General features: G+C 49.2%; 2 protein-coding genes across 7 annotated transcripts; one reads left to right on the top strand and one right to left on the bottom strand.

The window, feature by feature from the left end:
* The first annotated feature begins 16,397 nt into the window (after window positions 1-16,397).
* On the top strand, window positions 16,398-49,786 carry LOC121167061 (guanine nucleotide exchange factor subunit RIC1-like). 6 transcript variants are annotated; one of them, XR_005885531.1, is made up of 8 exons: window positions 16,398-16,440; window positions 19,274-19,546; window positions 20,349-20,584; window positions 32,864-32,963; window positions 36,841-36,969; window positions 46,067-46,244; window positions 46,386-46,574; window positions 48,016-49,786. XR_005885531.1 is itself a non-coding variant. In XM_040996433.1 (8 exons), the coding sequence occupies exons 6-8, from the start codon at window positions 46,117-46,119 to the stop codon at window positions 47,605-47,607; spliced, it is 606 nt and encodes a 201-aa protein (XP_040852367.1). In that variant the 5' UTR covers window positions 16,398-16,440; window positions 19,274-19,546; window positions 20,349-20,584; window positions 32,864-32,963; window positions 36,841-36,969; window positions 46,067-46,116; the 3' UTR covers window positions 47,608-48,478. The 6 variants fall into 6 exon arrangements, 5 of the variants coding, with proteins under 5 accessions (XP_040852367.1, XP_040852370.1, XP_040852371.1 ...); XM_040996433.1 differs by having other exon boundaries at window positions 47,319-48,478; XM_040996436.1 differs by lacking the exon at window positions 20,349-20,584 and having other exon boundaries at window positions 47,319-48,478.
* A 3,177-nt stretch (window positions 49,787-52,963) lies between these two features.
* On the bottom strand, window positions 52,964-54,716 carry LOC121167063 (endoplasmic reticulum metallopeptidase 1-like). The gene is made up of 2 exons (XM_040996438.1): window positions 53,899-54,716; window positions 52,964-53,799 (listed from the first exon to the last, which is right to left on the bottom strand). Exons 1-2 carry the CDS (start codon window positions 54,049-54,051, stop codon window positions 53,635-53,637), a joined length of 318 nt encoding a protein of 105 aa, XP_040852372.1. The 5' UTR covers window positions 54,052-54,716; the 3' UTR covers window positions 52,964-53,634.
* Between the last annotated feature and the right edge of the window lie 5,211 nt (window positions 54,717-59,927).

The following is a 59,927-nucleotide window of genomic DNA, read 5'->3' as shown; positions in this document are numbered from 1 at the left end:
AAGAGGAAAAGATCTCTCAATCTGCCTCTTTTTCAATTTTCATATGACTTTTTCCCATGGCCCAATAACTGAAGCCTCAGAGCCAACTGCCATCCCCTAAACTGTTGCCATCCTAGTTACTGGGCTCTGGCTGGACCACTGACCCTGTTCTTGACTTCGTCGCTGCTCCACCACCCTCCTTGAGCCTAACTAGGGTATGCCCCACGGTGGTGTCTAAGGCAATCTCAGAACCACTGTGGAGCTGCAGAATTTGTACTTACTCCCACCTGTATTTTATTGTTTAGTCTCACACATTTCTAGAGCTCTTCAGATCAGAAAACCTGGTTTCTTAAAAGGTAATCTCAGCAGCAGATAACATGCATGTCTATTAAATCACCAGTTGTCTTCATTTTAAGTTCTTGATTGATATAAAGGCTTGTTCTTTTAAATACTCTCAAAAACTGTGTATGTTAGCAGTGTCTGGACAATAGCAGAAAGTCTTTTTTCATCTAGTAAGACCTCCACAGCATTTATTTGAATATTGTTTGATCAAGCTGTTCCCATTGAAAATAAATATGTATTTGAAATTACCAAAGGGTCTACACAGTATGAAATTACTACTTGCTTTTTTAATTTCTTAGGGTAAAAAATAAAGTTAATCACTTCTTGAGTCTTGCCCATTCCATTACTAGATTTACTACTATTTAATTACTTTGAATTGTTAATAAGGAAAACATTTTAATGAAATAACATGTTTAATTTTTCAATGAGTTGATTACTTTTGAAAGTAATTTTTAAAAATTATTCTCTCGGGCTCAGCACAAAGGCTCAATTGGCTAATCCTCTGTTTTTAAGTGCTGGGAGTTAATGGTCTCCCACACGCGTGCCAGTTAATGTCCTGGCATGCCAGTTAATGTCCACTTCCCATCCAGTTCCTTGCTTATGGCCTGGGAAAGCAGCAGAGGACGACCCAAAGCCTTGGGACCCATTACCCGCGTGGGAGACCTAGAGGAGGCTCCTGGCTCCTGGGTTCAGATCGGTTCATCTCCAGCTGTTATAGCCACTTGTGGAGTGAACCAGTCAGTGGATGTAGGACCTTTCTGTCTCTCCTCTCTGTAAAATCTGACCTGCCCTTCCAATAAAAATAAATAAGTCTTTTAAAAAATTGATTATCTTGGAGCAGATGTTTGGCATCGTGATTCAGGTGCCGATTGGGGTGCCTATTTGCCATGTTAAAATGCCAGGGCACAAGTCTTACCTCTGCTCCCAATCCCAGCTTCCTGCTCATGCAATCCCTGGGAGGCAGCAGGCAATGACTCGAGAATGGGATGTGTGCCACATGGCAGACCCAGGTGGAGCTCCTGGCCCCCGCCCCAGGCCTGCCCCAGCCTGGGCACACGGAGCAGACCCAGGTGGAGCTTCTGGCCCCCGCCCCAGGCCTGCACCAGCCTGGGCACACGGAGCAGACCCAGGTGGAGCTTCTGGCCCCCGCCCCAGGCCTGCACCAGCCTGGGCACACGGAGCAGACCCAGGTGGAGCTCCAGGCTCCCACCCCAGGCCTGCACCAGCCTGGGCTATTGCACTTATCTGAGGAAGAAACCAGCTGAAGAAAGATCTCTGTCTGTTTCTCTTTCTACTTGCATTTCATGTAAAATATTTTTCTGATGAGTCTCTGTTCAGGCCGGCTGGCCGGTGGCACAGACACGGCGAGGGTCAAGGAATCAGACACCGACAGGAGACCAGTAGTGGTGGAAGAGGTCTCTCCCAGCCTCCCTTTATTCAGCCATATATACCTTTTTCCCAAGCCTCTAGCAGAACAATTGGATGCTAATGAGTCTGACAGACAAGGTGCCACTAGCCTCCAAGCCCATTTCCTGCAGGAGCCAAGCTTAACAAATGCTAATCAACTCCTCAGCCCACAACAAGTCTCTTGACCTTATTCTTTGCAATCAGAGAAGGTGCAAGTGAAGCAAAAGGGAGGAAAGACACTAGGTGAATATCAAATGACAACCAGAAGTTTCTAAAACTTCAGCAAAGGTTTTATGCTCTATCAAGCTCTTCTCAGCTACAGAGAAAATGGACGGTTATGCCTGACAGGGTGTTATAATAATGCCGTAGAAACAATTCTTGTCTCCGTAATGGAAAGTTACATGTCAAGATAGAATAACTCTGGGTCTTTTCTATTTCACATGGACTGATAATTTATATGGCCATTTTGAAGGGATGTCAGTATCTAGTTTCTCATTCCAACTACATTTGTTCTTTTCCAATCATCCATTTCCTTTATGACTCTTTCCTAGTTACACAGAAAAACGTGAAACCGCACTGCTTTTATCTGAATCCTTAGGCAGAATACAAACTGCTGGGACTTTCTCAAATGATATGCCAGTTTACCGGCAATATCGACTTTGAGGAACTAACCCTCCCCACCCCCACTGCCAGTGGGGTACTGGAACTGGGAGCAGGGTGAGAGCTTCAAGCTTTATTACGATTCGTTATATGCCCCCATAATAGTGTTCAGTACTTTTCTTAAAAAAATAAATTATTAATCCTGGGGTTGGTGTTGTGCCACAGCAAGTGAAGGTGTCACTTCCAATGCCAACAGCCCACATGGCTGCTGGTTCAAGTCCCATGTGTTCCACTTGTGGCTCCCTGCTGTTGTGCCTGAGAAAGCAGTGGAAGATGGCCCAGACGTTCAGGCCCCTGCCACTCACATGGAAGACCTGGCCTGGTCCAGTCATGAGCATTGTGGCCATTTGGGGAGTGAACCAGAATTCTGTCTTTCAAACAAACAAATTTAAAAAGAAAATCCATTCAGGGCTAGTGCAGTAGCTCAACAGGCTCCAACTGTCAGTGCCAGCAACAAATAACAGCACCAATTCATGTCCTGGCTGCTTCACTTTCGATCTAGCTTCCTACTTGCGGCCTGGGAAAGGAGTATAGGACAGCCCAAAGCCTTGGGACCCTGTACCCACGTGGGAGACCCAGAAGATCCTGGCTCCGGCCTTTGTGGACACAGAGGGAGAGTTTCCATCTGCTGGTTCACTCCCCAAATGGATGCAGTGGCCGGAGCGGAGCCGATCCAAAGCCAAAAGTCAGGAATAGAAAATACTAAAGGTCAATTAATCAGATCTTTAAGAAAAAAAAAATGTTTTTGATTAAAAAGAGGGCATTGAGAATCCTTGCCAGTGTGGAGCCCAGAGCTGGTTCCAATTCCACCTAGAAGGCCCCAGGAGCAGTTAACAGGAAAATTAACAGGCAAGAAACTCCCTAGTTCTCAGGTTTAGACAACAGATCAAAGAGAGGGCTTCCTCCCCCCAAGCTGGGGAACAGGAATGGACAGACTAAGGAAAGGAACCTGCTAGGCAGAACAAATTGTGTTCTAGGAGACTGGCTCTTGCTGGCGAACCCCCCTCCCTGATGCCTACAGTTCCGCTTGTCTTTAAAAGCTCGCATGCTGTTCATAAATTTCGGCTATGGACCTTCAGTCAGTAGCCCACGTGTATACTTATCGGCTCCCTGCACCAAGTCCATCGCTGCAGGACAGCGAACAGTTAGCACTGTTTTATCAGAGAGCACTGGTCCCAGTCACTCGCTGTGTCCCAGGAAAGAAAACTCTACAGAAGGTATTTCTGAACAACGGCAAAGCGCGCTATGTCAGCAAACTTTCCCATGACTTCTGTCAGAGGTTGGTTTCAGGACAAAGCTGATCTTTCCTGGTGACTACACAGTGAAGCCCTTCTGCATTTTTAAAAAGATTTATTTATTTTTATTGCAAAGTCAGACATACAGAGAGAAGAGAGACAGAGAGGAAGATTTTGCATCCAATGATTCACTCCCCAATTGGCCGCAACTGCCGGTGCTGCGCCAATCTGAAGCCAGGAGCCTCCGTCAGATCTCCCATGTGGGTGCAGGGTCCCAAGGCTTTGTGTCGTCCTCAACTGCTTTCCCAGGCCACACGCAGGGAGCTGGTTGGGAAGTAGGGCTGCTGGGATTAGAAGCAGCACCCATATGGGATCCCAGGACATGCAAGGTGAGGACTTTAGGCACTAGGCCACCGTGCTGGGTCTCCCTTTGCAGCTTATATTAGTAACATCCTACTATGAATTTTGTGCTCTGTCTGTTTAAAGAGCAACTGAAAATCTACAAGAGCAGAAAATAAAGACAAAGCAAAAGCGTTCTTCGAGACTTCTTTTTTTTTTTTTAAGATTTATTTTTATTATTTTTTCATTGGAAAGGCAGATATACAGAGAGGAGAGACAGAGAGGAAGATCTTCCGTCCGATGATTCACTCCCCAAGTGAGCACAACGGGCAGATACTATGCCGATCCGAAGCCAGGAGCCTCTTCTGGGTCTCCCACGTGGGTGCAGGTTCCCAAAGCTTTGGGCCGTCCTCGACTGCTTTCCCGGGCCACAGGCAGGGAGCTGGAAGGGAAGCGGGGCTGCTGGGATTTGAACTGGCGCCCATATGGGATCCCGGGCGTGCAAGGTGAGGACCTTTAACCACTTGCGCCACCGCGCCGGGCCCGAGACTTATTCTTAAATTTGGTGTCAGAACTGCTCCGCTTAGAATCCAGCTGCCTGCCCTGCCCGGTTCTCAGACCCCCTGCCACCCATGTAGGAGGCCCGGATGAAGCTCCTGGCTCCTGGTTTCAGCAGGGCCCAGTGTTGGCTGCTGCAGCCCTCTTGAGAGTGAAACAGCAGTTGGAAGGTTTACTGTTTGTTTCTCCCTCTGCCACTCTGTCTTTCAAGTAAGTAAAGAAATCTTTAAACAGGACATATACTTGAAAGGCAGAGTGATGCGGTGGGCGGGGGGTGTGGCAGAGATCTGTGGGTCCACTCTTGAGATGTCTGCCACAGCTCACACTGGGCCATGCCACCAGCAGCATCTCCACCTGTATCTCCCACGAGGGTAGGTGAGCTGCTGCCCGCCCCTGCCCGGATGCACGTTAGCAGGAAGTTGATCCTAGGCATTCTCCAGGTATGCATGTGTCCCAAGCAGAGGGCGAACCCACAGCGCTACGACATTCACCCACTTCACCTCACAGGGTGAGAACACTGGGAATGAACGAGTGGTCTCTACTTAGCAGATAAAGGAAGGTCAATAGCTTCCAAATGTGGCCTGGAATCCCGAACACCTGGAGGATTCTTCCATAAACCACGTGTCCAAGCCAACTGCACCAAGTGCGGGGGCCTGAGAGTTTGTAGACCTTCCAAAGGCACGCCCCTGTGTGCCAAGGAGCTGCCCAGCAGGCACACTTTTTAAAAAATATATTTATTTTTACTGCAAAGTCAGATATACAGAGAGGAGGAGAGATCTTCTGTCCGATGGTTCACTCCCCAAGAGATGGCAACGGCCGGTGCTGAGCCGATCCGAAGCCAGGAGCCAGGAATTCCCTCCAGATCCCCTACGTGGGTACAGGGTCCCAAGGTTTTGGGCCGTCTTCAACTACCTTCCCAGGCCACAAGCAGGGAGCTGGATGGGAAACAGGGTTGCTGGGATTAGAACCAACGCCCAAATGGGATCCTGGCGTGTTCAAGGTGAGAAATTTAGGCGCTAGGCACAGCACCGGCCCAGGCACACTTCTTAAACATCACAATTGCACCACTTTGAGAACCACTACAAAATAATTGTTGGCAGGGAATCTTGCTATGTACAGGTTCAAAATTAGCACCACTGGCCTGGCACAGTAGCCCAGTGGTTAAATCCTCACCCTGCATGCACCAGGATCCCACACGGTTGTCTTGGCTGCTCCACTTCCCATCTAGCTCCCCCCTTGTGGCCTGGGAAGTAGTGGGGGATGACCCAATGTCCTGGGACCCTACTCTCACATGGGAGACCCAGAAGAGGCTCCTAACTCCTGGCTTCAGGTCAGTTCGGCTCTTGCCATTGTGGCCACCTACAGAGTGGGCCAGTGGATGGAAGTGTGGTAGGGTAGGCAGCTAATTCAAGGTCATGAGCTTGGAAGCCACTCCCCCCACTACTAAGGAGGCATTCCCTCCTGCCCACCTGTTAAGCTTACCTATCATTGCCTGGAACCGGAGTGTGACCACGCCCCCTCACCAAAGGCCATGACAGGGAGGGCCTCACTCTCGGGGTCGTGTGCTCCTGCCGCTCCGCCACTCTCCTGGCACAGACTCAGGACAGGTAGGCCCCGAACATGTCCCCTGTGTGTCTGTACTCCTCACCCTCTGTTCACTGCTTGGGCAGATGCTGATGCTAAGATGCTTTGTGTTTCTCACGGGAGTACTTCTGGAGAGTTCCAGGAGGGGTGAGGCCTAGCGGTGGTGGAATGTGGGCAGAGAAGCCAGGGAAAGGTGAATGTCTGCAGCTGTGTGGGGTGTCCAGGTTAGTCGCTGCATGTGTCTTAGGATAACTTACATCCTGGGCACGCTGGGACATAGGTTAACAGATGGACTCGGGGTAATGACCGTTTGTTCCTCTTGGGGTTGACTGAATTGCCATACGGACTTGTGGGCCTCTTATCACCAAGCTTGGTTAATAATGACTCCTGAATGAACCTTAGACTTGTCTGGCGTGATCTCGCTCGCACCCCGCAACAGATCTTTGTCTCCCCTTCTCTCTGCAAATCTGCCTCTCCAACAGAAAGAACCCTTAAAAAACAGCACCATTCTTGGTTTCAGTCTCTCCCTGGGTCCCAGCCCTGCCACTGCTGCAGGTAAGCTGCTCAGGGCGGGGTGCTGCCCCGCGGGGGCACTTAGCACTTAAGTGGCCAGTGTTTCTACTAATTTAAAGAGCTAAATACCAACAGTCCTGGGGCCAATAAACCAAATTATCCGCTATCTCTAGTAGCAATATACAGTATCCCTCAAACGGTGTTCTGGTCCAGGCTTACAGTGGCCAAGATTTGGCAACATTGCCACAGGGCACCAATCTACCATACTATAAATAAAACTTTACCTGAGGCACAACTTTAGGCGTTCCACTGCCAAACCATCCAAAACTGTTGTGTGGCTTTGAGCAATCACCTGAGGTGATTTTTTTTTTCTGGTAAGCACCCTGGGGGAGGCACGGGGCTGCCTCGCTGCATTCCAACGGGGGCTGCAAGAAACCTGACTCCCTGCAGACACTTCTGCCTCGGTGTCGGTGGAGGTGAAGCGCCCTGGGGAGGTGAGCGCCAGCTCGGCGTCCGGCCTCGGGCTCACTCGCCCTCTCCTCCCCGTCGGGCCCCGCGCTGCTGCCCGGCCCGGCCTGCCTCGGGCCGCGTGGGCCGCGTGGGCGCCCGAGCACCGCCCGCACACAACACGCGGCGCTCCGCCGGCCCCAGGGCTTTCCGACGGGAGGCCGCCCGTGACCTTGGGCGAGCGCCACCTGGCCTGGACTTGGGAACCGCGCAGCCGGCCGAGGGCGGCTCCGCAGGCCGAAGCCCCGGGAGCCATGAGGCAGTTCCTTTTCTGGAAACGAACGCCTCAGGGGCGGGGAGGGGAAGAGCTGCCAGGCCCGGAGGGGAACCAAGACAAAGCGTGAGAACTGAGATGGCAAAAGCGGGGCTCGAGTGAGAAAATCGGAAGGAGGGAGGCTGAGCGAGGAGGACAACCGGGCTAAAAAGAGCAGCGCGGCCTGCGGTGGCCGCGTCCGCCCGGCTCCACCCTGGGGCGGCCGCCGGGGCGGCGACAGCCTGGAGGCCGCGGCGCCGTGACGTCAGCGCGCCGCCGCCCGGGCGTGCGCGGTCGCACAGGCCCCGCCCCTCGTCCCGTACAGCCCGGGCGGCCGGCGGAGAGACCCCGTCAGTCGGCCTGTCGGCGCGGCGGAGAGCGCGTCGCCCGCGTGCCTCGATCGCTCGTCCGCTCGGCTCGCTGCCGCCGGAGGCCGCGCTGCGCCGTCGCCGGCGGAGGCCGGGAGCCACCCCGCGCACCCCGCGCGCCGTCGGCGGGCCTCGTCCCGGGGAGGCGCCCCTCGAGCAGCCCGCTCCGGTCCGCCCGCGGCCGGGCCTCGTTCCCCGCCCTTGCCCCCCTCGCCTCCGGCCCGAGCTGCGGGGCGTCCCGGCCACGCTCGGCGCTGCGGCAGGAACAAAGGCGGCCCCCGCGGCGGCGGCGACCCGCTCCCTGCCCCTGGCGGCGGCGGCTTCTAGAACACCCGGAAGGCTCGGCTCTCGCCCAGAGGCCTCGGCCCGGCCGCACGGCGCCGGAGTCGGTGGTGCGCGCGCGGGAGCGAGCCCGGCCCGGCTTGTGCACTCGGGGTCCCGGGGACCCCCGGCTGGCGGCGGCCCGGCCAGGTGAGCCGTGCGGGGGTCGGGGCGGGCAGTGCGGGCGGCGGGCCCCCTCGGGAAGCACAAAGGCCGAGGCGTCGTCCCGCGTCGGCGTCGTGGCCCGCGGCCCGGGTGCGGGCGGGGAACAATGCCCGGCGTGCGGGGCACACAAAGGGGCCGTGTGGGCGCGGGGGTCGCGCGGGGCCGGCGGGCGGCGGCGGGCGTGACTCAGGGCTTTTCGGGCGGCGAGGCCTGGTCGGGGAGGGAGCGGGGCGCCTGCCCTTTGTTCCGGCCGTCGGGGGCTGGCCGGGGGCGTGCGGGCTTCCTCGCGCTGGGGGAGCCCCGGGGGAACAGGCTGCGCTTGTACCTTCGGAGTCGGGTCTCGAAATGCTCCCTCGCGGGTCGGGGCTCCCGGTGGCCCTCCTCGGGACTGGCCCAAGGTCAGGGTTGAGAATGCACCAGAGTGAGGCATCCTGCTCAGTCTGGCCCACCTCCAGTCCGAACTCTAATTCTCTCCAGTTGTCCCCTACCAGGCCTGTTCCCAGTCGCAGGTCTTGCATGGGCCAATGGATGCTGTGACCAGTTTGAGAGAGTCTGCTTGCAGTCTTGACATTTTCCAGCAGGTGCAGCAGTCTAGCCTACGTTACTGAGCGTGTGATTCCCAGAATTACATGTCAGCAGAAAGCAGAATCAGAATGAATGTCAAACCTGGGGAGTCTGAAGGAAAAGTGGGCACCCCAAGCAGCAACTGAAGCTGTGTGCCAATTGCCTGCCCCTCAGGTCAACGTTTTATATGGACATATTAATGTTAAATTCCAAACTATTGCTTTTTTTAAAAAAATGTAATTCCGTAGGGTTAGGTTCACCCCCTGCCCTGGTTCTCTTGCATGCTGGTTGGTGTCATGGTTTAGCATAATGTGACCCATTCCCTTATCCAACACGCACTGTCAGACAGGTCCCCAGCCATAGATTTCATGTGTGCTGGTATGTGGTGGCCAGCAGTGTTCCATGCTAACAAGCCCAGCCCAAGTTTCCCATGTGGGCTGGTGCATCAGTCAGACCCTTAAAGATCTTTAGGTCTCTCCCCTCTGATCCACTGAGTCTCATTCCCCTTGCTTACCTGCAGTGCAGTGGTCTTGTCATTGGGAGTCCCTCAGGATCCATTCCTCATCCATACAATACTCCCAGGATGGTCCTTCCTACCCCATATCTCCTTGCTCCTTTCTCTAATCAATCCACAAGCCTTGTGCCTAGCCCAGTCTTGGGAAGCCCAGTGGGTGGTGTGGTGGTGCTGTATTTTGCTGTCCACCAGGGTCCCAAGCTCCTGTCATATGTGCTGACCTGGTGTCTTACCCCTCTACACGCCCAAGATCCAGGCCAATTGCGGGTTCCAGGCCTGGTCCACCAGTTCACCAGAGCAGTGTGCTGACCTGGGGTTCTCCCCTGTGCTCTCCTCACCTCACCCAGGACCAGACACATAAGGAAATCCCCAGGTTCTCTCCACCTGCCTAGTGATGAGCTCCTGGTTCCCCAATGCCCACCCGTGTTACGCCCTTAGCCTTCCCCCAACCCAAGGCTGCAGCTTCAGCCCCTTCACCCCCTCACCTGGTGCCCTGGGAGCATGGCAACAGGATGATGCCATCCCCTGGTGTGCCTAAAACGTTTTTAAAACTATTAACTTCCATGTGGTGAATATATTTCAAACACGTGGTTTTAAGAAGATGGTATGCTCACCCTTTTCCTTCTCATATTTTTCCTCCTTTCTTACATTTCTTTTAACTTTTTTTCCCATTACTTCAAGTGGGCAGCTTATATCATGGAAAGAAACCTCGAAGGCCTAAAGAAAGAAAACACTTGTGATGGACAAAAGTGAGTATCTTAGTGTTAACATTTTTTTTTAAAGATGTATTTATTTATTGGAAAGTCAGATATACAGAGAGGAGGCGAGACAGTGAGAAAGATCTTCCATCTGATGATTCACTCTACAAGTGACTGCAACGGCCGATGCTATGCCGATCCAAAGCCAGGAGCCAGGAAGTTCTTCTGGGTATCCCACACGGGTGCAGAGTCCCAAAGCTTTGGGCCATCCTCGACTGCTTTCCCAGGCCACAAGCAGGGAGCTGGATGGGAAGTGGAGCTGTCGGGACTAGAACCCGCACCCATATGGGATCCCGGGCGTCCAAGGCGAGGACTTTAGCCGCTAGGCCATGCCGCCGGGCCCTTAGTGTTAACATTTTAAAACTACTTTATTTTCTTACTTTCTTAACTAGGTAATTCTGTCATAAGGATTTGTAACAGATTTTGCAGTGCATCTGGCCTCTTTCATTGTGAATTATCTACTCGTTATTTTTCCATTTGAAATACTTAGCTAAACTGAACTATTTCTTGGAAGAAACTTTTGTCACATACTTGTAGAGAATTTTGTTTTTCACTCTTTGTTAAAGATAATGTCCTAAGTCAGCAGCTTGTGTAGGTTCACTAAATTGGAAGCCACACTTTGCCCACCGATGTAATGCTATCTGCTCACTTGTGAAATAACTCCTTTCCAGGGATGCCTGTCTGCACGTGGGACCTGAAGTGGCAGTATGTCACATACCAGTCTCCTTCATGCCCCCTTAGAGCCCAGGCTGAAGAGAAACTCATAGTCTTGCAAGAGATGCAGCACAGACGTGTAGAAAAAACGTAGGATTGTGAAGCCAGAGTTGCCGGAGTCAGAAGGATGGAATGTGAACGGACGAAGCTCTGACACAGTTACGCTTGCAAGTAATAGCATCTTTTGATGACTGTTTGAAGAACAATCTTATTATCTCAAGTCCTAGTTTTGCCGTATGAAGACTGCAGCCCACAGCAGAAGAAGCAGGAAGCAACTCTGGAACACTTGAGTGCTGCACTGTGGGGAGGGGAACAAGAGCAACTCTTGTAAGATGGAGCCATGAGCAGCCAGCCTCTATGGGTGCTGGGGGCCAAGCCCTTCTGGCCATGAAGTGGCAGGTAAGATAGTTTGGGTATGGGGAGGTTGGCAAGCTGGCTCTGGAGAGGATGGTAATAAGGCTGTGGGCACAGGAGGCATAGCCAGAGCCAGGCGGACTGTGGAATGCCTGCGGGCTGGAGGCGCCAGCGCAGTCGACGTGACCCTGGAGCAGCCAGCTGCCAGAGGGTGGCTGTGGGCACTGGCTGAGCCTGCCTGGCACTAATGGTCAACAGCAAGCTGGGGACTTAGGAGGCGCTACCAAAGCCAGCCTAACCCTGGCTTGGCTGTGGTGTGTGGTGGCAGGCCAAGCAAGCTAGATGAGCTGGGGACCTGGGCTTGGGAGCCTGGTCCTGGGGACAAGGGATATTGCACTGTGGGCAGGAGGGTCACCGACTGAACTGGCCTGTCCCGAGTGGGAAAGCTGCTGTGGAATGGATGTGCAAGGTGTGCAGTGGACATAGGACAAGTGGACCTGGTGTTGGAGGAGCAGGCCAGTGAGTGGTGTGCTGGGGATGCTGGGTCACTGGGCTAGTCCTGCAGATCCTGAAGCAGCTGGCAGGGTGGGAGGGTGGCAGGGTGGGCAGGATAGGAGTGCAGTGGGGAGGGGTCCTGGGAGAGTCAGGCTGGCCATGGAATGGATGATGATAGTCCTGTGGGTGCAGGGATACCAGCGGAGCCAGCTTGGCAATGAAGCAGGCAGTGGGTGGCTAGGGACACAAGGTGATCTGACCTATCAGACTTGGCTCTGGAGCAGCCAGCAAATGGCATGGGGACTGGGCTGTCTCGTTGAGCACCCCCTGGCCCTGGAGCATACCCCATGCTTGCTAGGCATGCCTATGGTGCTAGGGGAACTTCCTGCAGGCCACTAGAGCAGTGGGTGGGAGAGTGGCATAGGCAGGCTAGAGTCATGTGGGGCAACAGCTGAGCCTGCCTGGCCCTGTAGCAGCCTAGAGGCAAGCTGGGGAAGAGAGGGGTGTTCTGTGGGCCAGCCTGGCCCTGGGTGGATGGAGGGTGGCAGGTGCACCGGCCATTGTGGAGTGGTCCTTGAGCAGCAGGGGATGGTGGTGAGACAGGTGGACATTAGGAGCTTGGCCAGCATTGGCAGAGCCCACATGGTCTTGGAGCAACTCATGGCACAACTGGGTGGGTAGGCTAAAGGCATAGGGGTTTCCAGTCCAGTTGCCCTGTGCCTGGCTGCCTAGAATATTAGAAGTATGGCAGTGCCTGGAGGAGTGACCCTTGTCCTGAAGTGCCAAGAGGAATGACAGAGCATGCCAGGCCGGGACCCAGAGTCTCTGACAAAATGGGCCAGGTCCTAGAGCAGCAGGTGGCCATGCTGCCTACTGAGGGAGCATGGTCACTGGGCAATCCCATCCTGCCCTGGAGCAGTCAATGGGGCTGGCAGGCTAGGGTTCGGGCCTAGTACACCAGCAGAACCTGGCCCTGAAGCAGCAAATGGGACAGTATGCAAACCTGCTTTGTGTGGACAGCCTTCAGCAGAGCTGGCCTTGAGGTGTTGCAGTGAACAGGTGGGCTGGGGATGCGATGGCTGCTGCCCAAGCCGGCGTGGCTCTGCAGCAACAAGTGGGGTGGCAGGGTGGACGTGGTGGCAGGGCGGGCATGCTGGCTGTGGCTGGGTGCTAGCCAGCTGGTATGTCCCTGGAGTGGGTGACAAGTATCTGTAGGCAAGGGGTGGGGTGGGAAGGGTTGCTGATGGAGAAGCTTGCCTTCCCCAAGAGCAGCAGGGGCCAGCGGCTTGTTGTGCATGAGGCATTGGCCAAGTTCCGCTGACAGTAGAGGGGTTGACAGGTGGGCTGGGAATGTGGGAGGCCACACATGAGCCATTTTTTCACTGAAACAGGTAAGCAGGGCAGTGAGGTGGACATGTGTTGCTGACCTTCAGTGACACTGCCTACGAGGCACACTCTTGAGGGTCTGGGAAAAGCCGGAACCACAACCGCACCCCTTATTGCCAAAAGCGGCTGCTTTGATACTTTTTCTCCACTGCTTTTTTCCCTGTAGATCTTCTCTGCTGCTTTTCTAGCGGTCTCTCTGCTGCTTTTTTCCCTGTTCTTCTCCTCGTAGGCCTTATTGCTTTTGTACCCCTCTCTGCTGCTTTTTCTCCCTCCAATGCCTTAGTTTTTTTGCTTAGCTTTTCTACCCCTCTCTGTTGCCCCATTCTTCTCATTCCATCCGTGGTTCTTTTACTGGTCCATCTTATAGCTTTTAGCGGCTGCTTTTATACCGCTCTGCACCAATCACTTCTCCCTGTGGATCCACTTGGTGCTACCTGATAGGCCAGTTGCAATGACATAATTGCAGCGAGGGCATCTGGCTGTCCTTGTGACTTCCGGTTTGCCTGCTGGTGAGACCAACCCCGCCTCCTGGCCTTGGGGAAGCTGCCATCCTGAGAGGGCCTTTCCTATTCCTGGGACGTGCTTTGGCACCCTGCTCCCCTCAGATGTGGGCATGCTCTGGGCCCGGGGATTCAGATCCTATGGGCTGGTGCTATAGATTGCTGTCAGATGGGCCCAGCCCTAGATCAGTGGGCAGCCCTGCTGAGGGAGCAGGTGGATGGCTGAGTGTACATGTGCCTGGAACAGTTGGTGGGGTAGTGATGTTGGTGGGGTTGGCTAGAAGTCCAGGTGGCAGGCTGGGAACTGGAGGGGTGTCAGCCAGCTGGCCTGGCTCCGGAGTGGATGGTGGACAGGCTTGGGGTACTGGGGGGAGGGTAGAACCTCCTGAGCCTGCGTTGTCCTGGAACACCCTGCAGGGCAGCCAGGCAGGCAGGATCTAGGAACATTAGACACGCCACCTGTGTCTGCCTGGCCTTGGAGCAGCCTGTGGGTTAGAAGTGCAGGGATCTGGTCCTATAGTAGTTGGTATGGAGCAGTGTGGTGCCCTAGAGGCCCAGTTGTCATGGCCAGCAGTCTGTGGGAGTGTGTTACAGCACAGAAGGTCCAGTGTCAGCCTGGCCCTGGAGTGCCAAGCTGAGTGACAGGGAGTGCCCACCGGGGCCACAGGGTCCCTGGCAGAATGGGCTGGCTCTGAATAGCAGGCATCTGAGTGGTCTGCTGAGGGAGTAGGATTGCTGGCTGATCCCCACTTGCTCTGGAGCACTGCATGAGCTGAGCCTACGTGGTCCTGGAACAGCAATCAGAGTGTTGGTGTGTCCTGACTGGATGTATGTGGGGTCGGCTGAACCCTCCTGGGAGGGGCCTGGCCCATGAGCATGGGAGGCACTGGCTGAGGCCATGTGGACCTTGAGCTGCTGATGAGGCAGCTGGGTGGGTGAGCTAGAGGTATAGGGGTCACCTGCTGAGGGAGCTGTGCCTGTTGCAGTGACCACACCATGAGTGCTGGTGGCACTGAGGACCCAGGGCCCCATTATCCTGGCCCTGAGATGCTGGGGAATTGGAGGTTCGTGCTGGCTGGTTCCTCAGTGCTGGCAGCAGAATGGGCCCCGCCCTAGAGTGGCATATACAGCATGTGGTTTGCTGAGGAAACTGGGTAGATAGCCAAACTCAGCTGTCCCTTGAGCAGCAGCAGGGTGGTGGACCTGGCAGGCTAGAGGCATGTCTGGCACTTGCCAATCAAGGTTGACCCTGGAGTAAGTGGCAAGCAGGACCTCAGTGTATACTGTCTGGGGCCCCAGAGACCCAGGAGAATGGCACTGTCCCCAGAGAGGCTGGTCTGCAATGAGCCATGTGAGGGAGAGGTCCCTTGCTGAGCCAACTGGCCCTGGATCAGTGTAAAGGCCGATGGAATGGGTGCACCTGGGATCCCTGGTGCCAGGCAGCTGAGCTTTACTGGTTCTAGATCAGCTGGCATGTGGCCTTGTGTGTAGGAGGTGCTGCAGGAGCCTGTGTGGCTGTGAAGCAGGTCGGGGAGCAGGGTGCCATGCTGTGGTGTGGAGTGTCTGGTGAGCCTCCCTGGCCATGGAGCAGCCTGCGAGCATCTAGGCAGATGGCCTGGAGAGTCAGACCGAGCTCATAGGCAGAGCTGGCCTGTGCCTCTTGAACTGGCCACAGTGGGAGTGCTGGAGATGTGGTTGGCCCATGGCAAGTGAGCCTGGGTCTGGAGTACAGTGTGGTCGGGCATGCCAGCTGGGGCTGTAGTGCCACCAGAAGAACTGGCCTGGCCCTAGTTAGGCATACAGCAAGCAGTCAGCTGAGGGATTGGGGTGACAGGCCAAGACCAATTGCCCTGGAGCAGCAGCAGCAGGGTAGCATCCACGCCAAGCTAGAGGTGTTTCTGGCAACAGCTCACCAAGCCTGGGCCTAGAGCACCAAGCCAGATGGCAGGCAGGCGCGCTTTGTGTCTAGGGCCTGTTGGCCAAACTGGCCTGGCACGGCAGTGAAAGACAGAAAGGCTGGGGATGTGATGGCTGCTGCCAAAGGAGGTGTGGCCCTGTGGCAGCAAGGGGGCATGTGGTGGGCTTGCACAATGTGCAGGGGCACTGGCAAGCCGGAATGGCCCTGGAGGAGGCAGCAGGTGGCTGTGGGAGCGGGATGGGTGTGGGTTGCTTGAGAAGCCCACCTTGCCCTACTGCAGTGGATATGGGAGGCAGTGGCCTCAGGCTTGTGGAATGCCAGCTGAGCTCTAGCGGCTCTGGAGAGGCTGGTAGACAACCTGGGAGTGTGGAAGGCCCTGCCAGAGCCCCTTTGGCCCTTTATTGCCAGGCGGGATGGCAGCATGGGCATGTTGTGAGGCAGGGGATTCAGGTCCTGTGGGCTGGTGCTGCAGGTTTGCCTAAGAAAGCACCAGGATTACAGCGCCTTGTGGGCCAGCAGGTTGCTGAGGGAGCAGGGTTGAGAGTGCTGGAGGCCCCATAACTACTGTTTTGGCCTGGAAGTGCAGGCAAGACGCTATGTGCGCATGCTCTGGGGGGTGGGGGATTCAGTTTGTGTGGGCTGGAGCCGCAGGTGGCCATCAGAACAGACCCGGCCCTGCAGAGCCCACTGGTGAGCAGTCTGTTGAGGGTGAACTATCAGGGTGCGAAAATGATAATATGCTGTCTGTCAATGAAGAAACAGTAGATGGCACTATTCATTCCAAGTATATCTGCTAATATTGACTTCTTTTGGTTTCTCTAACATACAAATAAGGGAATTAATGAATTCTCAGGACTTTTAAAAAAAGTACTTTGTTTTATTGCAAAGGCAGATTTCCAGAAAGGAGATACAGAAAGATCTTCCTTCATCTGGTTCACTCCCCAAGTGGCCGCAAAGGCCAGAGCAGAGCCAGTCCAGAGCCAGGAACTTCTTCCGGATCTCCCAGGTGGGTGCACCAAGCAGCAACTGACCCTGTGCCTCTTGGCTGCTCTCCCAATCCCATTCCTGGGCTCCCTGACCCGCATGGAGGTAAGGTGGAGGCAGTGTCCCCTGTGTGTGCAGATCAGAGCTCCGCTGAGTATCTGAGTCCCGTTCCCTGGGTGAGGGCACCCTGCAGACCACTTCAGCATCTTGGGAACCCGCCGTAACTGCAGCCCCAGCCTAGGATCCAACTCCTGGATTCCCAGACAGTGAGCTCCTGGACTGCCCAGCCTCAGTGCAGGCCAGCAGGGAGGTGGCTGGGCTCCTGAAAGATGTATTTCTGGTGCGAACTGCACCCCCACCCCTCCAACATTACTGGAGGTGGCCGCCCAGCCCTGGCCACAGGCCCAGCAGCCCTGCAACACCGGCTCTCTGGAGTCAACCACTGAGCTGTGGCCACAGGCCCAGCAGCTGCGCAGGCTCTCTGGAGGAGGCTACCCAGCCATAGTCATAGGCCTAGCAGCCCCTGGTCCCCATCCCCACAGCCTTGCTGGATGTGGCCGCATACAGGCTGAGCATCCAGCAGCCTTGCTGGAGGTTGCTGCCCACCTGTGGTCACAGGCCCAGCACCCCGCAGCCCCCCTGGAGGCAGCAGCCCATTGTGGCCAGAGGCCCATTGTCCCTAATCCCTGACCTGGAATAGGGGAGGCTAATTTACAGGCCTCCCTGTTGGACTAGGGCAAAATCACATAGCTTGATGAGACCTATTTTCAGGGCTCTGCCTCTCCCCAAAAACAGAGCTGGTCCAACGAGAGCATGGGCAGAAACATGAGGCATCAACTTCCCATGCCTGCCTTGGCTGTGGTGACCCACTGTGTCAGCCACATTCTGCCCGGGACTTTACCAATGGTGGTTGTTGTGACTCTCGGGAGGCCAGTGTGCAGCCACCAGAAGAGAGGTGGGCTGGGTGGCGCAGGCGTGCTGCTGTGAAGAGGGTGGGGAGGCATGGGTCTGAGTGTGGGCCAGGCCTCGCAGTGTGGGATGCATCTGAAACCAGAGAAGTCTTCTGTGAGGACAGCAAAGACCCCAAATTGTGGCATGATGAAATCTTCCCCACGTGGAGACGAAGCTTTCTCACGCGGCGCAGAAGTAAAGAAGCAGCGTGGGTCACCGTGCAAGAGTGGTGGCTGCAGAGTTCCCAGGTGAACCCCAGATGTGTGGCAGTGGGTGGAGACCCCTGAGGAAGCCACCAGGAGGGCCAGTCCATGGTAGGGCTGGGAAGGGGAAGCAAGAAGGGGCATTCTTCCACGGGTGGCTGTGGTGGGGAGGGTATGTGTGCATGGAATGCAGGGTTGGCTGGAAACCCGGTCAGGGACTGGGAGCAGTGGTGGGGGAGCGTGGGATTCATCCTTGGTCCTGGGGAAGCACAGTTCAGCTTGGGGAGAAGCACGCAGGTCTGCATGTGAGAGAGGAGCAGGTTGTTGGGCACTGGAGCGAGCATGTCCAGGACTTCCTTGGGATGTGAAGGAAGCATGGACTTCATCTGGTCAGCATGGAAGTGTGGGGTCTGCCTAGAGCAGGGAAGGAAGCTAGGGTCTGAGGAGGCATCGCCTGGGACCCCAGGTAGGGAGGATGCTGTCCTGAGCAGCTGAGGTGAAGTGAGACTGTACTTTGGAGTTGGTGGAGACCCGTAAGCAGGGGCGGTGCAGGTGGTAGGTTCTGTGTCCCAGGTGGTGAGCTCAGGTCATGCAGGAGGTGGGCGAAGGCAGCACATACATGCTTGCACCATCATGGGATTATCATGTCATTTTTTAAAAGGATTCTTTTTCTATGATACTTATTTTTAAGTGAAGGGTCTCACCACTCTCCCCCATTCCCTTCCATCCCCCCCTCCTGTGATTTGTTCCTAATTTATTACAATGGCATACTCCTTGATCCTTCTATTATAAGCTTAACTTCCTGATCTATGTGTGTATATGTATGTAGGTGTCTATATGTATGTATGTGTGTATATAAAAATTTATAAAACATAAAATTTCCAGCTGCACCCGGGATTCATCTGGCATGCGATGTTTGGGGAGATTAGTGTAAAGTTCTCCCAACCCCCAAGAGAGGGCTGGCCCCCACCCACTCAGCTCACTGACCAATGACAAGATTTCCGCTATATAAATGTGTATAGTGCTTCAAGGTTTGAGTCCTCCTTCCAGTATAGAGTCATTTTTCTTTCCTTCTAAATTTCCCATTTTCTTGGCCCCTCCTACTCACATAGCCTGTTCACTTAGACTGATGCCTACCTAATGCTGTGATATTGCCCCCTCACAGAGACATACCCCACAGCCTTAACTGGATGATATGGATGGAGGTCCATTTGTACCTGTGAGCAGCCAGCTGTGGTGACAGGTGCAGGGCATGGAAGGCGGCATGTCCGGGTGCAGGTGTAGGTGCAGGGTGGTGAAGGGAGCATGTCCTCAGAGTAAATGTGGGGGGTGACTCAATGTGTAGGTCCCTTGAGTTCCTGACGCTTGGAAAATGTACACACCTCCCTTGTCAAAGTGGTGACCATCTCACTGCCTACACTTCCATGGAGGGAAAACACTGTTCCTAGGTGTGTGGTAACTTGGGGTTCATGTAAAATGCACATCCTGAAGGCGGTGGGTTTGGAGCTGGGATGAATCTGCCCACCTGTTCACAGCTCTGCCCCAGGATTCCTCGGATCTGGCTGAAGTCACTCTCCCTGATGACGCAGATGTGCTTGAAGCCGAGCTAAAGAACACCTTACCCCCTAGCCTGGCATGCCTAGCTTTCAGGACTTGGCAATGGAAATGACTGACCTCTGGTCTCGCGTTTCTACTTTTCAGTGCATGAGGTGAAGGTCCAGATGCAGGAAAGCCTGACCTTGCTGAGGAAGCCCTGCCTCTCCCACTCCACCTGAAGCTAAGAATGCTGCACAGCCTTGTGAAGGTTTGAGCCTGGTTGCTCTCAGTTCCTCCCAGCGTGGATGCGTTCCTGCCTTTCCCAGCCTGCAGGAGTCAGAGGGCGCTGTGCAAGCACACTGAGCCAAGGCCCAGTGGTGATGGTGGCAGCAGTGGTTGGCCATGGATGAGGCTGGTGGCCCTGAGGAAGACTGCTGGGTAAGTGAGGTGGTCCTGAGGTATCCCTGTCCTCATCTGCTCCCTGTTAGGGCCTGGGCCTTCCTTAGAGTCCGTGTGGGGTGGGAGGTCCCTGAACTCAGTTGTGGGAGTTGTGGCTGTAAGGTCTTGAAGGTATCTGGAGCAAGTGTGGGCCAGGTGGCTGCCAGCTATAGGTGCTCTGTGGAAACCGAGGTCCCTGAAGGCCTATCACTTCCTTGGGGATTCTGACTCAGGTTTTGAGAAAATCTGATTGACTTGGGCTGCGGGGTGGTCACTTTCATTAGCTGTGATGGGGGCAGGGCAGGGCAGTGGGGAGCACTGTAGCCCCTTGCAGAAGATCCAACATTCTGCTCCATCTGTAGTTAGCTGGGATTGTGACAGAGAAGGCAGTGCAGGGTTTGTGGTGCAGGAGGAGGTAGCCAGCAGGGTGGGTCCCCGTTTTTCTTCTGACTGACAGGGTGCTTGCTGTGTGCCCTGCTATCCTGGTGCATATGCACACCTGGTGTGTGTGCGTGTGTGCTTTCATGGGTCAGATGTGTGGGGTTTGGAATTTTATTCGTTTTTAAAAACCAACTAAACAGATTAACTAAATCAATGAAGTGAACAAGCCAAAATGGTTGGTTAATTAATTCAATCAGCTTATTGATTGAATGAATTGATGAACTTGTTAGAGCAGATGAGTGAGAATCTGAGAGGCCTGCAGGAGGCAGGCCCTGGAAGCTGACTAGGAAGCCTGTCTGCCAAAGGCCTGGTGAGCAGTGACAGTGATCAGAAGCTGAGAAGATGTGCCTGTCTTTTGTAGCCCTGCACCTGAGGGAAGAGCTGTCAAAAGTCAAAAAGAAGGACTTTGAGCACTTGCTGATGGAGGTGATGCAGATCTGGGACTTTCTGCTCCGGATCCCCAATTAGGAAGTCCTGGAGAGTTGCTCCAAGTTGAAGATTGTCAACAAATTGAGTCTCCCTGCATCCCTAGTGGGCCTCAGCTCAGGGGTGTGTAATTCATTCATTGCTGGTTCAGCCTAGATGAGCAGCTACTAAGTAAGTACAAGTGACTAGAAAGGATAGTTAAGCATTGGTGGGTGCTGGGCAGAATTGGGTTGCTTTCTGAAGCACCTGCCATGGCCTGTCTCTCTCTCTCTCTCTCTCTCTCTCCTTTCTTCTGGCTCTCCTACCCATCAGAGCACGTTTAGGTCTTTACTAATTGGAGAAAATGAGGTCCTTTCCTTGTATAAATGAAGGACTTTGCTGTGTGGACAGCTGGCATGGAGTTGCTGGCTGGGCCATGTGTAGTGTAGATTTTGAACTCCGAGTGGAGCTGATGTGAGAAATAGCCTTCCAGGATCCTGCTGCCATCGGAGATTACCCTACGGGAGATTTGGACCTGGCCTGTCTGGGATGGAAGTAAGATGAAGGTAGTCTTTTGTGGTTAAGGATACTTCACCAGGCACTGTTTGACAGGGCCCCCCCGAGTGTCGGTCTGAGCAAGGAGATGTCAGGGGTCAAGAGTGTGAGTTTCTGGGTTGAGCAGATGAATGAGCCTGCCAGCATGAAGCCAGAGGTAGAATGTTGGTAGTGCTATGCGACAACAGCCTTATGTTCTAGGGGTCAATTTTTTTTCATTTTTTTTTTTAACTTTTTTTATTATTTTCATTTTATGATACAGTTCCATAGGCTCTTGGCATTTCCCTTATCCCCTCTCCAATTCCCTCCCCCCACCTAGTTCCTCTATATCATTACTAACATATAGTTCTTCATACACAGTCATATGTCCATCATTGCAGGCATGGACAATGGCAGAGTCCAGAATCCTATTGTCAAGATATAGTATACAGGTTCATTGTCAGTCCATCTTTGACTGGAGGCAGAAATGCATCCTACACTGCATCCTCACATCTGGATGTTAGTCTCCATTTCATAGCTACTGTACATCCCCTTAAATAAAAAGTCATGATACAAAGTCAACAATAGAAAAAATAGAAATTTACAATGCCAGGAAGTTAAATGACATGTCACTGGATATGACTGTCTCCATTATGCAACTACTGTACAGCCCCTTAATTGAAGAGCCACAAAACAAAATCAACATCAGGGAGAAATAGGATATTAACAACACCATGAAGTTAAATAATATGCTATTAAATGACTAACTTGTAGCTGAAGAAATGAAAATCAAGAACCCGGCCCGGCGTGGTGGCGCAAGTGGTTAAGGTCCTCGCCTTGCACGCCCGGGATCCCATATGGGCGCCGGTTCTAATCCCAGTGGCCCCGCTTCCCTTCCAGCTCCCTGCCTGTGGCCCGGGAAAGCAGTCGAGGATGGCCCAAAGCCTTGGGACTATGCACCCGCATGGGAGAGGTAGAAGAGTCTCCTGGCTTTGGATCGGCATAGCATCGGCCGTTGCGCTCACTTGGGGAGTGAATCATTGGACGGAAGACCTTCCTCTTTGTCTGTCCTCTCTGTATATCTGCCTTTCCAAGAATAATAAAAATAAATCTTTAAAAAACGAAAAAGAAAATCAAAAACCTTCTTGAAGAAATTGATGCCACTGCATGTTCTACGGAGTCATTGAATGATTTAATCAGATGAAAAGTGTTTTGAAGAGGTGAAACCAACAGAAAACAACAAAACCTATGCAACATAGTTTCTGCTGATCTTTGTTGGTGAAGTGTGTCTCCTCCAGACAATAAATAGATGGGTTTTGTTTTTTAATCCAGTCTACTCATCTATGATGTTTGATTGAGCTTAAACCGTTTACATTCGGAGATTAATATGTATGGGTGGTACTTTGGTCCTGTCATTTTAGGAATGGGCTGTTCATTGGTTTAGTCTTCTGTTGTCATTTTACTGGTATATTCTTTCCGTTTGCCTTTGGTTTTGTTTGGTGCTAGGCCTCTTCTCTGTCAAGAGAACATCTTGAAGTATCGTTTGTAGGTCAGGTTTGAAAGAGGCAAATTCTTTTAACTTCTCGTTACTGCAGATGAATTTTAGAAAGACACTATTAAGAGACCAAATATAAGAGTTATGGGAGTCCCAGAAGGTGCAGAAAGAGAAGCTGAAATAATAAAGGAAACAATAAAGGAAAATTTCCCTAATCTAGAGAAAGAATTGGGAAACAACATCTAGGAGGGTCAGAGAACTCCCAACAGGCTTGACCAGAAGAGATCTTAACTAAGATAACCTCAGGCTTCCTGGCCTGTGGCTGCAGAAATGGTCTTTTAAGACAAGGGTCTATGGGGGCAGAGAAGGCCTCATGCAACAGGACCTTTGGGTAAAGTAATGGCCCTCACCCATCTGGGTCCTGTGAGTATAGATGTGGTCTCGCCGAAGAGGGATCTGAGCTTGCAGGGATGGCATTGTATGACACGGGCCTGTGGGTATGGGATGATATCCCACCACATGAGCCTGTGGAGTTTGGTGTCAGGTTCCTTTGGAAGTGGGTTGGCCTTGCCATGCCAGGGCCTATGGGTGCGGGGCAGTCCGGGTGTGATTTTGGCCTGTGTGTGTGGATTAGCTCACCATCTGGTGCCTGTGGGTTCAGACATGGCTTTGCATTGACAGGGTTCTGTGGATGAAGAGATGGCCTTGTGCAACAGAAACCTTTGGGTTCAGGGTGGCCTCAAATGCTAAAGGCCTGGGGCGGGGGGGGGGAGGGAGGCAGCACTGTACAAAAGGTGTCCATGGGTGTGGGATGGCCTCTCATGCCACAGAGGCCTTTGGGTGCAAGGAAGGCCTCATGTGTTGGGCTCATAGGTGCAAGTACGGCCTCTGTGTGCATGGCCTGTATGTTCAGGACAGCCTTGTGTGATGGGAGCCTGTGGGCTGTAGGGTAAGGGACTTTTGGGTACAGGGACAGCCTTGCCATTTAAAATCTTGTGGGTGTGGGGTAGGGCTAGTAAGACCTTAGCCCATGCATGTGTTGACAGCTCCTATGTTCAGGGCCTCTGTGTTCAGAGACAACCTAATCCACCTGGGTCCTGTGGGTACAGGACAGCCTCTCACGCCATGGGTGGGTGCAGGTTCTGCCACAATGACAAGGGTCTGAGGGAGCAGGGGTGGCCTCATGTGTCCAGGGCCTATGCATGTGGGGATACCCTCGTTGGTGCAGGGCTTGTGTGGTCAAAGATGACCTCACCCATCATTTTTGTGGGTGCAGGGATGGCCTCAAACAAATGGTGCCTGTGGGTGTGGGGATGACTGTGTGTATGCAGGGTCTTTGGGTGCTTAGACTGCCTCATGCAACAGTGAGCTGTGGGTATAGGGATTACAACACATATCTGGGACGTCTCTTATGGAGATGGCCTTACACGTCCAAGGCCTGTGGGTGAAGTGACATCTTTATATATCTGTGGCCTGTGTTTGCATGAGAGGTCTTAATGGGTTGTTGGATGACCTTGTAGGTCCAGGGTCCATGTAGTCAGGATGGGCTTATGTGTGCCAGGATGGCCTCTTGCAACAAGGACCTGTAGGTGTAGCATGGCCTTGCACTACCTTGGCCATTGGTTGTAGATGTGTCCTCCTCTGACAGAGGCTGTGTGTGCCTGATGGCTTCCTGCAACTTGGTCCTGTGATCCAGCATGGCATCAAAAATTGGCCCCTGTGTTTTCTGGGAATGCCTAGAAAGCAAGTGTCTGTCGGATCAGTTACAGTCTTGAGTGACCCAAAGGGGTTTTGGATGCAGGCATGGTCCTGCATGAAATGAACTTTTGGTTGCAAAGAAGGGTTTATGCAACAGGGGCCTTATTGTGCAGAGATGATCTCATGTGACAGGGGCTGTTGGATCAAGATGACCTTATGTGACAGCACCTTTGTATACATGGAAGGCCTCACGTGACATTTGTCTTGTGTGCAGGCATTGCCTTGCCGGAGTCCAGCTCCAGCTGAGTTCGGAACTCGCGAAGGGTGCGTGGATGAGGCGCAAAGAAAGAGAGAAAGAAAGAGACGGACCACTAGTAACTCTTCATCATCATAATGGACCACGCACAAAAGCTGTCCGCTTTATTTATACAAAATCAGTCAAACTCTGGCTCAGACTTTTTACGTCATGGTCAAGTGGGTGTTTCCAAAGATAACTCTGCCATTTGTTTCACCTAAGGCTAGAATGTTAACCAACTGGTGCCTGGCTAGGAAAAGGTTTTCAATAGATGATGCATATCAGTCAGTAGCACATTCCTACCACAATTACTTTACAGCTAGGTCTTGAGACAGTCAAGGAAGGAAGGGACCTAAAAGATTAGCATAGGATCAAAAGGGGGAGTTAACACTCTTGATTAACATATTGCCACAGGACGCAGCCCTAACAGCGATAATAGCTCTTTGGCTGAAAACTAGCCACTAGCAACATTAGCTTCTAAGTTCCTACTGACGTTTAACAGTAACTCCGCAGAGGCAGACAATGCCTAAATAGATTACAGAATACTCAGCGGGGTTGTCCGGTGTCCATGCAAAGGGAGGCAGAGCTGCATTCAGGTGTTGTAGAGACATCCACCGGGCCTTGCCACACAGCAGGAAGTTCCTTGCGACCCTGCCTGCAAAGGAACTATACTCTTCACACCTTCCTGTCTTCCACACCCATCACACGGACCCCAGCATCTCCCCCTCTCTTATTATTAAGTTGGAGGGTGCGGAGTTCTCTGCGAGTGGCTTGAATTGTGGAGCTCAAACGTTGGAAGATGACTGGGCCAAAAAACAATACAAAAAGGAGAATAATTAGTGTGATCCCCAAATTTATAAAAAATGAGTAGGAGGTCTTATCGGAAATAAAAGATGAAAGAGATTGCAAGAAATGGTTAGTAACGCCTCCTGCAGAGAGAGCCTGAAGGTGAGAGTGAGAAATGGCAGAGATCCGGGCATGTAATTCCTGAATGCTAAGGCTGGTGGATGTGTCATTCCATATACCTTGGAGATGAGCCTTAACATTACTCCAAGGGACATGCGAATCATTATAAGGAAGGGGAGTGACACAAATCCATTTGTAGATACTATGGCAAGTGGTACCAAATCTGGTTTTTAAGTGTTAAGTTTCATTGCCAATATAAATATCTGCTTCTTCTAATGCACCAATCTTGGCCTCTAAATCTATCAATACTTTCCTATGAACTTATTGCACCAGCTGTAAGAGGTCCAGTAAGGGTAACAAATGCAGTCAGGCCCAAATATAAACCACAAAGCATGGACAAAGTTGTTGAAAACAATTCTAAAGCATAAAGATCAGCATCATACCATGGTTCAGTCAAATTTACAGTTAACATTATATATGAGGACCTTCTCAAGACACCCAAAGTACCAGGCATAAGGTTAGAATCAGGACAATCAGTGACAACACACTTTGTACAAGTTACAGCATATACAGAGCCATCTCAGAAAAGTGAGAGGGAGCTTAAGGCTCCATCTTGTAAGGGAGGAATGTTACTTATCAGCAGTCCTTTTGGAAGTAGCTTGAGTCCTGCGTGGGGATGTCTTCGGTGGTTGAGGGTAGTCAGCAGATGTACACGTGATGTGTCCTCATGGCAGGTGTTGATCTGTGCAAACTTCGCCTTTAAAACATTTCTGGGTGGAAGTGTCCGTTGACCTCAGCAAGGGTAGCACTGAGGCTAGTGAAACTCTGTTGTTTTGGCCAGAGGGAAGCAGGAAGGAGAGATAGCACCAGGGTTCCTCCTGGTACCTAGCTCACTACTCTTCCTCTGGGCCTCTGGGAAAGTGGGCTGTAAAGGCAGTCTTTGGGATGTCAGGTTTATAAGTTAGCCATACCTATATAAATTCTGGAGGTCTACCTGTATATTCTGAGAGGCCTTTTGGAGTTTCAGAGAGGAAGTAGAAGAGAAAGCTAATCACGCTTAGTAACAACATCAGGTGAAAACTATTAAATAATAAATTTAAAATAATGATACAGGCTTAAATAGTACATTGAAAAGGCAGTGAGAATATACCATGAGTAACCTGGTTATTAAGTGAACTTGAGTACAAACATATGGATGACTTAAAACATTTTCAATGACAGTCTGAGGCTTAAATTATGTGAGCCAAAAGCAATCTTAATTAGGGAAAAGCAATAAAGTAGTTTCAGTAATGATCTAAGATCTTAGACATTTTGAAATTATAAATTGGTTAGAATAACCTGTTGTTTGTAGTAAAATAAGTTTGCATGGTTATTCAGATGGTTTCTCATCTGATCTCAAGGAACATTGAGACCAGACAGTAAAACACACACATACATTCACCATTCACTCACCCCCCCCTTTTTTTTTTTTTTTTTTAACTATAGAGGACTGTAAGAGTAAAATTTCAAACAATTCTGACAGAAAGACATACAGCAAGACAGACATAGGTGGCCACCACACTCATTCAATTTTAAATAGCTAATGAGGGTCTCATATGGACCCTGACTCAAGAAGTTGTGTTGTATCCAGCCCTCTTGAGTCCCAGACGAGGATGAGTACTCAAAACAAGCAAATTTGGATGATGATGTAACTGTATATAGGCAGAGGTCAGTGCAAATCCTGTGAGCCAGGAAGCCAGGACTGGCAGTGGGGCCGTGTCAAGCATCACGGTGGCCTCCCCAGACTACCAAGCCAGGCTCCAGAACACAGGATGGCTACTACCCTCTGACTGAGGCCTCCAAAATGTTACAAAATGCATGACAGATCATGTCAGATACATTTAGGATTTACTGAGGTGACTTTATAAACCAAGCTTGGTGATAGCAGTACTTATTAAAAAATTAGTAAAAGTCAATAATGACAACCCAGTCTGAATTGAAACCTGAGAGGAAAAAAATTGGTCATTATCCAAGACCCTGATTTTAGTTATCTTAGCAATATAGATTAACCCAAGAGATATACAGTCAGCAGCCTAGACATATTTGCAAAACTGTAAACATTTATCCTTATCTGGCTTTATGTTGTTAAGCATTACCTGTCCTGGAACTTTTGGAAATACAGAAATTTGAATTAGACTTCTGTAAATAAAAAAAAATTTTTGTAGTATATATTGATGACAAAATTTTACCCCACTTGGCATCTGACAGTATCTTTAATACAATCCAAATGCCTACTCAGTTGTATCTACTAAGTAAAACTTTTGAATTTTTAAAATGCATAAAGGATGTCAAGATTTATAACATCTAGTTGAAATAGAATCTCGTTATATAACACAATATAGATGAGATGTAATTATTGGCATTAAGTGATCACTTTAAATACCTATAAAATAAGTACATAACTTTTATCAATCTTAAGCGAAGTGAACATACTGAAAGGCAGAAAACACAAAGATCACTTCAACATAGAATCTTATATGCTGAGACACTTCAACAAAGTCAGGTCTGGAGTTCACTGGAGCTTACTAAAAGGATGTAATCATTAATTAGATAAAAACAATTAAGAGGAGATGTTATAATATGTGCTTTCAAAACTTTGTTGTAATAACAGAAGATCAGACTTTAATTCCATGAAGCAATAATGAACATTTTAGAAAACGCTGCAAACAGTATTTTAAAGTCGATATATCTAAATATAAAGACTAGCAGATAAAAGCATGGGTGCATCCCATACCTGGAAAAAATTTAACAGTGGATTAGATGTTACTTTGATTCCAATTTATGTTTGGTGTAAATGTTACACTTTTAAAGGAATGTCTTAAACAATACCCTAAGAGTTATATTCATAAAATTCAAAAATTCAATATAAAAATTTAATATGGTTAAAAAAGAGATGTTAGTTATGAAAAAACATTATTTATAAAGTACAACATGATAGATATTTTTCTGTGGACCCAGGTTAGTTTATCTCCTACCCTGCTGCTTTTGGCTAAAAAAGGTTGGAGGTGGTAGGCTTGACAAAGGAAAAAAAAAAGTAAAAGGTCCTGGAGAAACTGCATCTGTGGGCTGAGTATCCTAACAGAGAGGAGGGGGAGGAGGTCAGGGAGTGATTGTACCTGCTGGAGAGAAGAGAGTTTAACCCTGAAGTTGCTGGGCAGGAGGAGGAACTTCAGTAGAGGATGCTTGCCGCTGCAAAATGTAAATTGGGCAAGGATGCCTAATCAGTGGATCTGGAATCCACATCAGCAAGTCCGTGACCTGTGGAAAAATGAAAGCATTCCCTCCTCCAAGTTTTAAGAGGAAATTGGGGTGTTTCCATCGGTCAGTAAGGATATTTTCAAAATCTATGATTAGAGAAACTATTTTGTTAGGTGACCCATCTGTAAAGACTAAAGAAGCAAATCTTTTGAAATATTACCGGATGACTTTTAACAAGGAGATTTTTAGTTAAATGGTATGAAATTGTACCCACAAGGGTTAAGAGTGCTATTTGTCATGTCTCATCCTCAGATATTAGATAACTAAGCTGTTAAGAGCTATAAGGAATAATTATTTAATTTACATCTTTGCAAAAAGGCTCCTATTCCTATATCTCTTAATAATTAAGGTGGAGACCAAAGCACAATAAGGAGTAATAACCTTTTTATACATGGAAAGGAGATGCAGCCACTCTAAAGACCCTTGTTGTCACAAACATCCAGTTGGGGTATGAACAGTAGGTAGTATAATTAATTGCCAAGGAAGATACCAACTTTTAATTAGCATTTCCATAATCAATATCAGGTTTTAAGTCTGTTACTCTTCTATAGGCACAGCTTGGGTAAAATATTGCTGTCTTTTAAACCTCTGATTATTCAAGGCCTGAGACTGGCCCCGCCAGGAGTTTCCTGACAACAGGCGCTGGCCATCATGATCAATTTTAGATTTACATTTACATACTTTTGCCCAATGTACACCTCTGTGACATTTAGAATTTATCTTAGGGCATTGATCCTTAACAGTATTAGTGCCACATTTTTGAGCTAAAAGAGATGTTGCTCTGCATTGTTTTGGAAGGTGGCTGGGCTTCCCACAGTTAGAACACTTAGCATTCATTTGCTTCTGAATAGCAGTGGTTTGAAACCTTGCAAGGTGAGTAGGGTGTTTGAAAGTCCCCATGTTACCACAGGCTTTTAGATAACCCATAACCTGTTCACCAAATTTTCGGGTATTTCGTTTCCTACAATCTTTCCACATATGTCCCAATTTGCCACAATTATGACATTTAGATCTATTTTGCTTTAAACCATTGCTTAATGCAGCACTCATCATTTTAGTTTTGTATCTTTCAGAGACAATATCCATGCATGTCCTCATTACTTGGGGGGCCCAGGACAGGGCCCATCTCTCGTTTCCCTGCATCTCACCCTGTACAGACTGTTTACTCAATTTAGATTGACTGTGAGGCAATAGAACTGTCCCATTCTTGTGGAATTTAGACTGACAAGCCTTTTGCCAATGAAATCCCTTCTCACACCGCGGACAGACAGTGCGAGGAATATTTAAATTGGATTTAGGAGTGTCCCTATAAGTTTTTTCCTGTTTGAAATTTTGGGATGAGTTTCTGGCAGGACAGCTGTGGCTGATATGCCCTACTCCACCACAAGAATAGCAATTGTTTCTTTTTCTATTTCTTTGATTGCCTCTTATGTTCTTTAAAATCTGAGTAGCAGTTTGACCCTGAAGAGCTGCAGCGATAGTTAACGCTTGCATATAAGATGGAGTTACCTCAGCACAAGCTCGAACATAGTCTGCCAAATCTCCTGTCCTTCTCACTGGCTGAATTAAGGTTTGGCAAGTTGGAGTGGCATTCTCAAAAGCTAGCTGTTTAACTATGAGATCTGTAGCTGTATTGTTAGTTACTGTCCGGCTGACTGCTTCGGTGAGTCTAGTTACAAAATCTGCAAAAGGCTCCTCAGGCTTCTGCTTAACATTTACAAAACCTGGAGACTTTTGATCTGGAGATGGCAAGCGTCTCCATGCTCCTAGTGCCAGGGAGGAGATAAGCTGTAATGTCTCCTTAGGCAGAGTAAGTTGTTCTGAAACGCCAAGATGAGTGCCCTGTCCTAAAAGCATGTCTAAGGTAAAAGAAAGTTTGCCATGCCTCACAGATCTCTGAGACTTTACTTCTGCTTTAGCTAATTCCTCATATTCCATTTTCCACAAAAGGAAGTTTCCTCCTGTGAGGCAAGCCTTAGCAACCTGAAACCAATCATAAGGAGTCATCCACTTTGCTGCTAGGCTCTTCACTATTGTCATAGTGTACGGGGAGTTTGGCCCGTAGTCAGAGACAGCATGCTTTAGTTCTTTAATAAGCTTATGAGGCAACGGTTCCCATTCAGGATCATCGCATTCATAAACAACAGGAAAACAGAAAAAATCACCTTCCTTATGTGCCTGCTGCATTGCCCCATTAAAGCCAATCTTTGCTGGATCTGGTCTAGGTGGAAGGGGCTCACAAGGCTTAGCAGAATACCTTGAAGGCTTATCATCAACAGCAGGAGACCTATTATCATGTAACTCAGCCATTTGCCCCTTTTCACAATCTCTAACTCCTGATCTAAATATTTCTGGTTTTAAAAAATCTTCTTCCTCATCTGTTAAACTTCCATGATCAGTTTTACAATATTTTACATTATCTTCAGGACAGACACTTTCCATTGAGCTATAACTAAGGCCTAAGCTTCCCTTCTCAGGATCAAGAAGGGGAGTATGTTCTCCCTGCTGAGCTGAAGGCGCGGGATAAGGCTCAGGTCCCACATCTAGTGCCTGCCGTAAAACATTCCAAATGGCATATGCAGAGGATGGCATGCCCACTCGTCCATTACTCCGATACCACCTTTTCATATCATTCCCTACCTGGTCCCATGTGTTTAATTCTAAAGTGCCCTGCTCAATAAACCACGGGCTAACTTTTTGTACAAATTGTAAAAATTCTAATAATTGCTTCTTGCTAACTTTAATGCCCTTCCTATGTAAGGTATGTTTAATAATATCAGCATATAAACTTCTTTCACTAGAATCGCTCTGGCCCATTTTTACAGCACAGAGGGTACACAACTTCTCAATATAAGTTCTGACTATTCACCCCTCCTAACCTGACCTTCTGTCAGGGGGCCTGCAGCACCCTGGGTGAAGTCCTATCCACGCCGCAAAGAGAAAGAAAAGACTTACCTTCGTCGAGTCCCTGTTGGGCGCCACTTGCCGGAGTCCAGCTCCAGCTGAGTTCGGAACTCGCGAAGGGTGCGTGGATGAGGCGCAAAGAAAGAGACGGACCACTAGTAACTCTTCATCATCATAATGGACCACGCACAAAAGCTGTCCGCTTTATTTATACAAAATCAGTCAAACTCTGGCTCAGACTTTTTACGTCATGGTCAAGTGGGTGTTTCCAAAGATAACTCTGCCATTTGTTTCACCTAAGGCTAGAATGTTAACCAACTGGTGCCTGGCTAGGAAAAGGTTTTCAATAGATGATGCATATCAGTCAGTAGCACATTCCTACCACAATTACTTTACAGCTAGGTCTTGAGACAGTCAAGGAAGGAAGGGACCTAAAAGATTAGCATAGGATCAAAAGGGGGAGTTAACACTCTTGATTAACATATTGCCACAGGACGCAGCCCTAACAGCGATAATAGCTCTTTGGCTGAAAACTAGCCACTAGCAACATTAGCTTCTAAGTTCCTACTGACGTTTAACAGTAACTCCGCAGAGGCAGACAATGCCTAAATAGATTACAGAATACTCAGCGGGGTTGTCCGGTGTCCATGCAAAGGGAGGCAGAGCTGCATTCAGGTGTTGTAGAGACATCCACCGGGCCTTGCCACACAGCAGGAAGTTCCTTGCGACCCTGCCTGCAAAGGAACTATACTCTTCACACCTTCCTGTCTTCCACACCCATCACACGGACCCCAGCATTGCCTCACATGATGGTGACCTGTGTGTGCAGGGAGGGCCACACAATGAGAGTGGCTTTTGGATGCAGTGATAGCCTCATGTGACAGGTCGTTTGCATGCAGAGCTGACTTGATGGGTGTGCGATCTGTAGATGCAGGGTGGCCTCTAACAACTGGGTCTGTGAGTACAATGATGACCTTGTGTGACAGAACTGTGGCCTAGGATGACTTCACATGACATTGGCCTTCAGTTCCATAGATAACCTTGTGCGATCGGAGCATGAGGATGCGGGGATGGTCTCACGTTACAGGGATGTGTGGGTAAAGGATGATCTCCTGAGTCCACGTCCTCTGGATGCAGGGATGGCTCACAAGGCAGAGGCCTTTTAGTTCTGGGATGGACATCCCACTTGGCCCAGCAACCCCCAGAGCAGGTGATCACGCTTGCTTGCTTGCTGGGCCAAGTGGGATGTCCACCTTGGATGAAGAAGTGTCTCAGGGAATGGATTGAATAAGGAGGCACGGTGGGCAAAAGTGTCCCTAACCAACCTCATTTGTTTCTGCAGGGAGTCCAGCAAGCAAGCATTGCATGCCACATTCTCTCAGCCACTTCTTCAGTAGAGTTTTCTGGGTCCTGATCTGTACAGAGGGACAGGCAATGGGCAGGTGAGTGCTGTGAGAACCCAGGACTGGAGAGACCAGGGTTTTGCATCAGAAATGAGGCTTCCTGCCTCTGTCCTTTGGCATGGTCCCTGGACTGGGTCAGGGCTCCGAGTGAAAGTGCACAGGTGCCATATCCTCAGAAGGCAAGAGGATGGATGCCTGTTAGTGGGTAGTCCCTGCCAGCCTCTTTCCCAGGTGGGCACATGTGGAATGGAGCTCCCAGATTCCTCCCACCCTTTGAGTGTCATGATAGACCAGCTAGCTGCCTGATGGCACTTGGACACTGACGGGCTATCCTCATGATTTGCCTCCGTTACCGTGGATCAGCTGCTGAGGCTCAGGCCTGGGCTGGCTAGCTGCCAGGTCAAGGGGGCACACTGCAGTCACCTCATGGAGCTGCACCACGAGGACCTTGGGAAGAGCTTGGCAGTGACCACCACAGCTTCCCAAGTCCTGAGTGTCTGCGCCACAGCCCCAACCTTCCTGGCTGTATAGCCCAAACTACAGCACAGGGCCTGAGGCCCCGTTCCGTTCTCCAGGCCCAAACACTTTTATTTTCTGGGTGTGTGGGGCCTCCCTAGGTATAACACCTGCCCATTTCAGAGAGCCTTCCACCAAGATGGAGGGTGACTCCCAGTGGCAGTTGGACTATTCCATTTATGAGGAGGGGTGAGCTGGTGGCGAGAGGGTATGTCACAGGCTCTGGTGGGATGGGTTCAGACCTGTATTATGCTGGGATAGAAAGTGTACCAAAGGGGCCATCATGATGCCCTATCAGTTGTGTGTTGTGGCACCACAGGCCTGTGGGATCCATGTTCTGTGGCTCTCCCTGGTCCCCCATAGCTGGCTCTGGAGTGGTACGCTCCAGTTGCCAGGAGTGGATTGTAAACAAAGCCAGTATTCTTCCCATGGAGGCTGTGGATGGTGGTAGTGGATATTTAACCCTCTTCTCCGTGAATGGAGCCCCCCGGGGCCACCCCACATTTACATGTGGGGTAGTTCCAGGATGAGCTACGTGAAGTGAGTCTGGGTGCCCTCAGGGTTATGTAATCTGAGCCAGTGTGATCTCAGGGTCTGAGGCCAGCCCTCACTGTGGCCAGGTGTATTGTGTGGTTTGCTCCTGTGGTAGAGCAGGACCTGGGTATCAGGAACTTGGTCTACACAAAGTATGGGAATGGTTCTTGAGTTCCAAATGAAGTAGCCTTTTTGTTTTAAAGTTTGAGCGGGGGTCAGTGACACATGGTCCTTCCAACTCTGACAAAGTTAAGGGCAGAAATCCCTAAATCCATGTAGTGATGAAACCTCTTGTCTTGAAAGGACACCTGAGCTAGCTTCAGAGTTTGGGATTATAATTCATCATCTTCCAATAAAGAGTGCCCCTGAGAGATGCTTTTAAGTGAGATTGTTTACCCTCTTTTATCTTTGTCTTGTTAACAGGGATGATATTGTTAAAGCATAGCGATTATGAATTCCCAGAGGTTTTTTGTTTGTTTGTTTATTTGTTTGTTAGCTTCAGTTTATTATTAGGTAACAGATTTTTCCTGCTTCAGTATTCATGGTAGTAGTTGTGGGCATGTTAAGTGGTATTTCTCTTGCCATGTTTTATTACACACTCTTATTTTTTTTAAAGACCATTTAAACATTGAGGCAGTTGCAATTATTCTGTTTATTCATTTATTGTACTGTAGGTGTGTGTGTGTGTGTTTGTTGTCTGTCCACCAGCATCAAGCTGTGCAGGGGGAGAGAAGACAAAAATGAGTATACAACACTAGTATAAAGAATCAAATGCTTACTGAAGCATACACACAGTCTGCTAGGGAAATTGAAGGTTGGAAGAGATGGTATTTTCTTTGATTAGGGAAGTCTTTAGGCTAAGGAGCTGGTTTAAGCAGTGGAGGCATGAAGCACAGTGGTGCATGAAGAGAAAAGCAGCTGTGTTAGTGGAGAGTGGGCTCAGGAACTGATGTGTTGGTGTGCTTGCTAGGGACATAGAGTCCAAGTGCTGTAGGTGTTGGGGAGCTGGTTGAAGCCTTTCCGGGAGTTAGACTTGGGCCTTCCTGGGCCTAGGTAAGGATGTAGGTTAGATGTCAGAGAAGCAAAACTCAAGATAGAACTGAAGTGAGTGATAACAGAGTGGTAGGAATAGAGGAGGAAATAGTGAGTAGGCACATAGTTAGGCACTAAAAGTTAAAACGAGTATTACTTCATTATTAGATATGAAGGAGGAGAGAAAGAAGGAATCTGGAGTAAAACTGCCAGCTTTCTGGCTCTGGCAATCTAGGCATCCCAACAAGAGGACTAATTCTTTTTCTGCCTCTCAAATTATCAGGCTTATTTACTTGGTCTATATTAAATAAATACATAGAGAGCAGCCTGGCTGCGAGGATTAGAGTTATAAAAAAGATCTTGGAGGGGAGAATACTTGGTAAGTTTTTTTTGTCCCCCCTTAGGCAGAAAGGTCTACCGTCTACCAAAGGAAAATTTGCTATAGAGATTTTGGATTGAAGCCCAGAAAGAACTAAGCTTGTAGTTCAGATTGCTCTTTAAAATGCATTTGTCATCTTCTTTTCCCTGCCTGTGTGCTTTATTTTTCATAAAGTGGCATCTGGGGCTTGATCCAGAGAGAGTTGAACTACAGAACCAGGTTGAAAGTCGAGCTGTATTTTGCTCAAGACCAATGGGAGAGAAGAAGTGATTTCCAAGGTCACAGTTATGGCATCACAACCATGAAGGGCCAAAAATAGAGCTTCCCTTTCAATTTCCTGAGTGTGAAAATAGATCATTCCCTCCTAGATAATAGGAGAAACCTATAGAGTTGGAGTGCAGGGCTTCAGAATCTAAACACATGGGCAGAATTGTGACATCGCTGATAAAGTTACCTCCCATGACATTGCCCTCCCACACTGCAATACTGGCTGCACCACTTCTGATCCACTTCCTCTGATGCACCTAGGAGAGCAACAGAAACTGGCCATGTGCTTGGACTCCTGCATCCCATGTGGGAGACCTAGATCTGGTCCTAGGCACCTGACTTCGACCAGACCTAGCTGCCAGTTTTTGCCATTTGGGGAAGTGGAGAGAAGTCTCTGACTCTTTCACTCTACCTCCCAAGTAAACAAAATGACTCTTTTTAAACAAGAACTCTAAACCCAAAGTTCTGTCAGTGACTTTTAGACTTTGTAATTGAAATATTTGTTTGAGAGTTGTGAAGATTGAGTCAGAGAATGACGGTGCTCTCACCTGCTTGTCTGCTGTGTCTGGGGCTCAAGCTGGGAGTCACGCATACAACTCAGCTTTCCCTTGTGGGGGCAGGACCTCCGTTACTGGAGCCATTGCTGCTTTCTCGATTCTGCATGAGCAGCAAGCTGGAGTCAGGAGCTGGGACTGGGAATTGAGCAAGGCAATTCTGTGGAATGTAATCTTAATCATTAAACAAAAGACCCACACCTCAAAATTCATTTGAAAGCTTCAGATAACTTTTTTTTCCCTTTCCAGTAGGGAAATCTTTTCACGGAGAATATAATATACTTTATATATATAGAACCCAATTTGGTGTTAAAAAAAGGAAAGAAGCTGAACTTACATTACTCAGCTTCTTTCAGTGGCCTTCTCTGTTCCTGTCCCATCATTTGGAAGGTGTGGGGATGCTCGTATTTGAGTCCAGTTTGAGAAATGATTGCTTTTCTCTCTATCGTGCGTCTTTTGCACTGAGTGATAGTAGGTAGAAGTTTCCAGAAGAATTTCCTGTGGTGCCTTCTGTTTGTTATGATTCTACAGCCCGTTTCCTGAAAGGAAAATAATGGAGTTGGCTATATAGATTTGGATCTCTGTTTACTGCCTCAATTGCATTTTTAAGAACTGAGTTTTCTTTGTCTTGAAGGTTGTTCCTACAGTACCTGAGGATGCTGGACAAAGAGCTCATCCCCGTGGATTTCTGTGGGGTTGCAATATACGTTCAGCCATTACTTTTGTTCTCATTTGCATTTTTATGTGGAGAATTTTTCGATATGTAAGTAAACAATGCTGTATTCAAAAATGTTTGTTCTGTCTTTAAGTTGAACAAGTAATGTAAGATTTGTATTTTTTTGAGAAAGCAAAATCATGTATATGTCTAAGATAAAACAGAAGGGGTATAGAGCAAGTTTTTAAGTATAAAATTTTGAAAGAATGTCCTTGGAGAAGTTTTCTATGGTATTGATACCCAAATACTTTTAGTTCTTCCCTTGTTGTTTTTTTAAAGTTGATTCAAATGGCTGAAAGAGCGAGAGAAACAGGGTGACAGACCAAAAGAAATGGCCAATCTGCTGTTTCACTGTTCAGATTCCTCCAACAGCCAGGGCTGGGCAAGGTGGTTGGGAGCTGAGAACTCAGAGTCTCCCACATGAGTAGCATGGCCCAAATACATGAGCTGTTACTAGTGCCTCCTGTGGTCTGTATTGGTAGGGCTGTGGAGGCAGGAAGCAGAGCTGGAGATTGAACGTAGACCCTCTAGTTTGGGATGTGGCCATGTTACCCATACAGTTTTCAATCAGTAGGTCAGGTTGAGCAGTTTATCATAATGATGAATAATTATTGATGTACTTAATTTCTTCCAGCATAGGTTATTAACTTCTTCCACTTAAAAAAGAAAGCTTATTTATTTGATGCTTTCAAGTAAATGAGTGAGAGGCGAAAAGCAATCTACTGACTGATTTATTCCTCAAGTGGCTGCAGTAACTGAGGGCTGGGCCAGAAGGAAGCCAGGAGCCAGCAATTGCATCAGTGTCTCTCCCATATGTGACAGGAACTCAAGTTCTTGAGCAACCATTAGCTGCTTCCCATGTCAATAATAAGGACTTGGACTGGAGCTGGAGTAGCTGATCCTTTCTCCCAGCCAGTCGCCTTTCACTTGGAGCTGAGGGCGTTGGCATGTAACCACTCTCCTTCTCTGGGTCACAAGAAGCCATGCAACAGGAAGGGGTGCACTCACTGTCCTGATGGACATAGATGAAAATACAAACTTGTCTCTCCCACTTTCCTCACTCTGCACATCTATCCCTGGATGTGTCTGTGACTTCTTCAGCATTTACATAAACAGGACCACGAAGAATTTTAAAAGGTGTGGGGAAAGCAGGATTAATTAATTAATTTCTTTGAAAGGCATAGTAGGAGGGTGGATGAAGACAGAGGGAGGGGAGGTATTTTTCAGTTGCTGGCTCAGTCCCCAAATTTTGGCTGCAACCAGTGAAGCTGAGCCAGGCCAAAGATGACAGGAGCCAGGAGTTTCATCCATTCTCCCAGGTGTGTGGCATGGGCCCAAGAACATGGGCCACTTCCCACTGCTTTCCTAGATGCATTCACAGACAGCTGAATCTGAAATAGAGCAACCAGCATCCATAGGAGATGCTGCTGTCACAGGTGATAGTGTAACATACTGTGGCACTGTGGCGGCCCTTTGAGATTCTTTGCATTTGATGTTCTGATTTCAGTATCATGTGTCTAGCCATAAAATTCCTTTGTCTTTTCGACTTCTCTAGACTCAGGATTGTCTTTATGTCAATTTGGAGAAATCTCTCCATTTAAAAGTCAGTTTCTCTTTTTGAAGTACTATTGTTCAGATATTGGCTCTCCTTACTTTTTTTTATTTTTCAGTTTTTACTTTTTTTGAAGATTTATTTTTTATTGCAAAAAAATAGATTTGCAGAAACAAGAAGAGGGAGAGGGAGATTTTGCATCTGCTGGTTCACTCTCAATAGTGTCACCACCATAGGTGATGCTGGCAGGGACTGAACTGAGCAGAAGCCAGGATCCAAGAGCTTATTGTGCGTCCCGCACGGGTGCAAGGTCCCAAGACTTTGGACCATCATTCAGTGCTTTTTTTGTTTTTTGTTTTTGTTGTTGTAGTTGTTGTTTATTAAGTTTGGATCAAGTTTGAATTGAGCATCCAGGCCATAAGGATGGAGCTGGGTGGGAAGTCGAGCAACCAGGGCAAGAACTAACATCTGTGTGGGATGCTGAGTTCTAGCAGGCAAAGGATTAGACAGTTGGGCCATCGTTTTGGCCACCTGGTTTTCCTTTAAGCTTGAGGAGCTTCCCCAAATAATGTTCTGACTTACTAGTTTACTTTATATTTGTTTACATTTGTAGGATTGTATTGTAGCCTGCTTTTTCTTGTTTAATTTTATCTGTATCCTTATTCTCTAGATGAATTCAGTTTCCTTTTATCTTACCTTTCAGCCCTCACTAAGCTCTTAAACTGGATTTTTCCCTTGCTTTATTATTTGTTAAAGAGAAAGATCAAAGAGGAAGAAGATTTGCTTTACTAAATAAAAATGAAAACTAAATAACATGAAAAGATGTTTGTTTGGTGCAGACATACTTTTTGCAGAGTTCCTATTCTACGTGGACTTTTTGTACTTGCCTCATTTAAGTGAAGGTGAGTGAAGTAGAGTTCTGTCACACACAGTCCAGATTGTCGCAGAACACAGTCTGTGACAAAGGCTTCTCCTTTACTAACGGCTACATATCCATTTACAATTTGATAACCTTCGTTAGCTACTGGTAGTTAGTATTCTGCTTGGAGACCAGCTTTGCTTTTCTAGCATTCCTTGTCCTCTAGTTCTGTCTGCTTGCCCCTCTTGTCCCGGAGTTGTATTCCAGCGCACGGTACAGCACGTGTCCTCATCTGTTGATCTGTCACTGAGACTGGACTGGTGCTGCCGTGGACACGGAGCGCAGCGTCTCCCTGAGTGCGCATTCGCAAGTGGACTGGTCGGATCACACCGCTGCCTTGCGTCGCTCCCGTGTATTGCAGTTCCCTTTGCTGCACGTCCTTGCCAAGTGTTGTCTTTTTAATAACCACTGGAATTGGCATGAGATGAATTTCATTGTAGTTTTATGTTTCCGGTGGCCAATGAAATGAAGCATTTCTCATGCATTTACTGTTTCTTCTAAGAAATATCCAGGTCATTTTGTGTGGTTTTGGGTTCTCTACATACCCATATAACAATCCTTAGTAACACAGCGGCTTGCGAAGATCCTCTCCACTGTTATTTCCTTTGTTGTGCGCAAACGTCCACCTTTGTTTTTGCTTTCCTTGCCTTTGCTTTGGAAGCTTTACCCCGCAAAAATGTTCATCTTAAAGTGTTTTCTCCTTTTTCTTCTAGCAGTTTCAGGTCTTAGGTAATTTTGCATATGGTCAGAAATATGGACAAAGTCCCAGTCTATTGTTGGTATTAAATTGTTCCAGCACCATTTAAAAAATTTTTTTAAAAAAGATGTATTTATTTATGAGTGTGTGTTTATTGGAAAGGCAGATATACAGAGAGGAGGAGAGACAGAGAGGAAGATTTTCTGTCCGATGGTTCACTCAAGCGGTCATGATAGCTGGAGCTGAGCCAATCCGAAGCCAGGAACCAGGAGCTCTTTCGGGTCTTCCATGCAGGTGCAGGGTCCCAAGGCTTTGGGCCACCCTCAACTACTTTTCCAGGCCACAAGCAGGGAGCTGGATGGGAAGCCGGACCACTAGGATTAGAACCGGCAGCCATATGGGATCCCAGTGTGAGCAAGGCGAGGACTTTAACCACTACGCTATCACGCTGGGCCCAGATTTGTTTGTTTTTATTGGAAAGCTAGATCCACAGAGAGGACAGAAAGATCTTCCACCTGCTGGTTCACTCCCCAAGTGGCCACAACAGCCAGAGCTGAGCTGATCCAAAACCAGGAGCCAGGAGACTCCAGTACTGTGTTGTGCTGTCTGGGGTGCTTGTTGGCAGGAGAGTTCAGCAGGAGTGGAGAAGCGGGCATTCCATGTAGGCACTTTGATAGGGGGGTGTGAGCAGCCCAGGTGGCAGCTTAACCACTGTACTGCTTGCCTTGCCCTGTGTGCTAAGTTGGTACCCCCTTCACTCAACTCGTTTAGCAGTTCTAATAGGCTGCTGAAGGCCAGTGTGGCACAGTGGGTTAATCTGCCTGCAACACTGGTATTCCACAGCGTGGCTGATGAGAGTCCCGGGTGCTCCACTTACAGCCCAGCTCTTGCTATTGCACTGGGCTAACCAGTGCAGGACAACTTGAGTGCTTGGGCCCCTGGTACTCTCGGGGAGACCTGCATGGAGTTTGACTTTAGCTCGCATCTGACTGTTGCAGCCATTTAGAAAGTAAACCAACCCTTGCCAGCTCACTCTCTGCCTTCTCTCAAATAAAGCTTCATGAAAGTAGTCTGCTGGTAGTTTTTAGATTTTTCTATACTTGTATTCAAAATCAAAAACACAAATAGGATCACTTGACATTTGCCCTTGCCACATGGCTTTTCTTTCTTCCACCTAGTTGCTCATTTCCAATGTTATGTTGAGTGAGAGTGATGAGAATGGACATGGTTGTCTGATTTCAGATCTTGGAGAAAACACTTTGAATTTTTCCCTATTAAAAAACAATGTGGGGCCCGGCGCGGTGGCGCAGTGGTTAAGGTTCTCGCCTTGCACGCCCGGGATCCCATATGGGCGCCGGTTCTAATCCCGGCAGCCCCGCTTCCCTTCCAGCTCCCTGCCTGTGGCCCAGGAAAGCAGCCGAGGACGGCCCAAAGCTTTGGGACCCTGCACCCACGTGGGAGACCCAGAAGAGGCTCCTGGCTTCGGATAGGCATAGCATCGGCCGTTGTGCTCACTTGGGGAGTGAATCATCGAACGGAAGTTCTTTCTCTCTGTCTCTCCTCTCTGTATATCTGCCTTTCCAATAAAAATAAAATGAATCTTAAAAAAAAAAAAACAATGTGATGGGCTCGGCGTGATAGTCTAGTGGCTGAAGTCCTTGCCTGGTATGCTCCGGGACCCCATATGGTGCCGTTTCTGGTCCCGGCTGCTCCACTTCCCATCCAGCTCCCTGCTTGTGGTCTGGGAAAGCAGTTGAGGGCAGCCCAAAGGCTTGGGACCCTGCACCCACATGGGAGACCCCAAAGAAGCTCCTGGCTTCGGATCAGCTTAGCTCTGGCTGTTGCAGCCACTTGGGGAATGAATCAGTGGGCAGAAGATCTTTATATATCTTCGTTTCCAATAAAAAAAAAAAAATCATAAACTTTCTGAGAAGGGTAGAGCCAGACCAAATACTCCACAATGTCCGCAATGGCTAGAGTTGGGGCAGGGCTGACATTGGGAATTCATTCCAGGTCTTCCGTGTCATAGGAGAACCCAGTTGGGCCATAACCAGTCTCTACATGCCTGCTTTGATGGGAAGCTGGGGGCTGGAGTTAGGAGTTGCTCATACTCCAGCATGGGCAGAGGGCCTGTCGTCACTCGTCTCGCTGCCCCGTCACCTTCTTGGAATGGGATTGGCTGTGGGTTTTTCATATATAACTTTGTTGTGTTTAGGTGTGCTTGTTCTAGACTTCATTTGCTCAAATTTCTTTTTTTCATGAGGTGATGTTGAATTGTATCAAATGCTGTTTCTTGCATCTGTTTAAATGACTGTACAATGCAGTAACATTCATCGATTTATGTTAGTTGATCCGTCTTTGCATCCCTGGGATAAATCCGACGTGATCGTGCTGAATGATTTTTTTAATGAAAGAATTATTTGAAAGAGGGAGAGATAGTTAATGAATAAGTGCTCTTTGATGTGCAGGTAGATTTTATTTTGTTGAGAAAATTTGCGTTTATGTTCATCAGTGAGATTAATATGTTTTGTTGTTTTGGGGGATGAAGGTTATGCTGAATTTGTGAGTTTGGAATGCGTCCCTCCAAGGTTTTTGGAATAACTTGAGAATCATTGCTATTATCTCTTCATTTTCGTACCTTTCTATAAAATATTTATCTGATAAGAGAGGGAGCACCTTCTGATTGACTTCCCGAATACCTGCAACAGGTGGGACTGGACAGGTCACGCAGGAAGCCTCCAGCTCCATCTGGATCTGCGGCATATGTGGCGGGGATCCAGGACTGTGGCCGGCTACCGCTTGGGAGTGGAGTGGAGAGGACTCCAGCTGGCGCCCCTGTGGGGTCCTGGTGCATCGGGTGGTGCTGCAGGTGGTGGCTTACTCTCCTGAGCCACATGCCAGCCCCGATTCTTTCTTTGAAGTTTGGTGGAATTCAGCAGTGGAGCCAGCCAGTCTCGTTTTTTTTGTTTGTTTGTTTTTGAAGATTTTAAAATTACAATTGGATGTCATTCTCATCCTGCATCTTGGCAGTTTGTGTGTCCTGAACTTTCTCTCTTTCATCCAGTTTTTCAGGTTTTGGGCTTATATTTGCTCCTAGCAGTTTCTTATGATCCTTTATATTCGTGTGTTATCAGTTACACTATCTGGTTGTTTCTAAATTACTTGATTCCCTCCCCTCTTTCCATTGCTAGCTAAAGGTTTGTTGATTTTATCATCCCCCAAACCAAGTCTTCATTTCATTGATGTTTTATACTATTTTTTTTAGCTTGTTTTATTACTGCTCTGATATATATATTTTTAAAGATTGATTTGTTTTTATCTGAAAGGCAGATTTACAGAAAGAAGGAGAGCTAGAGATGGAAAGGTTTCTGTCTTTTGCTGGTTCAGAGGCCCAGGCCTTGGGTGGCCAGTGCACCAAGTGGTGTCAGGCTCTGCCTGCTGGCCGCCCAGCGGCGAGCTCTGGGGTTTTTGATGATATGAAATAGCTGCTTTGGGACACCCAAAAGTAAGACCAGCGTTAGCGTAGGTGAGACACTAATTTCTGGTGATTCCCAGGAACCGGGACATGAAACCTTAATGTAAGTGTGGGACTGAGAGCTGAATGTTCGGACTAAGCAAACCTTAGTCCACTAGCATGACTGGAACACAGGGTGCAACACAGGACATGCCCAGCTTGGTTTTGGCTCCAACTGGTCCACATTAAGCACAGAGTTGAGCCACGGTGTCTAAGGCAGGGGTCATGACAGGTGGATGGGGCTGCGGCAGGGTCTGGATACAGTTGTTGTCTCCCTTGGCACAAATGTGGATTGGAAAAAGATGTACCGGGCCGGGCCAGACAGTAACACCTTCTGGTGCTTTGGAGTACCAGGGTGGATGTGGGACGGACTAGGCTAGGTCCCAACCTCAACTGAGCCATATACGAGCTATATGGGGGCATGGACGACCGTGGCTGGGCTGAAACACTCTACAGCAAGAACCAGAATGGGATGATGGCCAGTTAGGAAAGGCCACTGTTCCTGCTAGGACAAGAGGCGAACTGGCACATGGACCCACTGATATGCGCGAAACCTGGCACATGGAGGGGTTCTGATGGAGGAGCTCAGGCAACTCCTCTAGCAGGACACAGACCCTGCAGGTCAGCGCAAGGAACATGGAAGGTAACAGCCAAGAGGTCATCGAAAGTGTCCCACTGGCATGCATTTGGCATGGGTCGGGGGCAGACCAGGCTGAATCTGTTCATGTCATCCACTGGTAAATATGATCGCCAGAACAGAGTGTGGGTTGAACCAGGTCCAGTCGTGACAAAAGCAACACACAAGTTGGAATGCCAAGGTGAGGTAGCCTGAGCCGGATGCAGCCGCAGCACCCAACCAACACACGTGAGAACCAGGAAAGGAGGAGGCAGAGCTGACAGGAGAATAAGGGGAGGTTCCCTAGCTGAACAGCAACTTACACTGAGGAGCGTGAGCTGGGTGGGGGGTAGACCAGACCAGGCAGGGACACAGCGCCTGTGCACCTCATGGGACACTTACAGAGAGGAGACAGGTCAGTCTTCCATCCGCTTGTTTCTCAAAGGTCCTGATTTTCTCTTAAGATTTCTTTTTGTTGGGGCCCGGCGGCATGGCCTAGTGGCTAAAGTCCTTGCCTTGAACACGCTGGGATCCCATACGGGCACTGGTTCTAATCCCGGCAGCTCCACTTCCCATCCAGCTCCCTGCTTGTGGCCTGGGAAAGCAGTCGAGGACAGCCGAGAGCCTTGGGACCCTGCACACGTGTGGGAGACCTGGAAGAAGTTTCTGGATCCTGGCTTCGGATCGGCATAGCATCAGCCATTGTGCTCACTTGGGGAGTGAATCATCGGACAGAAGATCTTCCTCTCTGTCTCTCCTCCTCTCTGTATATCTGACTTTCCAATAAATAAATAAATCTTAAAAAAAAAAAAAAAAGATTTCTTTTTGTTGGGGAGGTAGATTTCCAGAGAGGAGAGAAAGGTCTTCCATCCAGCGTTCACTCCCCAGACGGCCGCGTCACTGGAGCTGAGCTGATCCCCAGGCAGGAGTCTTCTAGCCTCCCACGCTGATGTACATCTCGGGCCCTGGAGCGTCGGGACCATGAACCAGTGCCCACATGGGATCCTGGCACTTGACAGGGGAGATTAGCCAACTGAACCAACACCCAAATGTCACGGTTTTGTAATAGTATGAGTCAAGACCCGAATCAGGCTCACACATTGCATTCACATTTTTAAATCTGTTCTTGAGTGTACCCTTCTCTTCCCCCACCTCTTATAGAACATTCATTGAAGAAACTTGTGTCTGGGGATCTTTTCTCATGGTAGTTTTATTGATTGCTTCTAAGTGCTTAGTTTTTAAGCAGTTTCCTCTGTATTTGCTGTAATTTAGCTGAATCTAAGGACTTGATCAAAGCTTATTTGTGGGAGACAGAACACTGTCCGCTCATGGTCACTGTGACACTGAAGGCACGTACTGTCTGGTCGACTCCAGCGACCTTCTTCTCAAGCATCTACTGCTGTGAATGGCACAAGCTCAGCAGTGAATCCAGTGTTTTTTGGTTCAAAATTGTAAAGCTAACATCTGCAAAAACAGCTCAAAGTTAAAATTAAAGGAGGGGTAAGCATTGTGGCATAGAAGATAAAGCTACTCTGTATATCACCTGTGGGCCCCAGTTGGTGCTGGCTGTTCCACCTCTGTTGAACTCCCTGCCAGTGGCTGGGAAAGCAGCGGGACATGGCGAGGCGTTTGTGCACCTGCCACCCACCAGGAAGACTTGGCTCAAGTTCCTGACTTTGTGCTAGCCCAGCGCTTGTCATTGTGGCCATCTTAGAGAGCGAACCAGCCGATGGAAGATCTGTCTGTCCTCTGTAACTCTTTGAAATAAATAAGTAAATATTTAGGCAGAATCCATACATAGTGTGTTCCACATGAACCTGGTTTGTGATTTGCTGATTCTTCATCAGGTGACGAATGCAGTATTGGTTCAGCCACGGATTTGACTGAGAGCAGCTCCATGGTGGATGGGGACTGGACGGTGGTCGAGGAGAATTTCTCCACGCTCAGTCTGACTCCGTCCGAGCTGGAGCACATCTCCATGGAGCTGGCAAGCAAAGGCCCTCATAAATCCCAGGTCCAGCTTCGGTGAGTCCCTCAGATCTTCAAGCTCAGTCTCGACTCGGGGAGTTCGTAGAGATGGCTTAGAGGGACCGCTGCCTTCTGATCACTGCCGCCCTATGCAAGCTTTGCTTCTTCCCAGTCCCAACCCTGGTGTTTCCGCTCTAGGTACTTCCTGCATATTTTCATGGAGGCCGGATGTTTGGACTGGTGCATTGTCATTGGCCTGATTCTGAGAGAATCCTCAGTAATCAACCAGATTCTGGCTATTATACAGTCTTCAGAGGTGGATGGAGAGATGTTACAGAACATTAAGATGGGGCTCCGTGCTGTGGACCAGTGGGCCTCTACGGATTGGTAAGTGTGGTCTCCCTGGGCCCCTTAGCCCTCGGTGGATCTGTCCCTTCTCCTCACAGCTTAGTTGTGGTTCAGCTGGTTTAGTTATGTTGTTCAAGTTTGATAGTTTTAAGTTAACTAGAAATAAAAATACTTCCATATATTAATTTTTACTTTAGTCATTCCTGACCCAGCTACTTGAATGATTAATGTCTCTTTAGTGAAGTTGAGTTTATACATTGCAATATGAAAAGACATCACTAGGTTGGGGCTGCCGCACAGCAGATCATCTTAGAATTAGTCTCGAACTTAAGGCTTATAGTTCTATGGAATTGAAGAAAAGGTCGGCTTGAAAAGATCGGCTTGAAAAGATCAGTCTGAAGTTAGCATTTCATGGTGGCTGCTAGCAAGCTCACATTTTGAGTGCTTGACGGGACTGGAGAAGCCTCGTGGTCCAGCCCAGCCCCGCTGCTGTCAGCGGGATGTGGGTTTCTGCGTCAGGATTTCCCTTACATGGACCTCATTCTCTTCAGTTGCCACATGTGTTTGATGTTAAAATGTCAGTGTTTGCTTCTAATGCTCAGATCCTGGAGTCGTGGCCCCATGTGTGGCAGTCCCAGGGCACTGAGCAGGCCACTCGGCAGCCTGCCTTCTCCCACAGCCTGCTGCTGCCTTTACTGTCCGCGCTTAGATGTTGATCTAACACTGTACCAAGGCTTGTGAATTTGGAAGATGAGAGCTGCTTTTCTCTCCCCCTCTGCTTAGCCCTGGATATAAGCCATTTTTAAACATGATTAAGCCTCAACTGCAGAAGCTCAGTGAGATGACGGAAGAGCAAGTTGAGCCTGACGCCTTCCAGCCAGTAACCACAGGCAAGACCACGGAGCAGGCCAGTCCCCGGGCCGAGGAGCGCAGGGGATCCTGCAGCCACGGAGCCGTCCCGCAGGGCGAGGCGGCGGGGACCAGTGCAGCCAGCCGCCAGGAGGACGACACGGCTCGGGCAGAGCAGGAGGAGCCCTTTCAGGATGGGACTTACGACTGCTCTGTGTCCTGACCGTGAGGCGACGTGTGACAAGCAGTATTAGCAGCAGCTGAGTCCACTGTGTCCTAGTTGCAGACGGATGACTTAAAGGGGAAGAGAACGCAGGGGCTCAGAGTCTCTTTCGTAAAGTATTATTAGATTTTAAGTAAGAAATCTCCGACTCCGTAAAAATGTGATATCAAATAAAGCATCTTTCATAAAAAATTTCTTAAGCTGCAGGAGAAATACAACATGCTGTACATACGTACATTAGCAGATTTGGGCTTTATTCACAGGCTGGTAGCTCTTAAGGGAGTGCTTGGCCCCGGTGAGCTTTTGACTGCTTAGAGCTTCTCGCGCTTTTCCCTGGTTGACTGTGTGTGCTAAGGTGCTTGACCGGGTCCGAGCTCACTACACTCCCTGCTTGGCCCTCCCGAACAGATGCCTGCCTTGGCACAGCACGGGGACGCGCACGAGGGCCGTGGAAAGCGGAGTTCCGGGATGTTGGTTTTGGTGCCGCGGGGGCCTCCAAAAGCCGTGGAAACTGAGTGTCATAACACGTGAACGCCAAGGGTGTCTGCACCAAAACAAACCTTCTCCGGTTCCGTTCTCCATGTCCGGCTTGGCAGCTCCCCTGCCCGTGTCAGCGTGAGCCGTTCTCCTTTACCGTTGGCAGCCCGTCAGACCCCAGTCCTATCCGTGCAGGCTGTCCACACGGAGCGAGGGTGCCCGCTGGAGCGAGCTTTGTTCCTCCTAGATCAGTGTGGGCACAGGCTGAGGAATTCTCACCAATTCTGCTGGTAGATGCCACTAAACTGTTTTGTATCAAAAAATTGTACCTTTTTGTGAATACTCTTGGTGTAAATAAATCCAAAGACACTACTCATATTTTTAGCACTTGTATTATAATTTGTAAGGTTTTATGCTGGATTCCGCATGCCTATAAATACTTAGAGAATTATAGCAACAGGGCTTGTTTTTCTTTCCCAAAAAGAGCGGTCTTCATAAAGACAGACTCCTTATTGGCTCAGCTGGTCATAACAAAATGCTCACACTGATCATGAAATGGAACAGATTTTTGTGCAAATTAACATAGTTTACTATTTATTGATTTTGTAAATGGAATAAAATGGACTTTTATGTAAATAGACTGCTGAACCTTATCACGGCTACTAAAAATTAGTCTGTAAAGAATGCATCCTTCATTGTAAACTTTAGAGTATTTTATGTATTTGTAGATGACAAATTTGTTTTCATGTTGTGAAAACTGCATATTTCATAATTGGTTCATACTAGTCACCTATCCTCCACTGTATCTAATTACCTTATAACAGTATTCATTTAGATAGCTTGTTTGTACTGTGCAATTTGAACAAGGAATGCAATGTTATTTTTTACAAAAACTTATTTTTGTAACAACATATTTGATATGGACCAAATTCGTACCACTATGTTTAAAAAAAAAAAAAAGCCTCTTCTCACAGTGCAATTCCAGTTCAGAAACAAGGCCTGGTCCTCTCGCTGCCCTGGAAAGGAAATACCCGGATTCAGTTCTTAGCCCGTTTCCTTTGAAGGGAATTGAAACTATCTTGAATTGTTTGGTTCATAATTCATCAAACTCTTCAAAATTACTGATTTGGGGGAATTGACTGTCATTTACTTTTTACATTAGAAGTGCAATAATTTCACACCATAAAACTCCTAATGGATCAAATATGGTCTTATTGGTACCTGGTCCTTCTGGTGCTACTGTTACTTAAGTCAGCTTCAAACCACCTTTCCCTGAATGGCTGGAAGGTCAGTGTTTCCTGAATGAGTCCAGGCAGCCCAGCCAGAAAATAAACTGACCTCTCTTCTCCTGCCCCGGTCCGTCAGAGGGAACCAGCATCACTGTCGTTTGCTGCAGATCCTCATTTAGTAACAGCTGCACACAGCTGGCTAGCTCACACCATGCTGCCGCCGAGGTCACCCTGCGAGCAGCGCCCACAGGGTGACTCCTGCGGTGGAGGCCGTGAGCGAGTCCCTTCCTCTGTGAAATGTTGGCTTTCAACTAATAAATAGGCCACAAGGGAAGAAAATTGGTAAGTTTACATGTTCTATTTATTAGATACTTTGAATTCTTTGAAAAACTCATTTTTACCATGTTGTTTGGTTCACATCAATTGTTTTAAGCCATCATTTTAACCAAGGAACTTAAATATTACTATAACTATTTGAGTTTTAGTGCATTCATGTCAATTATTTGTTGATACCAAAAGAAATCATCTAAGGGGAGAGTCAACATTTGCTTGTAATTAAATTTGTTGCTACTTCTGTAATTTGTATTTTTTTTAATAAGGGCAATAAAAATGATTGCACAAACTTCTGTTTATTTGTTATCAGGCAACAGCAAAAATATGTATTGAAAGCCACTTTTTGTAATTTTACCTTTTTAAATTTTCCTTATGTTGCAACTCGAAATTCAGAGATTTAAAATTCTTATTCTATGTAGATATGTAATGGGAGAATCAGAGTTGGCAATGTTAAATGTTAACTGCTTTCCCGGGCCACAAGCAGGGAGCTGGAGCTGCCGGGATTAGAACCGGCCATCCCGGGCGTGCAAGGCGAGGACCTTAACCGCTGTGCCATCATGCCGGGTGCTGGATTTGCTTCTTTTTTTTAAAGCTTTATTTTGATTGGAAAGGTGGAGAGACAGAAGGAGAGACGAGACCAAGAAGGAGAGACAGACAGAGAAAGAAAAAGGAGAGACAAAGAAAGAAGGAGAGACAGAGGAAGAAAGATCTTCCATCCGATGACTCACTCCCCCAAGTGGGCACCTCTTTCACTGACACAGGAGAGGGTATCCCAAGTGTCCTAACCTCCACACAAAATCCCTCCAGGGTCATGAGTCTATGACCTGTTACCCAAGGCCGGTGTCTCAGGTTTAAGATGTATGTTCCCCCACCCCCCAAGTGAGCACGGTCAAAGCCAGAAGCCTCTTCCAGGTCTCCCACGCGGGTGCAGGGTCCCAAAGCCCTGGGCCGTGCTCAACTGCTTTCCCGGACACAGGCAGGGAACTGGATGGGAAGCAGGAGCTGCCGGGATTAGAACTGGCGCCCATCTGGGATCCCGGGCAAGGGCCTTAACCACTGCGCCATCACGCCAGGCGCTGGATTTACTTCTTTTTTTTTAAGCTTTATTTTTTTTGGAAAGGTGGAGAGACAGCGAGGAAGATCTTCTCACTCCCGAAGTGAGCACGGAAGCCAGGAGCCTCTTCCGGGTCTCCCACAGGGTGCAGGGTCCCAAAGCTTTGGGCCGTCCACCACTGCTTTCCTGGGCCACAGGCAGGAAGCTGGATGGGAAGCAGGAGCTGCCGGGATTAGAACCAGTGCCCATATGGGATCCCGGGCATGCAAGGCGAGGACCTTAACCACTGCGCCATCACGCCAGGCGCTGGATTTGCTTAATTGTACTTTGTGGTGTAACGTTCCATAGGCTGTCCTTAGATCAGTACCAGGCGGGCTTAATGGCTGTAGCTTTGCAGGAGTTGATGGAAAATGCCATACATTTGAGGCTGTGTTTTATTTCAACCAAGATCCATCCTGTCCCTTTGAACTTGGCAAATTCCCCAGCTAGATGGAGCCACTAGTTGAGACACAGCCGCGCCTCGTGTCTTCTTGCTCTTTAGGGGAGCTGCCGGCTTGCTGAGTACCGTATTAGCTTGAGGTTTCTCATAGGATTTTTGGAGAGCGTTTACTCGTCTGTTAAGACGCTCCCCTGCTTCTACTCTGTATTACTGAGTGTACTACCTTACTGTTTTGCATTAAATCAACGACCTCTGGGGTAAGCCCCACTGCGTCACTGCAGAGTGCAACTGAGCAGAAATTACAGGTTACATTTTTGAAAATCAAATGTGAAGGCGGTAGTTTCAAAGAGACACGTAAATACTTGTGGTTACAGTCCGCCACGAAGAGCTGCTTCACCTCCAAGGCACGCTCTGTGGGGGGTGGTCACTGTTGAAAAGGAAGTTCTTTAAGATGTATAAATATGGTCAACTTCTCTGGAAGGGTACCACCACTTCAGTTTGTAGTGAAAGTGATGGAGGCAGAGAACATGTGTCACTTTGGCTGGTTTGGGATGCTAGCCACCCTGTGGACAGGAAATGGTATGGCATGTTTCTGCATTACAAGTTAACTGCTTCATTCATTAGAGAGAGCAATCATTTATGGTAAAAAGTTTATTTCAGTAACATTGTAAGGCAACAACAAATCTTCAACAAGGCAGCAAACCAGGATCAGACAGTCTGCTTCCCTCCAGCTTCCCGGGGCGGGGACGGCTGGAGGCATCCTGGCTAACTGTGGAAGCACTCCATGCGACAGTCATTCTTAGCTCAACAGAAGGAAAAAGCACTTAAATCATAATTCTTCATATTTTCCCTGAAAGTGTACTGTGCTACTTGAATTTAACTCTGTAGAAAATAATGCATTAGTTAGAGCTGGGCAAGACCCTCGGGGAAGGTGTTCCGATGTTCCGATGGTGTGCTTCCTAATGGTGCAGTAACGCTATGCTGATTATGACGACCTGTTTCGGGCGCTAAAGACAACTGGCCAGTGTATTAACAAGCCCTGAGACTGCTTAGCAGCTTGTTACTGACTATACAGCATCCAAACTACCATAATGCTGAGGAGGAAAGTACCCCCGAGGACAGCCGTGACCCCTGCTGAGGAGTCCCAGCATCCTTTCCCAAGGAGGCCACGCAGGCAGCAGCTCTCACAGAAGGTCCTCAAGGTGAGATGGGGGGTGGCTTTCCTACGTACTAATTTCTAGTGATTATGTTAGCCACGGGGCAGTGTGCCTGTCTGCAAATTCATTGGTCTCTTTCCTTTCCCTTACAAGTGTGAGTCTAAGCCCTCAACTGTGCTAACGGTTACAAACAAGACCCGGCAGGAGAGGAGCACAAGCCAGACACCTGAAACACCTGAAACAGCACAGCCTGTCTACCAGACAGTGACTGCCGCAGCCCAGGCTCCAGCGGGCACATCCCGGCCCTGCGCCCTTGCCCCTGGCGCCCTGAGGGCGCGCTGCAACGCCTGGACTCCCAGGAGATGCCAACTTTGTTTTCCCCCTTTTGGCTGTGCCTTTTTTCTCACCTATCTCCTGGCCTGTCGTTTCATAGAATTTATCCAGAAAGCTCAGCAGTTTACCACTGACGTCATAGCTAGAGCCCAGATCAGCGTGTGTCGCATGCCCATCTTCCCCGTCAGTGACGACACAAGCACTGGGCACGGTTGAGAACAAAAGGCCCCAATTCAGCCAGGACATCATGTCCTAAAGGATTAACCTTGTAAAATAGAAGACTCCCACGAGAAAAAAAAATAATACTTATAAAATCCCCACCTTCCCCCTTCCACTCTGCTCTACCCCATGGTAACCAGAGCGGCAGGTCAGTGCTGAGGAAGTTAAGGACTTGCACAGAAAATAATTTGGAACCTAAAAAGTCTGCAAGAATCCCTAGGGAAGTGGAGCACATTTCAGAGGGAAAGAGTCCGTTTCGGGGACCCCTTGTCAACTTGTGGTGACCCCAGCCTGCTCCCCTCGGGGCCAGGTGGCTCAGCACAGGCTGGGGCCTAAAGTCCACTGCGTGGCCCAGTGTCCCATCTGCAGGACTGTCCCTTCCCAGGGCCCCCCAGTTAGACCTCGAGAGCTGCTTCCCCTGAGGCAGCACGCGGGCTGGCTAGGACTTCTGTCTCCTTAAGGATGGCCTCAGTTTATGTCCTTGATCCTGGAGGAGTGGCTACTGCGGTGGTCATGGGCTTCTGTCCTGAAGGTCACAGAATGACAGTGGCGATGCCCGCTTGTGCTTAAGTGCCAGAGGACTGGCAGTGTCAAGTGTCAGCAGGCCATGTATGTCCCACAGCTTAACCATTGCAGTGTTGGGCCCTGAAAAGTGCTAACCGAAGTTCTTCCAACATTTCTCCATTAAAATTCAGTGACTTGAGTTACAAACATCCACGTGACCCAGGGAGAGACTGTGTCACAGGAATTATCCACTGGCCACATGCTTCACGCTCAGTCACAAGATCAAAACACATAGACACTGTAGGTGCACACCCAGGCGGAGGGGAACGCCCAGTCTGGAAACTTCTCCTTCAGGGCGTCCAGTGCTGGCGATCTCTTGTCCTCCCCGGAGAGATAGTGGGCGGCGATGGCCACAGTGACCATGCCTTCAGGCTGGTCCGCCGAGCCCTGCCAGGAGAGAAACGGGCAGCTCTCTTAGCACGCCAACAGCAAAACCCGTGGATGCTCGCTAGGGCCACCTGGGAGCCTGGCCAAGAAAATTCCCACCTGCACTTCTATCCAGAACTGCCACGCGGAAGCCTGGAGTCCGTGGGAGTAGAAGACAAAGTAGTCCCCCCCTTTACTTGTGACCGGGGTGCCATTGCCCAGAGACCACTGCGAGAGGGTGGACCCCTTGTGAGCGCGCACGTAGAATGACATGTGGCTGGGTCCTGAAAGACAGCAGGAAGGAAGAAGAGTTAGTCTTGTAAGAATTATCTGAAAAAGCAACCAAGCCACCCAAGGCTCAGACTGTTGTAGCACGTTATGCCTGAGCACTTCAGAAAGCTTGCAGGAAAGCGATACAATTCAGATTTTTTAAGAAAATGCATAATTTCTCATACACGTTTTCCATGAAAATAACCTTACTACTTCCTGTCTTTCCCTCTTGTTTTACTTGAAAATTGTTTAAAAATAAATGTTTTAATTATACTTCCCACAAAGTTTTCTGAAGTCTCTCCATACCTTCTGCATTCCTGTGGTACAGGCTCAACGCCCAAAGTGATGAGAGAGCCGCAACGGGGAAGGATGGGACGCCAAATGAGAAAGCCTAATTAGGTCACCGCCCCGGTGCTCGGCTGCTCACAGCATTCGGTGTGGGGGCATAGCAGGTGGACAAAGCTGCCGCCTGTGGCACCAGAATCCTGGTTCAGGTTCCAGACACTTCCCTCCTGACCCAGTTTCCAGCTAACACACCTGGGAAGGAGCAGAAGCTGGCCAGCTCAGCCATCCAGGTAGCGAACCAGAGAATGGAAGATGTCTTTCAAATAAGACTAGTCCAAGTATCAGTCATGAAAAACTAGATAAATCTAAACCCACTCAGAAGTGAGTGAGTTAGGTTTATTTAGTTTTTAAAATAGCTTACCAATCTGACAAACTTTTTATTGAATTAAAGGTATTAAGTGTTTCAACAACGTCGAAATAGTTTTGGTAAAAGCCTGATAAGCCAAAGAAATTTTTTTTTCAAGAAAAACATATTCAAATGGGCATTTTAAAATTAGTCGGTTAAAAACTATCTTTGCACCATGTAACGTGTTTTATGAAACAGAACTAGACAAGATGGGTGACATTCCAACACCCCAATAAAACATACTGGTATTCTACTCTCAGTAAAAAAATCAACCACAATGACACAGGGGATCTGAACAAGATGAATGAATCATACGAGCAGGCGAATGGAATGAGGTTAGAACACTAATGTGCATTGGGGAAATGGCATCGTGGCTTACAGAATTCTAAGCATCCTTGACTTCCGCTTTACACGACTTTTCTCAAGTGCCCTCACGTGAACCTCACACTCCGTGTGTTCACAGCACAGAACATACTTCCCAGCATGAAGTACTTACATTACCAAGGTCAGAAAGTAGCACAGTTACCTGCAACTGTAAATATCAGAAACAACAACTCAAAATGAAATTTGAAACTTTATCTGAGAAGCAGAGGTCTTCCTTCCCCTGCGGTCCACAGCAGACAGAACTGGGCCCCAGTGGCGGGAGCCTGGAATCTGAGGCCGTCACTGCCTCCCATGGGTGCGGGAGGCTCGGGACGTGAGAACGGGCTCTCCGGTGTGGGGTGCAGCACCCCACACGGCGGCTTAACCACTGCACCAAGCTAACAGAGCTGAGCAGCTCCATCTGGAAAGCAGGAAACTTAACCTTGTAAAAATAAGCTGTGATACACTAAAGCCGGGGGGAGGAAAAGCCACGATACTTCCAGTAAGCCAAGACAGGATAAGCAGTTCTGCAAGACAAGTGGAGAGTAACTTTCAGGGGGTTTTGTTTTTGATTAGGTGACCCAAACATAGCCAGCCGCGAATTACAGCAAGTGTGTGTGCTGTGTCCAAACTCAAACACACGCACGCACACACACACACACACACACACGCATGCACGCACGCACACGAGTGAAACCAATGACTGAGGATACAAGGGAAGCGGAAAGGGAATTAGCATTGTTATTTTAAGTGGATCTAAAAATGAGCTTAAAGTAGTTGTAAGCTCAAGTCTAAGGCAACCACAAAAAGCAGTTTAAGACAAAATATTTTTAAATATCCAGCTAAACACACATGGGCAGGCAGTGTGGTACAGCGGGCTAAGCTGCCATTTGGAAAGCCAGCATCATGCTGCTTTCAGTAAAGGCCCCTGCTAATGTACGTGGGAGGCAGAGAGAGAGAGAGGACAGAAACCTTCCATCTGCTGGCCCATCCCCCGGGTCACTGCGCCCGGGCACAGGGTAGGGCAAACCAGAGCTTCTTCCAGGTCTCCCACGTGGGTGGCAGGGGACCAGATACCTGTGCCCTCCTCCACTGCTTTCCCGGGTGCAGTAACAGGAAGCTGGAGCACAAGTGGAGCAGCCAGGACATGAACTGGCAGCCAACACTGCAGGCCTCCTGAGCCTTACCCACTGTGCCTCAACAGCGGCCCCGTGTAGCGCAGAGTCCACCAATATAACCAAGCAGGTTACAGATCTTTACGGTGAAAATTATGAGAGGCGAATCCGTGGTTGTGGACTAGAAGAAGGAATACTCGCAAAACAACGGACAGAGACAGATGGCCACAGAGGAGCCCATGGACAGCTGCAGTAAGCTTAACTAAAACAAAGCCCGAGGCAGCATCAGGCCGACTGTAAGACCTGCCACAGGACAGCTGGAATCAAAACAGATATGTAGACAAAACTAAATAGAAACCAAAAAATTAATTAGTTTACACATCTACAACCAGCTCTTCAATAAATGAGCTAACAAACAATCGGTGCCCAGAGAAGGGACCGTGTCTTCAACAAACGGTCCAGGAAGCGCTGCGCCAGGGTGCGCAAGTCCACAGAGCCCTCGCCTCCCCCTCACGCACAAGTCAACTCAGAATGCTTGGAGGACTGCAGTGGGCACCCCGAAACCACCAAATTACCAGAGGAAAGCTCTGAAGGACACTGGCAAAGCCTTCCTGGCAAAAAGGCCCAGAAACACAGGCAGCACAGAGTGGCATACAAACGGGATTAAGTCAAACCAGGAAACTCGCACACTGCGAGGAAGCACAGGAGACAGGCGGCCAGCAGGATGGCATCCAGTATTTGCCTACTGTGCAACTGACACAGGATTAACCTCCAGCATCTACAAAGAGGTCAAGAAACACAGCAGCAACAAATCCAGTTAAGAAATGGGCAAACAGATGGTGCGATGACTCAACTGGCTCATCCTCTGTACGTGCCAGCATCCCATATGGGAGCCAGTTCATGTCCCTGCTGCTCCACTTCCCATCCAGCTCCCTGCCGGTGGCCTGGGCAAGCAGTGGAGGACGGGCCAAAGCCTTGGGACCCTGCACCCGCGTGGGAGACCCGGAAGAGGCTCCTGCTTTGGATCGGCTCAGCTCCAGCCCTTGCAGCCACTTGTGGGGTGAACAGGTCTTCTTGTCTCTCTGTGAAATCTTCCTTTCCAATATAAATAAATGAGAAATGGACACTGGGCATGAACAGGCATTTTTCAAAGGATGAAATTCAAATGACCAACAGACACATGGAAAAGATTTCACCCAGGAGATGAAGTAACAGGTTTTCTCTCAGTCCAGATAGAAGGATGTTGTCATATCAAAGTCAGAAACACAGCAAGGGCCAGCATGGAAGTTTGGGGGGAACGTGAATCTGTACAACCATTGGGGAGGACAGCACGGAGAGTTCTCAGCTAAAAATATGAGAGTAGAAAATGAAATTCGCAATAGGAGAGCTACCTGTATCCCTGTGTTCATAGCACCTCCGTCCATAAGAGCCGGGATGTGTCATCAATCCAGATGCCCATCAATGGGTAAGTAGATAAAGAAAATATGGCATGCTGGGCCCGGTGCAGTAGCCTAGCAGCTACAGTCCTCGCCTTGAACTTGCTGGGATCCCATATGGGCGCCGGTTCTAATCCCGGCAGCACCACTTCCCATCCAGCTCCCTGCTTGTGGCCTGGAGGGGGTGGGGGGGCAGTGGGGGACAGTCCAAAGCCTTGGGACCCTGCACCTGCATGGGAGAAATGGAAGAGATTACTGGCTCCTGGCTTCGGATCGGCGCAGTACCGGCCGTTGCACTCACCTGGGGAGTGAATCATCGGACGGAAGATCTTCCTCTCTCCCCCTCTCTGTATATCTGCCTTTGCAGTAAAAATAAAATAAATCTTAAACTGTGGCACGCTGGATTACTACTCAGCCATAAAAAAGAATGAAATGCTATCTTTTGCAACAAAATGGATGCAACAGAAAACCATTAGGCTTAGTGAATAAGCCAGTCACCAAAAGACAGTTTTCCCTGGTTTGCAGTAACTTGAATATAAAAAAATGCAGATGAGCACAGCTGACATCTTTATTTTCGCGTATATTCCTGAGGAACAGTGGGGATTTTTGTTTGTTTTCTACTTATTACTTGAATTCTTTGAGGAATGGGTAAGCTTGTTATTATAAAATAAACCGCAAGTATGCCACTGTAAAAAAAAAAAAAACAAGAGGGACCGGCACTGTGGAGTAGTGGACACAGCCTCCGTCTGCAGTGCCGACACCCCACACGGAGCGTGGCCGGAATCCTGCTTGCTCCTTCTCCGATCCGTACCGTGCTCGGACTGCCCTGGGGCGGCTGTCCCGGCCATCTGGGAGGAAGGCAGGCGGGAAGGGCCGACCATCTAACTCTGCCTTTCAAAGACATCCTAACACTAGGGAACTGGGAGGGAGGCTGGGGTAAGAGCTATAGTGCACTTAAACCTATAAATGAAATATATGGAACTTCACCTTATATAAATTTTTTAAATTTAAAATGAGTCTACAAATGCAAGACAAAAACAGAGGAACAGAGGCAACCAACAAAGCGGCCACAAACGTGGCAGGTGCTGAGCTGTGTCAGGACGCCCTGCACATCAACAGCCAGCAACCGACAGTGGGACCAGGCACTGCGGGCTGGGACCCCACCCGGGTGGCCACGTGCCCGGTCCCTAGGGCAGAGGGCAGCCCGGCTGCTGGGCTGCTAGCAGGCCTGGGGAGTGCGCGGGGGGCCGCGGGGAGGGCTCAGGCTCCTGGGTGTGGAATGACCTAGCAGGTGAGAGGCCACCCTGTCTTAAGATCAGCTGTCAGGCTGCGACATAAGACAGGGCCCAGATTTTTATGGGTTTTAAAAGGCTTCAGGACAGTTACAGAGAGGGCGGGGGACAGATCTTCCATCTCCTGGTTCACTCCCTCACCGGCCACAAAGGCTGCAGAGCGTCCGTCTCGGCGCTGGGGGTGCAGAGGCCTCCGCGAGCCGCCACGTGGTGCCGGGCTGGGGCAGGAGTGAAGTGGCCGCGAGCAGCAGGCGCCCAGCTGGGCTGCAGGCATGACGAGGCTTACTGTGCTGCACGGAGTAAACGGGTGGACGGGGAAAGGCAAGTCAGCCAAGGAAAAGGTGAGAACTGTACGAGCAAGACTTCAGGGGAAAGAGAGGACCAGGGACAAAGAGCGGATTGGTTTGATGATACGGTGACACTGCTGACGACAGTAACACTTCCTCTGTGTGTGAACGCCTCCCGCCAGAGCACCCAGGAGGCCGGGACACCTCACAGTTGGCTCCAACAGCCCACCAGCAGTGACAGGAAAGCGACAAGGACCCGCAGTCACGTGCACTGCTCAGCAGCACGCACACTCTGGGTAAGCTTACAGTGAGCGTAGGTTCACGTCACAGTGAAATATTAAAGACCAGAACAAGCTCTAGGCGTGTAGTTAGCTCACCATCACGATGCCCATGCCCCCTCCTGAACGCCTGGGTGCAGCGCCAGGCTCTGGGGCCCGGCCACCGCAGCCCCTGGAGGCAGCGGGCATGGTCAAGTGCTGGGAGCCCTGTCACTCATGGCAACTTGGACTCATTTCCCAGGTTCCTGGCTTTGGCACAGTCTAGCCCCAGCCACTGTAAGTGGGCATCTGAGGAATCAATCAGTGGACATCTTCCCCTGCTTTCCCAGGCCATCAGCAGGAAACTGGACAGGAAGTGGAGTTGTCAGAACAGGAACCAGCACCCATTTGGGATGCCGGCCACGCGGGCAGAGAATT

The sequence above is a fragment of the Ochotona curzoniae genome, unplaced genomic scaffold (genome assembly GCF_017591425.1).
Source record: "Ochotona curzoniae isolate NIBS_2020 unplaced genomic scaffold, NIBS_Ocur_1.0 patch300, whole genome shotgun sequence".
NCBI lineage: Eukaryota > Metazoa > Chordata > Mammalia > Lagomorpha > Ochotonidae > Ochotona > Ochotona curzoniae.
This window is presented reverse-complemented; position numbering and strand designations above follow the sequence as displayed.

What these genes read in the sequence shown, in the direction of transcription:
- LOC121167063 (XM_040996438.1), bottom strand. Translation starts at nt 54,051, where the DNA reads ATGTCATTCTACGTGCGCGCTCACAAGGGGTCCACCCTCTCGCAGTGG. An exon ending in AGTTCTGGATAGAAGTGCAG is followed by an intron (nt 53,800 to 53,898) that starts GTGGGAATTTTC and finishes CTCTCCTGGCAG; the next exon opens with GGCTCGGCGGACCAGCCTGA.
- LOC121167061 (XM_040996436.1), top strand. Translation starts at nt 46,117, where the DNA reads ATGGTGGATGGGGACTGGACGGTGGTCGAGGAGAATTTCTCCACGCTC. An exon ending in AAATCCCAGGTCCAGCTTCG is followed by an intron (nt 46,245 to 46,385) that starts GTGAGTCCCTCA and finishes TTTCCGCTCTAG; the next exon opens with GTACTTCCTGCATATTTTCA. An exon ending in CAGTGGGCCTCTACGGATTG is followed by an intron (nt 46,575 to 47,318) that starts GTAAGTGTGGTC and finishes CCCTCTGCTTAG; the next exon opens with CCCTGGATATAAGCCATTTT.